The sequence below is a fragment of the Zea mays genome, chromosome 2 (genome assembly GCF_902167145.1).
Source record: "Zea mays cultivar B73 chromosome 2, Zm-B73-REFERENCE-NAM-5.0, whole genome shotgun sequence".
Classification (NCBI taxonomy): domain Eukaryota; kingdom Viridiplantae; phylum Streptophyta; class Magnoliopsida; order Poales; family Poaceae; genus Zea; species Zea mays.
Genome location: NC_050097.1, coordinates 80,371,676 through 80,443,764, shown reverse-complemented (window position 1 = coordinate 80,443,764; position 72,089 = coordinate 80,371,676). Strand labels below are relative to the sequence as shown.

General features: G+C 45.2%; 2 protein-coding genes and 1 long non-coding RNA gene across 3 annotated transcripts; all 3 read right to left on the bottom strand.

The window, feature by feature from the left end:
• Positions 1-15,103: 15,103 nt before the first annotated feature.
• LOC100284101 (uncharacterized) lies at positions 15,104-20,686 on the bottom strand. Its single transcript, NM_001156999.2, has 9 exons — positions 20,471-20,686; positions 20,212-20,355; positions 19,731-20,073; positions 19,414-19,646; positions 17,786-17,945; positions 17,580-17,701; positions 17,418-17,483; positions 16,348-16,414; positions 15,104-15,911 (listed from the first exon to the last, which is right to left on the bottom strand). Exons 1-9 carry the CDS (start codon positions 20,534-20,536, stop codon positions 15,646-15,648), a joined length of 1,467 nt encoding a protein of 488 aa, NP_001150471.2. The 5' UTR covers positions 20,537-20,686; the 3' UTR covers positions 15,104-15,645.
• Positions 20,687-35,927: 15,241 nt separating this feature from the next.
• On the bottom strand, positions 35,928-36,747 carry LOC109944210 (uncharacterized). Its single transcript, XM_020548903.2, has 2 exons — positions 36,699-36,747; positions 35,928-36,388 (listed from the first exon to the last, which is right to left on the bottom strand). Exons 1-2 carry the CDS (start codon positions 36,745-36,747, stop codon positions 36,063-36,065), a joined length of 375 nt encoding a protein of 124 aa, XP_020404492.1. The 3' UTR covers positions 35,928-36,062.
• Positions 36,748-36,836: 89 nt separating this feature from the next.
• LOC103646616 (uncharacterized) lies at positions 36,837-37,629 on the bottom strand. Its single transcript, XR_562306.3, has 2 exons — positions 37,535-37,629; positions 36,837-37,267 (listed from the first exon to the last, which is right to left on the bottom strand). It is a non-coding gene; the product is annotated as an uncharacterized lncRNA (long non-coding RNA).
• Positions 37,630-72,089: the final 34,460 nt, after the last annotated feature.

Sequence of the window (72,089 nt, the reverse complement as noted above, 5' to 3'; positions counted from 1 at the left end):
CCCTGGCGGCGATGGCCCGGGCGTGGTGCCGACGTTGTCCTTCGGAGCGGAGACTCTTCACCCGTGTTGCCGTCCGAGGTTCGGTCGAACTTTGCCGAAGGTGGAGTTGACTCTGAGGGTGCTGCTGCTCCCCCTCCATCGACGTCTGAGCCTGCAGGATCGGTTCGCCTGTAGTATGCATATGTTTTTTGCGGCCGCCGAGGCCCAAACATACTGTCGTCGCGTTGTAAAGCTGCGTTTCTTTTCCTCTTGTTTCAAGTATCTGGACTTATTTGTCGGTAACAGAATTGTTTGTCCGAGCGAGAGTTACTTTTCACGGAAGGTGATGAGTGAGGTATCTGTATCCCGGAGGCGTAGGAGTCCCTCGGCTCGGTCGGCCTTGCCGCTTACGTGTACTCTTACTCGTCCATAGGATTCTGCTATCGATATAGTCGAGAAGGCACGAAAAATCGTTTCGGCAGAAAAGTTTCCGAGCATTAAGACTTGTTCGGTCAGCAGAATCGCTTATCCGAGCGTGAGTTACTTATAGCAGAAGGTGATGAGTGAGGTATCCGTATCCTAGAGGCGTAGGAGTCCCTCGGCTCGGTCGGCCTTGGCTGCTTACGTGTACTCCGTCGTTTTCAGGATCCCACTTTCGAAGTAGTCGAAAAGCACGAAAGACGTTCTGGCAGAAAGACCTTTTCCGAAGAAAATTTTGACGCTGAGGGGGTTCCCCCCTTCTAGCCCCCGAGGGAGGGTCGGGCTTTGCCGAGGCAAGGCTGACCCTTCCTTGATGGTTAGACTTTATTGGCGTAAGTAAACGAGGTGTGTGAACGACTTGAAAACATCTTAAGGATAGAAGCGACGTAGCTGTCGGATGTTCCAAGCGTTGCTGTAGACCTCGCCTTGACTGTTGGCCAGCTTGTACGTCCCGGGCTTCAAAACCTTGGCGATGACGAACTGCCCTTCCCATGGAGGCGTGAGCTTGTGCCGCCCTCGGGCATCTTGTCGTAGTCGAAGCACCAAGTCGCCCACCTGGAGGTCTCGGGACCGAACCCCTCGGGCGTGGTAGCGTCGCAGGGACTGCTGATACCGCGCCAAGTGTAGTAAGGCCATGTCCCGAGCCTCTTCCAGCTGGTCCAGTGAGTCTTCTCGGTTGGTTCGATTGCTTTGGTCGTCGTACGCCCTGGTCCTCGGGGAACCGTATTCTAAGTCTGTGGGCAAGATGGCCTCGGCCCCATAGACTAGAAAGAACGGTGTGAAGCCCGTGGCTCGGCTCGGCGTTGTCCTCAGACTCCAGACCACCGAGGGGAGTTCCTTCATCCATCGCCTGCCGAACTTGTTGAGGTCGTTGTAGATCTGCGGCTTGAGTCCTTGCAGAATCATGTCGTTGGCACGTTCTACCTGCCCATTCGTCATGGGGTGAGCCACGGCGGCCCAGTCCACCTGGATGTGGTGATCCTCGCAGAAGTCCAGGAACTTTCTTCCGGTGAACTGGGTGTCGTTGTCGGTGATGATGGAGTTCGGGACCCCGAAGCGATGGATGATGTTGGTGAAGAATGCCACCGCCTGTTCGGACCTGATGCTGTTTAGGGGTCGGACCTCGATCCACTTGGAGAATTTGTCGATGGCGACCAGCAGGTGCGTGTAGCCCCCGGGAGCCTTCTGCAAGGGACCGACGAGGTCCAGACCCCACACAGCAAACGGCCAGGCGATGGGTATTGTTTGCAGAGCCTGAGCGGGCAGGTGGGTCTGCTTCGCGTAGAATTGACACCCTTGGTAGGTGCGGACAATTCTAGTGGCGTCGGCCACCGCGGTCGGCCAGTAGAAACCTTGTCGGAAAGCGTTTCCAACAAGGGCTCGAGGCGCTGCGTGATGACCGCAAGCCTCCGAGTGTATTTCTTGTAAGAGCTCCTGGCCTTAGGTGATGGATATGCATCGCTGGAGGATGCCGGAGGGGCTGCGGTGGTAGAGCTCCTTCCCGTCCCCCAGCAAGACGAACGACTTGGCGCGCCGCGCCAGTCGCCGAGCTTCGGCTCTGTCGAGGGGTAGCTCTCCTCGGTGGAGATATTGCAGGTACGGGGTCTGCCAGTTTCGATTAGGCGTGACCCCATTCCGTTCTCCCTCGATGCGCAGTGCCTCACCCTCGGGGGCCGAGGGTGCCTCGGGCTGAGCCGAGCGTGCCTCGGGCAGGGCCGAGACCTTCTCGGGCTCAGGCATGTCATTTGTCTTGACTGAGGGTTGATGTAGGTCTCGGGAGAAGATGTCCGGGGGAACCGTTGTCCGCCCCGAGGCTATCTTAGCCAGCTCGTCCGCAGTCTCATTGTATCGTCGGGCGACGTGGTTGACCTCGAGCCCGTAGAACTTGTCTTCCAGGCGCCGAACCTCGTTGCAGTAGGCTTCCATCTTCGGGTCGTGGCAGTGGGAGTTCTTCATGACTTGGTCGATGACAAGCTGCGAGTCACCGCGAGCGTCGAGACGTCGGACCCCTAGCTCGATGGCGATGCGCAACCCGTTGACCAGAGCCTCATACTCAGCCACGTTGTTGGACGCTGGGAAATGGAGGCGCAGCACGTAGCGGAGGTGCTTCTCGAGGGGCGAGATGAAGAGCAGGCCCGCGCCTGCCCCTGTTTTCATCAGCGACCCGTCAAAAAACATGGTCCAGAGCTCCGGCTAGATCGGAGCTGTCGGGAGCTGGGTGTCGACCCATTCAGCCACAAAGTCCGCCAAGACTTGGGACTTAATGGCCTTCCGAGGGGCGAACGAGATTGTCTCGCCCATGACTTCCACCGCCCACTTTGCAATCCTACCCGAGGCCTCTCGGCACGGATGATCTCCCCCAGGGGGAAGGATGACACCACAGTCACCGGATGAGACTCGAAGTAGTGTCGCAACTTCCGCCGCATCAGAATCACCACGTACAACAGCTTCTGAATTTGTGGGTATCGGATCTTGGTCTCAGACAGTACCTCACTGATGAAGTAGACTAGCCTCTGGACGGGCAATGCATGCCCCTCTTCTCGTCTCTCAACCACGATCGCGGCACTGACCACCTGAGTGGTAGCGGCGACATAGATCAAGAGGGCTTCTCCGGCAGCGGGGGGCACCAAGATGGGCGCGCTGGTAAGGAGCGCTTTTAGGTTCTCGAGGGCTTCCTCGGCCCTGGGGGTCCAAGTGAAGCGCTCGGTCTTCCTCAAGAGGCGGTACAGAGGTAGGCCTCTTTCGCCGAGGCGCGAGATGAAACGGCTCAGAGCCGCAAGACATCCCATAACCCTCTGTACTCCTTTCAAGTCCTTGATGGGGCCCATGCTGGTGATGGCCGCGATTTTCTCCGGGTTGGCCTCGATGCCCCGCTCGGAGACGATGAACCCCAGGAGCATGCCTCGGGGGACTCCGAAGACACACTTCTCGGGATTGAGTTTCACGCCTTTCGCCTTGAGACACCGGAATGTCGTTTCAAGGTCGGAGAGGAGGTCGAAGGCTTTCCTCGTCTTGACTACGATGTCATCGACGTAAGCCTCGACCGTTCGACCAATGTGCTCTCCGAACACGTGGTTCATGCACCTTTGGTACATCGCACCCGCATTCCTCAAACAAAATGGCATAGTAACGTAGCAGTACATGCCAAAAGGTGTGATGAAAGAAGTCGCGAGCTGGTCGGACTCTTTCATCTTGATTTGGTGATACCCTGAGTAGGCATCGAGGAAAGACAGGGTTTTGCACCCAGCAGTGGAATCCACGATTTGATCGATGCGAGGCAGAGGGTAGGGAACCTTCGGAGATGCTTTGTTTAGACCAGTGTAGTCTACACACATCCGTCATTTCCCTCCTTTCTTTTTCACAAGCACAGGGTTGGCAAGCCATTCGGGATGGAATACCTCTTTGATGAACCCTGCGGCCATCCGCTTGTGGATCTCCTCGCCTATGGCTCTGCGCTTTTCTTCGTCGAATCGGCGCAGAGGCTGCTTCACGGGTCGGGCTCCAGCTCGGATATCCAGCGAGTGCTCGGCGACATCCCTCGGTATGCCAGGCATGTTCGAGGGACTCCACGCAAAGACTTCGGCGTTCGCGCGGAGAAAGTCGACGAGCACTGCTTCCTATTTGGGGTCGAGCTCAAAGCCGATCCGTATCTGCTTGGAGGCGTCGTTGCTGGGGTCGAGAGGGACAAACTTAACCGTCTCTGCTGGCTCGAAGTTGCCGGCATGGCGCTTCACGTCTGGCGCCTCCTTGGAGAGGCTCTCCAGGTCGGCGATGAGGGCCTCGGATTCGGCGAGGGCCTCGGCACACTCCACGCACTCCACGTCGCATTCGTACGCGTGTCGGTACGTGGGGCCGACGGTGATGACTCCGTTGGGGCCCGGCATTTTGAGCTTGAGGTAGGTGTAGTTGGGGACGGCCATGAACTTGGTGTAGCATGGCCTTCCCAGTACTGCGTGGTAGGTTCCTCGGAACTCGACCACCTCGAACATGAGGGTTTCTCTTCGGAAGTTGGAGGGAGTCCCGAAGCAGACGGGCAGATCGAGTTGTCTGAGGGGTTGGACGCGTTTCCCGGGGATGATCCCGTGAAAAGGCGCCGCGCCTGTCCGGATCGAGGACAGATCGATCTGCAGGAGCCTGAGTGTCTCGGCGTAGATGATGTTGAGGTTGCTGCCTCCGTCCATGAGGACCTTGGTGAGCCTGACGTTTCCGATGACGGGGTCGACAACGAGCGGATATTTCCCCGGGCTCGGCACGCGGTCGGGGTGGTCGCCCTGGTCGAAGGTGATGGGCTTGTCGGACCAGTCTAGGTAGACTGGCGCTGCCACCTTTACCGAGCAGACCTCCCGACGCTCTTGCTTGCGGTGCCGAGCCGAGGCGTTCGCCGCTGGCCCACCGTAGATCATGAAGCAGTCGTGGACCTCGGGGAACTCCTCTGCCTTGTGATCCTCCTTCTTGTCGTTGTTGTGGGCCCTGCCACCTTCTGCCGGTGGCCCGGCCTTGTGAAAGTGGCGCCGAAGCATGACGCACTCCTCAAGGGTGTGTTTGACGGGCCCCTGATGATAGGGGCACGGCTCCTTGAGCATCTTGTCGAAGAGATTGGCGCCTCCGGGAGGCTTCCGAGGGTTCTTGTACTCAGCGGCGGCGACAAGGTCCGCGTCGGCGGTATCGCGTTTCGCTTGCGACTTCTTCTTGCCCTTCTTCATGGTGCCGCGCTGAGCGGACGCCTCGGGGGCGTCTTCAGACTGGCGGCCCTGGGGCTGCTTGTCCTTTCGGAAGATGGCCTCAACCGCCTCCTGGCCAGAGGCGAACTTGGTGGCGATGTCCATCAGCTCGCTCGCCCTAGTGGGGGTCTTGCGACCCAGCTTGCTCACCAGGTCGCAGCAGGTGGTGCCGGCGAGGAACGCGCCGATGACGTCTGAGTCGGTGACATTAGGCAGCTCGGTGCGCTGCTTCGAGAATCGCCGGATGTAGTCCCGGAGAGACTCTCCCGGCTGCTGGCGGCAGCTTCGGAGATCCCAGGAGTTCCCAGGGCGCACGTACGTGCCCTGGAAGTTGCCGGCGAAGGCTTGGACCAGGTCGTCCCAGTTGGAGATCTTCCATGGAGGCAGATGCTCCAGCCAGGCTCGAGCGGTGTCAGAGAGGAACAGGGGGAGGTTGAGGATGATGAGGTTGTCATCGTCCGTTCCACCCAGCTGGCAGGCTAGTCGGTAGTCCGCGAGCCACAGTTCCGGCCCCGTCTCCCCCGAGTACTTTCTGATGGTAGTCGGGGTTCGGAACTGGGTCGGCAACGGCGCCCGTCGTATGGCCCGGCTGAAAGCCTGCGGACCGGGTGGTTTGGGCGAGGGGCTCCGATCCTCCTCGCTGTCGTAGCGTCCCCCACGCCTGGGGTGGTAGCCTCGGCGCACCCTCTCGTCAAGGTGGGCTTGACGGTTGCGGTGGCGGTGCTCGTTGCCGAGGCGACCCGGGGCCGCAGGCGCCGTGTTGCGCGTGCGCCCGGTGTGGACCGAGGCTTCCAGCATGAATCGGGAAGTCGCAGCGCGATGCTCCGAGGGGTACCCCTGCCTTCGGGAGGCAGAGCTTTCAGCCCGTCGGACCGCGACATCCTCCAGGAGATTCTTGAGCTCTCCCTGGATATGCCACCCTTCGGTGGTCGATGGTTCCGGCATCGCGCGGAGTAGTATTGCTGCTGCAGCTAGGTTCTGGCCGACCCCACTGGAAACCGGTGACAAACTTGTCCTGACGTCGTCGGCAACGCGGTGCTGGATGCCCTGGGGTAGATGACGCGCTTCTCCGGCCGGAGCTTGGTTTGCCCATTCCTGCCCGATGTTCCGCCGGAACTGCTCAAGTGTTCCTGCTCCCTCGTCGAGCCTGGCCTGCATCTCGCGGATTTGCTCGAGTTATGCGTCCTGACCCCCCCGCAGGGACTAGGACCACAGCTAGCTCCCGAAGGATGTCAACGCGAGGCGCAGGCCTAGGGGGATCGCCGCTCTCTGGCATACCAAGATGGTTGCCTTCGCCGGGACCCCCTAGATCGATGTGGAAACATTCACGACTTGGGCCGCAGTCCTTGTCGTCGAAGCTACGGCTACCATCGGAACAATCGGAGAGGCAGTAGTCGCATGCGGTCATGAAGTCCCGCATGGCACTGGGGTTACCGAGCCCAGAGAAATCCCAACAAAAGTCAGGCTCGTCATCTTCCTCGGAACCCGAGGGTCCATAGGTCGAGACGGCCGTCAGTCTGTCCCAGGGCGACCGCATATGGTACCCCGGAGGGTTGGTACATGCCTCTATGAAGGCTTCCACCGAAGCGAGGTTGCTTGGTGGGTTGAAGCTGAATCCAAAAGGCACGAGATGGGAATCGGTCGGTACCTCTTGGTCGACGGGCGGTGACGAAGTCGCGTCGGGGGCGGACTGCACCGTTGTCTCAGGTACGAGGGCGACGCCCAACAAGTCCTTCACGAGCGTGCTGGCGTCGTTCGTCTGCTTGGGGTTGGCGTGTTGCGGGGAAACGGCGCTCGTCTTCGTCTCAGACGCAAGGTCAAAGCCCGACGTGTCCCCCGCTGGGGCGTCGGCGTCGTCGACTTGCTCAACAGCCGACGAGGTGCCGCCTCCTGCTTGGCCATGGTTGCCCCGCCTCCTCCTCTGTCGGTGGGGGAGGTGATGGGACAAGCCCGGATGTTGTTCTTCCGCCATGTGGGGAAGACGTCGTTGATTCCGCCACCGGCGGGCGGGCTGACGACCGCCATTATCGCCGTCGCGCGGCGGAGTAAGGAGTATCATGTCGTAGCTGCCGTCAAGGGACATGAACTCAAGACTCTCGAAACGGAGCATTGTCCCGAGTTGGAAAGGTTGCTGGAGACTACCCATCTGGAGCTTGACGGGAAGTTGTTCGTCAACACGCAGCAGGCCCCTACCTGGCGCGCCAACTGTCGGCGTTTCGACCCCGGGGGTCCCTGGACCGACGAGTAAATTATCGCCGCGTGTCCCAGCCCAGATGGGTCGGCGCGAGGCGGAGCACGAAGCGGGGAAGAAACAGGCAAAGGGGAAACCCGCGGCCTTCGTGTTGCCCTGCGCCCAGGTCGGGTGCGCTTGCAGTAGGGGGTTACAAGCGTTCGCGTGGGAGAGAGAGAGCGAGAGAGGGCCTTATGCGTCGGCCCGTTCTCCCGCGCGGCCAACCTTCTCGTACGAGAGCCCTGGACCTTCCTTTTATAGGCGTAAGGAGAGGGTCCAGGTGTACAATGGGGGTGTAGCAGTGTGCTAACGTGTCTAGCAGAGAGGAGCTAGAGCCCTAAGTACATGCCGTCGTGGCAGTCGGAGAGGTTTTGGCACCCTGTTCATGTGATGTCGTGGCCGTCAGAGGAGAGCTGGAGCCCTGCGGAAGGACAGCTGTCGGGGCTGTCGAATCCTTGCTGGCGTCTCCTGGCTTCCGTAAGGGGCTGAGAGCCGCCGTCGTCATGGAGCACGCGGGGCGCCATCATTATTTGTTCACCGGGGCGAGCCAGATGGGACGCCGGTCTTGTTCCCCGTAGCCTGAGCTAGCTAGGGGTAGGGTAATGATGGCCCCCCTGTGACGTGGTCGGTCCGAGCCCTAGGTCGGGTGAGGCGAAGGCTCCTCCGAGGTCGAGGCTGAGTCCGAGCCCTGGGGTCGGGCGAGGCGGAGACCGTCTTCCGAGGTCGAGGCTGTGTCCGAGCCCTGGGGTCGGGCGAGGCGGAGTCCGTCGTCCAGTGTCGAGGTTGAGTCCGAGCCCTAGGGTCGGGCGAGGCGGAGCTTCCTATGGCGCCGGAGGCTGGACTTAGCTGCTGTCAGCCTCACTCTGTCGAGTGGCACAGCAGTCGGAGCGACGCAGGCGGCGCTGTTTTCTTGTCAGGTCGGTCAGTGGAGCGGCGAAGTGACTGCGGTCACTTTGGCTCTGTCGACTGAAGAGCGCGCGTCAGGATAAGGTGTCAGGCGATCCTTGCATTAAATGCTCCTGCGATACGGTCGGTTGGCGTGGCGATCTGGCCAAGGTTGCTTCTCTGCGAAGACTGGGCCTCGGGCAAGCCGAAGGTGTGTCCGTTGCTTGAGGGGGCCCTCGGGCGAGACGTGAATCCTCCGGGGTCGGCTGCCTTTGCCCGAGGCTGGGCTCAGGCGAGGCGAGATCGTGTCCCTTGAGTGGACTGAGCCTTGACCTTAATCGCGCCCATCAGGCCTTTGCAGCTTTGTGCTGATGGGGTTACCAGCTGAGATTAGGAGTCTTGGGGGTACCCCTAATTATGGTCCCCGACACTGGGATTTGGAGCTTGTAGGATAGGGATTTTCTCCTCAGTTTCGTGGTGTTGGTTAGGGCTGGAAACGAGCCGAGCCGAGCTCGACTCGGCTCGGCTCAGTGCCTGAACGAGCTCGACTCGGCTCGGCTCGTCCATTCCACGAGCTGGCGAAAGAGGCTCGGCTCGGCTCGACCTTGGCTCGCGAGCCATATTCTGGTATTTATCGTTGCATTATTTAGTGAAATAACATTATATAAATTTAAAATATAGAATCATCATTCAACATTATGAGTAATTTAAATTATAAAGTGAAATATATTCATCATCAAAGACTAAAAAATGAGCTATTATCCATAAAATTATCTAATATTTATTATTATTCCATAAATTGATCATTTTTGCAAGGCTCGCAAGCTGGAACGAGCCGGCTCGGCTCGGCTCGCTGCAAAAACGAGCTCAAAGAAGGGGCTCGGCTCAGCTCATTCGAGGCTCGCGAGCCGCTCGAGCCGAGCCGAGCCGCACCGAGCTCGAGCCGGCTCGCGAGCCTCGAGCTTAATTTCCAGCCCTAGTGTTGGTTTCTGTTTTATGGATGATGGTTGTGAAGGTCCAATTCGAATTTCGTATTCGACTGACTAGGATGTGGAGCTTGTAAGATATGGATTTCGTCCTCTATATTTTCTGCTCCTGTTTTCTGCTATCGGGATGTTGGTGGTCCAGTTCAAATTTGATGTTCATAACACTTGTGTTTGGAGCTCCTAGGATGGGGATTTCGTCTTCTTAATTCTGTGTTATTCATTTCTACTATTGGGACAGAAAAAAATGGACTATTCAAAGTTATGATATAGGTGGACTGAGGTTGTAGCTAATGTGCCTCTCTTCTCGACGTCAATCTACCAGTCATCTAGACCGGTGATAAGATTAGGCCTCTAAATTTGAAGACGTGGGTGTTGCGAGTGATCTAGTATATGATTAGACCATTGATGCTACAGGCAGCAGATGAGGTAGGAAGGTTTTGTTTCGACTGCAGTTATAATTGCATTTTTGTTTTCTGATGCTTGTTCCTATATATATATATATATATATATATATATATATATATATATATATATATATATATATATATATAAAAGCAAGAATGCACCTCAATTAATGTGGTGGTTAGATTTATTGTAGCAATAAACTCACATTTCCTTTACATCTAAAAATATTTGGAAGCTTAAGCTGGACAACTGACCAAAGTAGAGTACAGAAGATATTTTTAAGTGAGAACATACAATTCGGTCAGGTGTTAACTTAAAAGAGTATTTTCTATGTACCACCTTTTTAGCACTTTAAATTTTTTTCTATGATAACCATTGTATATAACATAGTTGGTCAAACATTATTTTATATGGTTAATACTAGCTACTTCATTCTACAAACTATAGCCATGTGGGGGAACGACAGACGAATGAAATTTGTTAGGGTGACTGGAGTACATTCGTTTCATGTTTAAACATACATTCTAGTTACAAAATACAGATTTGACGTTTTGTTCTCTTATGTCTTTGGGTGTAGGATACAAAGATTTTTCGAAGAAACTTTGTGATTAATCTGTTAAGTTACGTGGACAATTTGTGGCGATATGCCATCACTGCAAACTTACAACTGAGACTTATCAATATCGTTAAAAATGATTAGATTAGTGTACGGTTGTCGACATATTTGCTGAATGTAAAGACAAAGATAATATATTGATTTTGGATCGATTGTGTTGCTCTCAATCGGCTCAATCGGTTATACCCCTTTATATTTATATGGAAGGTCTGGACTCATTAATAGGCGCATTCTAACATATTCTCGTGTGGTTAACCGGATAAGCACGTGCGGGAAAGGAATTTTCGCCCGAGTTAATCTAATTGCTAATCATTCGGGCTACACCTGCGGACCGTCCGAGACACATAGTCGAACCGTTCGGTTATGCCCAGATACCAAATATAATGCTCAACAACCTTCTTTACCAACATAGACTTGCAAGGATGGGAGGTTGATCTCGGATGCATCCATTACCATCCCATTACCAATGTAGAGTTGCAGGGAGAATATACTTGGCATATTCTAGGCAGTTGGACACAACAGGATTTAGGTCAACAGATACGCAGTACTAGTGTCTGAGTTTGATCGTCGTTCAAATTATTCGTGAGTGGTGTGCCGGTTTAAAGGCTTGTTTTTTCTTTTGTTTTCAACTATGAACTTAAGCTTCCTCTACAGTTTAGGGGTTTATGAATTTGCAAGACTGGTCAGCAAAAGTCGCATTGTAATTGCATATTTCGAACTTGCTAGACTCCCGCTTGAATTCCTAGCAATTTGTAGACAACAACACACAACACAAACATCTAGTACAATTTTCTTTTTTCTTCCTATAATGACAAAGTCGCATGTTGCCTAAATAATTAAAAAAAACAGGTACCTAAGATGTATGAGATATAGGAAAAGTGTACATATTTACACCTTAGTCTACAAAGTAGTAGCGTTTTTATATGTGAATGCAGGTAACTGTACAGAAATCCTAACTGTACAAAACTATCTCGATTTGTAGAGGTTACCCAAGTGTTTCTTTTTTCTGACTCGACTGTCAGCATCGCTGCCGGTTTACTCTTCTCACTGTAGTGCTTACACTAACTCAAATTAACGCGTACCTGACCTGATATAGTTATACTACATTGATGACACAGATTAGAAACTTAACTGTCCTAGTCTAGGCCAAGGAAAACGTTGCAGGTCTAGATATACACACCTACATGAAGGCATGTTGTTCTCTTTATAAAAATACATCATACAAGGGCTTGAAAAATTAGAACAAAGAGAGCTCAAAATGAAGAAAAGCGTTTTAGGCTGTAGGGCTGGACGTATTTGACAAGAAAGTTTTGTTGTAACACCCGGGTTTTAGGGGTCCAAAGCCCGGGTGTAAACATAATCACCAGGTGTGCTGGGACCAAGTCTCACACATATGATGAATCATGGCACAGGATCGAATGTCACATCTTTACTACATAACAGGAGTTCTATACAAAATAAGTAAATAATTACATTATAAGGAGACAATGGTCCAGCAACCCGAAGTTGACTGGGAGACGACGGCCTAGACCACTCACGAACTCATCACAGCATCCTCCACGCGCCTCATCCTGTGGTACCTGCTCTTGACCTGTGGGGGGGTGTGAGACAGCAAGAGTGAGCTCACATACGTTCATCGCTCAACAAGTTGTGGGGAATAATGTGAATGGACTCGCCAAAGGTGGGAGTTCATGTGAAGTGTAAGGCTTACCAAAGAGGATGGTTAGAGCTGAGCATTGCTTTTAAAGTTGGTCAAAATTTTATTAGCAGTTACTAAGTATAAGTAAATACCAACCCAATTAAATAGTAGAACAGAAGTAACAACATCACCTGCGATGCAATGCATGTGACAAATTGAATTTAGTTCCATAAGTTAATCATGTGAGGGTCCGAGCTGCTCATGACCGTGAGCACGGCTAGTATACCAGTTTTACACTCTGCAGAGGTGGCGCATCTTTACCCACAAGTCATGTTACCCATCTGCCAAGGGATCGCGACTTCCCATACACCTCTACCGAGGAGGCGAGGCAGGGTAACACTACGAGGCCTTTACAAAGTTCCACTAGCTTCAGAAAACCCGCTACAGTTTATAGGAAGCTCCAATGCAGGAATTCCCTTGCAGGACCGCCATCGCAGCAAAATCCTCCCGAGGGCCTCCCTACACTGACCACTCCCCTACTGCCCTTGCCCCTTTCGGGTAAGGTAGTCCTCCACTAGCTTTCCTAATTAATCAGCCAAGGGCGTCCCATTATACCCTTGTGGTAGCACTGTTTTCCCGGGTGGTCGCTCCATGTTCCAATTAACATAATGATCTTATCATGAACGATAAATAACAACGGATAACAAAAGTATAATCATGAGTAATGTATCTTCATACCCAAAACCACATAAAGCACTAGCAAGTACTACCCAAAAAGTTCAGTGGTAACAAGGTATAAAGATAATCAAACTAGGGTAACCTATTGGGTCCCATCAAAATTAACCTATGCAGATCATTATGATTAATTAGAACATGGCTGGGTAAAAGAAGTGATCAAGGGCACAACTTGCCTGAGACTTGAGATTCCAGGTACCAGGATGATCTTCAGGTGACTCGTGACCTCACGCTAGTCGTAGCAATACAAACAAACATTGTATAGGCAAAATTAACATTACACCAAACATAAGTAAAAATATATATTAATAATCTACATATTAAAATAAGATCACAGGAACAAGAATTATTAATTTCGGAGTTATAGATTTTAAGTTATGGATTTCCAAAGATTCTATGTGTTTTGTACAAGATTAATTAGGATATAAATTTTAATGTGGCTTTCATGTCAAAACAGAGATAATATGTGATAAACAATAATATTGTAGAATTATAGAAATTAGAATGGACTCAAAAGGAGTTAAAATGCATTTTATAGGAATTATACAAGTTCTTAACAATTATTTTCACATTAAAAACCATTTTCTATTTATTTTTCCTGGGTTTTCTAACCTTCTGGACTGGGCGTATAATATACAGAGAAGAGCAGGGCTACGGTGCAAAACGACCCAAGACTCAGGACACTATTCCCTGGACGGCGGGTTGAATCCGCAGAAACGGAGGGGCTCTAATGCAATATCCCCGGCCGAAGGGGTATCGCGCGAGATGAGCCCAACGATCAGACACCGACGGCACGGATTAAATGATTCATCGCATGGACCTGCATGCGCTCGTGATCCCTGGATCCAAAATCAACGGTGTCGCAGATATTCCACTAGCACCTTATCTGCAACACCCGATTCCGATCCAAAGGCTAGGGTTGATCGCAGTGAAGCGGTATTCGCTGGTGGCTCACGGTCGCCCGATTCTGCCCCTACGTACCAGATCTTCTAGCGCTCGGGGATTTCCCAGACTGATCTGGGTCGTCCATCACACAGTTGACGACAACCACTGTGTCTCCTACCTCCAGACCGCGCCCGGCGGGGGAAACGACCACCGCGGTGGACAGCTACCCGAGCTAAGGCCGCCGTCGCACCAAACACCCAACGACCAATTCGAAGAGTGCAAAACGCATAATAGAATACGACAAATACTCAGGGGCCCATACCAGCGATCACGACACGGTGACGGCAGCTGCAGCGTGTGGCGGATCCTGAGACCGAGCGGCGTTCCGATGAACGATTGCAGAGAAGTTGCCCGCCCTAAAGCCGCACAAGCGATGAACCGGCAATTCCCCAACCTGCGCACCCTTCCGACTTCTTTGCCCAAGGTTTTACTGGCGGTAGCGGCGGAATTACGAAGGCGGCTTGTCCAGCGGAGATCTCTCGCTCACGACGGCAAACGGGGGTGGCAAGGAAAACAAGCGGCAGGTTGATGACGCGGGGTGGTGTGGCCGTTTTATAGGAAACGAGTCCGCGACGGGGGAGGAAAATTCCGCGAACGGATCGGAGATTGTTCCGCTAGGCTCGCACTCCGTTGGAGACGGAGGCACTGCAGAGGGGGCCCATGCGTCGGTGGCGGGCGACCAGAGTGCGCGCGCGTGAAGGCTGCCAGGTGGTTGAGGGGTTAAAGCCAAGATCCACCCGCATCCCACGCAGGTTGTTGGGATCCAAATCCGAGCGGACAGCGTCAACGGGTGTGGCGGATAGCAGCTGGAGGATAGGGATGACGAGGTGGTCCCACACGTCAGCGAGCTGAGCACACAACCGAGGCAACGGAGACACCGACAGAGATGGCCCGCGTGTCGGCGCCAAATGGAGAATTGGGCTGCGCTGGAGATAAAAGTGGAGATGGCCGACGCGGGAATTGGGCCGAGGTGGGTTAGCTGGCCGGCCCAACACGTGATTCCCTTCTTTACTTTTTTTTTATTTTTCAAATTCCCAATATAAATTCAATTTTAATTGAATTTGAATCAAATTTTTAATTGAATTCCAGATTCATTTAAATGTACAATTTGTACCCTCTAATATGGAAGGTTTAGTTATTTTTATATATATTTCCTTTATTTATTTATTTCTTTGGTGTAGCATTTTTTTCTCTTCTCTAACCTTAATTTGCAAGTTAGGATTAAATCACCAAATTTGGATATTAATATATTTATTTTTACCTTACTTTTATATTGTCACAAAATGCACACCCAATAAAACCCAGCATGATGCACATATTGTTTTAGGTGTCATAGGTTAATTAATGTCTTTTGAAGTGTTAGTTTACATGTTATAATAATCAGAGGCAAAAACATGTATGTAAATCAACTATGTCTTCTTTTACGCTTTTTGGGTATTACATTTGTTCACCTCAAAAAAGTTTCAAAGCACAGATTAGGGGTATTTCCTATTGAATGCAAGATTTCAATTAAAAATCTCATTTTTACAAGCAAATAGAGCTCAGCCAAACGGAAAACATTCCGACAGCAAACATTCCAATATTCTACTGGCACGGAATGTAGCTGCTGGCAAGAGGCAGCATAAAAGGAACAGACATTTCCCAGACATGAGTGGGCATGCATATTCCAGAAACAGGAAAAATATCATACTCATATTTGCAGCGCTAGACCCTAAAACTTATTCAACGACAGTCAATAAAATACTATAAATAGCTGGCATCTCAAAAAAACCTCTATAATTTGGCAACAAGTAAGCCTGCTCACCGAAGCCAGACATACTAGGACATCTCAACAGACGTATATTCTACAATTAGTAACCGATATCACCACTGCTTTGCCTTGCCACAAAACAAGGAAGCATCAATTTATGACCTGACTTTTGTTCATAATCCTCACATGAACTCGAATCACCACACCACTCTTTTGGTCAACCGTGATGGTGGCCACAAAACTAAACTACTACCGACTCATAGCTACCAAGAACTCACTTTGCCATAGCAGCGGCCGCTGATGGTGCCCGGGCACCACGTCCACTGGATGTGCCAGAGTAGTCGACCCGCTGATAGCCAACATCACCTCCGTGTAATGAGCCACCCCTGCCGCCACCTCGGCCTCCATAATCGGATCGGTAACTGAACTCGCCCCTTCCGTACCCTCTGCCTCCATTGTATGTACCACGGCCTCTAATGCCTTCACCTCGGAAATTACCACCTCTACCTGGTGGAAACCTTCCTCCCCTGCTACCACCGCCTGAAGACAGAAAATAATGACCATCAGTTGAAATGGTAAACAAGAAAAAAGAACAGGTGAAAGGCAAGCTGTCTATCATGACCTAGAAAAATGAACACACATGGTTTTCAGCCTGAACTTATCTTGTTATTTTCCAAGTCATTTGTGCTTCAGAAATGAGACACTTTTCGATAGACAACCGAAAAAAATAAATTAACACTTCTGTCCCATGATTTTCTAAGTACCACCATGCTAACATGAACTAAAAGTAACACTTTACAGTGTTCACCTGCATCCTAAAATGCAACCTGTCACAGCCATGCTTTTATTTACCACTATTGTTGCCTTCCTAATAACACAGAAACAAATACATATCCAAAACAAACAAACTGGCATTCCAAAAGCAGTAACTATTATTGTGGGTACAAAATAAAGTCAAGGGATTTTATGGACTTGCCACGAGAACCAGTAGTCCTTTTCTCTTCGACAAAGCATTGCCGCTCACCAATAGTAACAGGAGAAGCCTGCAATCAAGAGTTATTATCACATAAAGAATTATCAATTTATAATAAGCCCATAAGCCTATTGTTCAAGTAGGCAGGAATTGTAGTAGTTGTAGAAGATACGCCACTAGAAAGGAAATCGCATTCATGTTCAAAAATGAGTTACACAACCCCTAGAACATCATGGTACCATACCAGATGACCAGACCCAAAACCACACCGCTGAGCAGAAGAAATCAAGGAAACAATCAAAACATAGTGGGGTAGTGTGTGGGTGAGGCTCTATGATATGGTAGAGGAGTAAGATATCCAGGCAGGGAAAAAAATATAGCTAGACTTCAAATTTAAGAATATATCAGTTGGTAACTAGACAAAGCACTGGAGGGTAACAAGAAAGCAAAACGAATTAGTTCACTGGTGCCTGGTGGTGTTCCAACAGCATCTCCATGCCAATACAGCAGACAAGGGTCAGTACAAAGTCATGGGCTAAGGCTATGACCAAGAGAATAAACAAAACGATAGAATGTCTGAATCGCACTATAGTTTGATACAGAATGTTCTTTGAGGATGTTTGATGTGATCCAATCCATGTGAAGCATGTCAGTCTAATCTTCTGTGATACTACTAAACAAGAACTTGCCACAGAAACTATAATTCAGAAAGAAGTGCTATCATCCAGCACAGTGCACAAACAATTAGCAGAGGTATCATAAATACATGTAATTATAAAAGTAGCTTGAAGAAAAACTGTTTTTTTTGTGTTTTCTGCAAAAGATTGATTAATGACTTGCAGAAACTAAACCCACAAATACACCAATATACCAGCTAAATTATCTACTGGTACACTACTTAAGCAATACATAATTACTCCAAGAGAACTAAACTCACTAGTTACACAAACCTTATGGAACGACCCAACAGTCATTAAAAACAAACTGACATGAGAACAGGGCATTCATAAAATTAGATTAACTACCTATACCTTATATCATAGAACAACCTGAGTAAAATGTAAGATTAATACCTCTATTGCAGCTTGAACTGCACTGGCATCCTCAAATTCTACAAAGCCATAGCAAAACCCTTGGATCTGTGTTGATTCAACAGAAACGCAAAGACAAATTAGAGAGTTAGACTCACTGAAGGCTCTTAGTTTTTTTAGAAAAATGTGAAGAAAAGCATGCACCTTGTTGCTTCTAACTTGGATGCCTTCATGTTTAATGGTTCCAAATCTCTTGAACTCTTCCTCTAATTGTTGTGGTGTGGCATTTAATGGCAGACTTCGCACATATATGGCATGTGCATCAACTTTGAAGATGGTTGTAAAGCAGATCATCAGATGATGCCAACTGAAGTCAAAGTTTTAGCTCCAATTTTGGGTTTAGATGATACCTTCTGGATCTTGAAAGCCGCCGCTCTGAGGATTAGGGGAGAAAGCTGGAGCCTCAGTAACTGGAGTGGGGGCAGGAGAGGCTTGCTTCTCTGTTATTGGGGGTGCAGGTCTGGAAGGAACTGCAGGTGCTAATGGCCGATGTTCTTTCATGACTTTTACCTGGAGCATAACAAAAAAATGTCATCTTAATGCTACACAGGTGACAAGTCACAACTAACATCACAAAACAAGAAAGCCTAAAAATTTCTTCACCAGAAGGCAACCCCATTATAAGTAAAACAATAGGGCCGCGAGAATTAACATGAAAATAACAAACGTTTATTCATGTTCCAAACCAAAGAGTTACTTTAGAAGATTTATCATATGGTGTGCCAGTAATTGTTCAACAGATCACTTAATGCAGTGTTGACACTAAGAATTAGAGACTTCACAACATTTAAGCTTCAGATTACAGACAACGTTGGGAATATGGCAAAATCTCCTCTTTCCTAACACAGATTCACTATAATGTTACAAAATATAACAAGAAATCCCAAAAAGGATTGAAATTTTTGCCTCGTACGGCCAGATAATATTGTAAGGGCTTATTAGATTTGTGCCATTATAATTTTACTGTTTTTGAAACACATCATTTCTATTCAAGAAACTATATCCCTGCCATTAAAACTCTACATATGTTTGAGATACACCATTATGTACGGCTAGAAACATCTTGGGCCCACTGCCAGGCTATGGAGAGGTACCATACATTTCTATGGGTAAGATTGCTCCATCCTCTTCTCATTCATATTCACCCTCCCTCTATATACCTTTTCCATTTCCGATCATAGGCACACGCCAAGCGCAAGTGGGGGCCTGCTGCCAACAGGCAACCGCATCAATGAAGGCGGAGAAAGCAGCGGTAGTCACGACCAGCGTCAACAGAGACAAGGTAATGACAAATGAAGATCCCTTAAGCACCGTGCATGAGATCCAGTTCTTCCCCAGCTGCGCACACATGCAGCACTGTGCCTGTATCACGTCATGTGTCTCCCTGTCCTCCTCGGCCTCCAGCAACGCGATCAGCCACACCCATAGCCTCATCAAGTAGGAGCACGGGATCGTGCACTTGAGGTTCTTGGCCACAGATTCCTCTCCCACAAAGATGAAGGACTAGGCCTGCAGCACTCAAGCTCCATTGTCCACCATGGCAGTGGAGGCAAGAAACCATGGCTGCAGCGGCGCGGGCGAGGTGGGAGTTGCATTTCCCAAGCCCACCCAAGGCATTTTAGCACAAAAGGTAGAGAAGGAGGGAGACTATGAGGAAGGCTGGAGAGTGGGCCCCACATGTCAGTGAGTGCAAGAGATAAGAAGGGGTAATCTTGTCCATACGGATATATGGCACCCCTCCATATGCCTGACATTAGGACCAAGTCATATCCAGGCGTAAATATTGGCATATCTCAAATATATTTAGAATTCCATCAGCAGAGGCATATTTTCTTCAATAGTAATGGTGTGTTTCAAAAAAGGTAAAATTATAATGGCACATATCTAGTTAACCAAATGCATGCACAACTTATGGTACTGATTTTATTCCATGATGTTGAGCATGATACAAGAAAATGAATGGTTTTTGAAAACTTACAATTGAAGCATATGACTTCTTTGGTGCCTCCTTCAATGGTACAGGAGGGGATGAAATTGGTGGAGCCACTGCAACATTATTTGGCACTTCATTTATGACATCAGGAACCGGCGTTTCCTCAGCAACAGGCTTCTCCACATCACTTAGCGAGTTACAAACCTCCCCGTTCAGAACTTCCTCCTTTGGATTAAGTGCAGGCTCGGCCACCTGGCACTCAGGCTGCGGCGAAGCATCTACAAACAGACAAAGAAAGAAATCGGTTCAAACACATGATCACAGCAACAAAACAGTTTGAAAGATGTTACACTGCTACGCACCCTGAGGAACAGTCGTGGCGTCTCCTCCGACAGTGCCGTTGGCCAGGATAGGGGCAGAGGTGGTCGTCTCCGCGTCCGCAGCAACCTCAGGTGCTGGCTGCTTCTCAGCCCCCTCGTCCCCTCCCCCCTCCCCAACGTAGCGCAGTATGTCGTTGAGCACAAAGTAGCCCTTCTCCTGCGGCGCGAGGAAGAAGGACTGCACGAACTGGCGGCTGACGCTGTTCCTCCCCGTAAGATGACCCATGACGAGCACGCTGACGCCGCCACAGAGCGATTCCTGCGCGTCCACCGCCTTGATCTCCGCCCGGTCGATACCCATGGACACGATCTTGTCGTTAATCGCCTGCAGAATCAGACGCGCATACACGCAATCAGAGGCACACGCCACCCCAAAACCACTCCATTGCGGTGAGAATTAGGCCTGGGGCGACCAGATCTGGTCCGCGGGGGAGTAAGAGACGCGCGTGGGCGAGGAACTTACGTCCATGGTGGTGACCGTGTCCATGCCGTCGGCACCGGTGCCGGCGGGGCGCCCGAGGCAGCTGGCCTCCTGGTAGAAGCGGTAGACGAGCTCCGGCGACTGGTGCAAGATGTTGTAGTACTGATGCACGAAGGCGTTGCCCACCTGCACATAACAAGAGGAGGGCCGCGGCCAAGCACGGTGCACGAATCGAGTCAGCGCGGATCCAGCGGGCGAGGTCGGCCCCGGCGGCGGCCGGATCGGGGGACGGTGAGCTTACCACTTGTGCCGGCGGCGGAGCTCCAGATGCCGCGGCTGCGGCAGGGGGCGGCGGCTGCGACGCCATCTTGGGAGATCGAGGGGTTAGGGTTTTGCGAGGAAGTGGGGCCGGAGCAAAAGGGGCACGTCAGGACTCGGGAGAGGAGGCGGGGCTTGTCCCTGGTGTCTCTTTTCCCGCAAAGCTGGCGAGATGAAACAGAGAGGAGAGGGAAAGGTTGATGGCGGCTGCTGCAGCGGCGGGGTTAAATAAGGGTACGGGCGCGGCGGCGGGTTGGGGCAGTGGCACGTGCGGCCAAGAGTGCTTCAGGAGCCGTGGGCCGTGGGCCGTGGCATGAAACACGGGAGAGCGGAGGCTGGACGGCCGTGATGGGGATGGGTGCGTGCGTGGGTGACGCGAGAGGCGCGGGGTTTTTCTGTTTTTGTGACAAGGGATTGTTTGGTAACTTTGTTTGTTAAAATTATAGTTTATAATACCATTGTTTAAAATATATCACGATATAACTATGATATATTTTATCTCTACTAATTCTTAAGACGGTAGTGTAGACCATGCACAACCATGCCCCCACCTATATCCCAACCGTCCATTTACGTCCACCAAATCACCACCGTCCATTTCCATCCCCGCGCAGACGCCCAGCGCGCATACGACCCCGCCCACGCGCAGCCGACCCGCAGCGCGCAGCCGCTCCCGCGCAGCGCGCATCCGACCCCGCACCGCCCACGCGCAGCCGAGCCCGCGCAGCAGCCCCCGCAGCCGAGCCCGCGCAGACGAGCTCCCGCAGCCGACCCGCCCCCGCAGCAGCCCCCGCAGACGAGCCGCCCCCGCAGCCGCGCGCAGCCGAGCCCGCATCGCGCAGCCGAGCCCGCGCAGACGAGCCCCCGCAGACGACCCGCCCCCGCAGCCGCGCGCAGCCGAGCCCGCATCGCGCAGCCGATCCCGCGCAGACGAGCCCCCACAGACGACCCGCCCCCGCGCAGCGCGCAGCAGAGTCCGCGCAGCAGCCCCCGCAGACGACCCGCCCCCGCAGCCGCGCGCAGCCGAGCCCGCATCGCGCAGCCGCCCCCGCCGATTCCCCCGCACTGCGCGACTCATCCGATATCCGCGCATTCCCATGGCGCCCCGAATCCTCATCTTCAAGCCGCGAACAAACAAATCCCGCTCCGACCGCGATCCCCACGCCGTTCTCCCCGTCAACTACCACCTCCTTAACTCTCACGCCATGGATTGCAGTGATATACCCGCCATCTGTGCCGTCAAAGAGCTCATCTCCATCACATCCCGACGTCGTCCCCATCCGTCTCGCCCCGCCCCGCAACCAAAATCCTCGTGCGATCGTGAGCCCCTTGCAGCGGCGCGGAAGATCGTGAGCCACCAGCCGACGGGATATCGGTCGCGAGCTCCGCGTAGCAGAAGCAGTGCCGATTTGCTGTCGTGGAAGCCCAACGACCTCGCCATCGCTGCCAGGTATTCCCATTGTATCATCAATTTGCTGGTATATGCATCCACCTTAATTTTATTAACACCCGTGCGATCGTGAGCCCCTTGCAGCTGCGCGGAAGATCTTGTTCAATCATCGCCGCCAGGTCCCCATACTAGCAGCGGCGCGGAAGATCGTGAGCCACCAGTCGACGGGATATCGGTCGCGAGCTCCGTGTAGCAGAAGCAGTGCCGATTTGCAGCCGTGGAAGCCCAACGACCTCGCCATCGCTGCCAGGTATTCCCATTGTAATATCAATTTGCTGGTATATGCATCACATTAATTTTATTATCACCACCAGTTACAGCATGACATCTTTGCCAATTATCATGTACATCCTAAGCTTTCAAGGTGATAAATTAGGCATGAAGAGTAAGTCATGTCAAATAGTCAGTATCCATACTTCTTATTGAAATGTTGATGTCCACCCATTCATGTTAGTAGTTGCTCCATTTGAATATAATCCTCCCGTTGTTAGTGGACTACCATGTTCAAGGCCACTTTGATTTAAAATGGACGTGTTCTCCAACAGTGTGGAAACACGTAAAATTTTAGGTGTGCAGTGATTAATATGGTTTATGATAGTAATTCTGTTTTTTTCTTTTCAATGTTTAATACTGAAAAGTACTTCACAAGCAGCTTACACATTTGCAAGTAACAACAGCTAACTCATTCTACCTTATGGATTTAGTCCGTCAACTGCTTTTCAGTCTGTTCATAGTCGACAGTATCAGCTAACAATGTCCACAGTTGTGCTGCCATTTCGATTCAGTGTCAGCCATCAATTTTGTTTTTATTAAAAGTACACCTACTATATGCAGGAGTGATATATCTCAGATATAGTATCCGTATAACCTGTACAGTTTACCAAAGAATCATGTATGTGGTATAATTTACTCTGCTAATTGTTCAGTTTTAGTCCAGTTATATGACATAGGTTAATTAATTTTTGTGTATTTGGGGTCTTTTTTGGGGTATAAATTTTATAAGCATGATTCCTGTATATAGATGTTGATGCTAAACTTGAGATACATGAAAGTGGGATTTAGGGTCCTCTCTTTTTGAATCTACTGAAGTTTAGATGTCCTCTTTATATAATAACTTTTGGTTTTCCCATCGGTGAGTTTAGTAAGATATGGTAAAATTTGTAATTAAAATATGACATGAGTTAATTCCATTGTGTGTATTGGGGGAATTTTTTGGGGTATAAAATTCTATATGCATGCTTCCTGTATATATAGGTTGATGCTAAACTTGAGATAACATGATAGTGGGAAGGCTTAGCTGGTAGTATACTTTGAGTACGGTGCGCTTGCATCCGTTCCCAACTCTCTTTCTCACTTGCTTCTCTTTCTGCTTCTTTAGTGGGTCTAACATTAAACACAAAGACAAAGACAAAGACCCTTTATTGCTCAGCAAATTTATCGTGCATTGGTGTTTAATAAACAAATATAATCAATGTACTAAACCTTGTTCTGCTTGCCCCCTCTACTCAATTATAAAAATTAAAATTTAAACATTGTTAAAGGATACAAATTTTCGATGGATCCCGTCGTATTGAATCGTGAAAGAGCTGCAGCGGACCGCCCAAAAAGGATGCCTATGTAAGTTATATTAAATGGTTACACACGATTTGTCTATCAAACTTATGACCCTATATTTAATCGAATGGTTAATATAGCTTCAGGTTGTTCGATGACTATCGTGATGAAGATTTTTATGGGCTACCGCGGAAGTACAATATTGTCGCTCGGGTAGAAGTTAAATTTCCTATTGAGCCACGTTATCGAGACAGCCAACATTTCATTTTGTCTGACATCAACGTAAGACAACATTTTCATAATTTCCTTTTCATAAATTATATATGACCTTAATACCATTGCCTCTTTAACTATTAAAATAATATTAGGGATCCAAGATCGAGGCCATGACAAGTTCATATGAGACGGTCAAACACTTCGATAGTTTGATCAACGAAAAACATGTTTACAAGATGCACAATGTAGAGTTCAGCATTAATTTAGGTGATCGTTTTCGACATATAAGTGGTCCCATGGAATTGTATCTCACCAGACAAACTGTTGTGGAGCCGTACACTGTTCCATTTCAAATGTCGCCATTCCCAAAACATATATTCTTGAACCTTGCTGCTATTGCCGAACTGCCAAACCGGACATTAGTTGGTAAGAATGTATATCAATCTCCTACTATTTCTAACACCTTCGCAGAAATCAGTATTAATCCATTTTTCACAATTTTGTAGACATTATGGCTATTGTAGTCCACTTAGATACAGTTCAACACACAATGTGGGGTAATGTCAGGAAGATTGTTGTCATGGATGCTAGGTGGTCTTTACACACTATTAAAGTTTGGGGTGACTTACTAAACAAAAATGCACTCCGCTGGGCGTTGGCTAATGAGAATTATGGCATAATAATTGGGACTATGTTTCGGCGATTTAGAAGGCAAGGTACAATATTTACCTACGTCTTTTCATGCCCATATGTCATTAGTAATTTTCGTTTAATGATTGGTAATGATAACTTTAATGTTCTACGCTAGAGTACCTCGAGTCATCTGATTATACAGCAATACACTTCAATCCGTACCATCACAGCACCCATCATTTTGAACGTAAGTATTTGAAAAAAACTCTTAAAATAAAATTTATGTTCACATTATAACTTATGAAGTAAATGTCATATACATGTAATCAAAATGTGGCATTCATTGCAGCTATTCGGAAAGCTTTGATGGAGCGGGGTCACGATCGTCAATTTGCTATTACATTCCTTGAAGAAAAGAGGTGTAGCTAGAGTGCAATTGTAAAGTGCCTTGAGTCTTCGGAACATACAACAATACACTTCCCCATCAAGTTTAGATCTTTTACCAAATCTGTATTCTATGATACAATAATTGTCATGGTGTTATAATATGACATCAAACTTACATATGTCAAGAGTTGTCAATCCTGTGTGTTCTCCATTTATGCTGTGTTGCCAGGGGAGTTAACAATAGTATAAAACAGAGATCTGGAACGACAAACTTCATTATGATATGTAAAATTCGTGTGCCATATTTTCAATGTAACACTAATATTTTAATGACGCTATTATACGTAATACTTACTATAATAAAATGCACCGAGGATCGAGGGATCAGCCTGATAGGCAGTCAAGGAGGAGGCGGTAAGTAAGAATGCTGGGAGCAAGCCTGAGGGTTGGGAACAATAATCCAGCCGCACCAGGCATTTAGTTATTATAAGTGGTTCAGTTGTCCTTGTTAATTATGACCCCATATATTATGCTGGTTAATAATGCCCAATTTATTCTCCCTTGATGGCCAATATGGTTAACTCATGTTTAATCTATATATTTGTTGGCTCTCTTGCATTGTTGTTTATATGCTCATATTTCCATGGCACTGTTTTGGTTATGGATCAGATGGGACATAACGCTGGTCACAAACCATTCACAGACATCTCAAACACCATCATTCGAGGTAAAATTTCAATTAGCACGTGTCAATTGATGATTGAATCGTAGTAAGTAGGGGAACATTAATAAGCAAACTTACATTATAGGTGATCAAAATGAATCAAACTCGCTTGGACCAATGGTCGATGCTAAGGAACGTAAGAGGAAGAGGGATAAGGAAAGATATGATGTGATGTCTGTTGAACAAAAAAATGAGAAAAATAAGAACCGTCGAGAAGCACGTCAGCGAAATAAAGCACTATCGATAAAGCCCAATTCATCCAGAGGTGATGAAAAGTTAAATTCCTAATTGTTATACCTACATGCCCCTGAATTACAAAGTTGACATGTACCCTTTATATATATATAGATATATATGAAGAAGACATTAATACAAATCAGACACGTGAGGCGGTTAACGTTGAAATATTTGCAGATGTGCATCTTGGTTCAGGTACATGACAATTTTACCAGTAATTTTAATATATCATGAAGTTGATTAATGAGTATGTATTAACCCCGTTTTTGGCTTTCACCGTAATTCGCAGTTAGCTTTCCAGATAACTGTAGCACCATTGATTTCACACATTCCGCAACAAACCCTACTAAAAACATTTCACTGGTTGGTAATTCTATCAAACAAAAAATTCAAAGGGCTAGAGAAAGGCGTGCAACATTGTCCGTTGAACAAAGGAACATGATCAATAAGAAGCGTCGGGAAGCGCGTCAACGAAAGAAGGGACAAAATGTCCAGACAAATGACATTGTCCCAACGATAGACCTTCTGACACCAGGTACATGACTGTTCACTTGACTAAATAGGCAAAAAAAACACCTTATTTCATGCGGTTGAACGTAGACATGCCTCATTCCAGGTAGTGTGCATGAAACTGTTAGTGGCAGTGGGGAAACACATCTAGGCGTGGTGGAGTCTATGCATGAACACCATAGGTTATGTAATCAAACACCAAGGCGAAAAGAGGGGAAGTTAGAGTACATAAGGAAACGTAGAGCACTACAAGCTGACACTTTGAATCCGGTGTCTCTCGCCATAGAGGACCCAACATATACCTCTGTGGTTGTACACCCAACAGCTTATGCAACAGAACATGATACTATCGGTGACGCTAGGGAAGGGGACGATTGGACACAACCCCATACAACTGCAGAGATCACCAACATTGGTAATTATAATTACTAATCATGCGGAGATGTATCTTGCACGACGTCAATAGTATGTAGCCCAATTAAACTTGTGTTTCCATCAGTACAATGTAGGAATCCATGCCAAGGTGGTACCGTGGCAACAAATGGGAATGCATGCATGTCCGAGCAAGGAAGTGGGGTGGTGCATGGCCAGACGAAACCTAGGGTCATTTCCAATGGTAATTCCTAAAAATATTTATTTTAGATTACAAATTTTCCCCACCTTGAATGTCCTTGACATTTATGTGGCAAAACTTTTCACAATCCAGGTGATGATGATGATGAGGGTATCATATTCGAAGAGGATGATGATGAGAACGAGGGATACTTATTCACTGGCCAATGTAACTATGGTAATTTTTGTTGCGATACAAATGCTTATTTAAATACAAATGTCTTAGTCGTTGTTTTCCACTAAAATATCAGATGAGGGTACTGACGAGGACATCAATATCCATGGTACTCAAGATGAATCTACTGCCACTGATGTGCCTGATCCGTACGATAATGTGTACAATAACATCCCTGAAGAAACACATATGCTGAAGCCTGTTCCCGACTGTGGTTATTGCACTGCGAAGAAATTTGAGTATGAGCCACCTGGTTTTTGTTGTCGTGGTGGGAAGGTTGAGCTAGCACCACTGGAGACCCCTCCGCAGCTCAAAAGGTTATGGGATAGTACAGACTCTGATGCTAGGCACTTTCGTGATAACATTAGGTTTTTTAATGGCCATTTCTCTTTCACTTCCTTGTATTGTTGCCTCGATAGCATGACTACTAATGTGAGGGATTCTGGTATATACACGTTCCGGGCTCAAGGCATGATGTACCACAATATCAAGTCATTTGGTAGGGAAGGTGGGGCGGAGCATAAACACCTAGAGCTTTACTTTTACGATGATGATCCCAGTCTTGAGCATCGGTACCGTAAGTGTCGTGCAGATCAGCTTCAGAGAGACAAAGAGGTTATTAGACAGATAGTTGGCATACTTCGTGGAAACCCGTACTCCGAGCACCTAAGGAGCATGGGCCATGTTGAGAATCTTGACGACTATTATATTGCATTGAACCTTGACCAGACGTTGAACCAAAAGACGTATAATGCGCCTCTCACTTCAGAGGTGGCCGCTGTCTGGATCGAGGGGAGCGAACGACGAGGCCAGTTCAGTAAGAGTGTTATGTTACATGGGAAGGATAGGTCAAACCACGGGATCCGCTCATACCATGGATGCTATGATGCACTATCATATCCATTGTTCTTCCCTAAAGGTGAGCTTGGATGGCATGCAAATATTCCAAAGGTTGGTGTATCTATGGACGAAGTGGATGCATACCGTGCGAAAAAAAGGGCAAGTAATGCAAATGATGAAGATGCAGGTTAGTTGTTTCTTTGTAATTTATGATTTTTGCACATTGTTATCTATGCTTTCGGCATCACTAAATATAATCAACACATGAATATGCAGAATCTCCTATCCATCTATGTGTTTCCGTACGTGACTACTACTGCTACAAATTCCAGATTCGTCCAGGTTTATTCAATCCAATACTTCATGGTAAGCGGCTGTTCCAGCAGTTCGCGGTCGACACGTACATTAAGATTGAGAGCTCCCGTTTAGATTTCATACGTAACAACCAGGAACGGTTAAGGGCAGACCTATACCAAGGCTTAGTGGATAGCATGGTAGATGGAGATATTAGAGCAGAGAAGGTTGGGAAACGAACTGTGCTGTCTCCGTCATTCATTGGTGGTCCTCGTGACATGAGACGTCGGTACATGGATGCTATGGCTCTGGTGCGAAAGTTTGGTAAACCAGACATCTTTCTTACCATGACATGTAACCCCAACTGGGATGAGATAAGGAGGGAGCTCCTCCCTGATCAGACACCACAGGATCGTCCAGATCTTGTAGTGCGTGTCTTTCATGCGAAACTACAGGAGTTAAAGCATAGGCTGACTAAACAGGATATTCTCGGTAAGGTTCGTGCCTACGTCTATGTCGTGGAGTTTCAGAAGCGAGGTTTGCCACATGCCCATTTTCTACTCATCATGCAGAGGAAGTACAAGCTAACGTGCCCTGAGCAGTACGACCTTTTGATCTCAGCTGAGATCCCATCCAACAAGTATCCTGAACTGCGAAAGATGGTTATCAAGCATATGATGCATGGTCCGTGCGGTTCGCTAAACCCTAACTGCCCATGCACTAAGGGTCGTGCATCATGCAAGAATCAATACCCCCGGCCTTACAGTGAAGCAACCTTGCAAGGGAAGGATTCATACCCTATTTATAGACGCCGTGACAATGGGCGTAAGGAAAAGGTTCGAGGGTGTGAATTGGACAATAGATGGGTTGTCCCTTACAACCCTTACCTCCTTCGCCTCTTCAACTGTCACATCAATGTTGAGGCGTGCGGGAGCATTAAAGCTGTTAAATACCTGTTCAAGTACATATACAAAGGCCATGATCGTGCGTCTGTTGTTATGAGAGATGCGAGCAAGGCAAAAGATGATGTAGATGAGATCAAACAATATAGAGATGCAAGGTGGGTTACTCCTCCAGAAGCCTTATGGAGGATATACGGATTTGAGCTAAGTCAAATCTCTCCACCTGTGATGCAGCTGCAACTCCATCTTCCAAACATGCACATGGTGACATTTCACGAGCGACAAATGGTCGAGCGAGTCATCAACCGTAAAGGTGCTGATAGGTCAATGCTCACAGCATATTTTGAGGAGAATAGGATGCATAAGGAGGCTCGAAACATCCTGTATCGTGACTTCCCTGAGTGGTACACTTGGCAGCAGGGCAAGGTGTGGCAAAGGAGGAAACGAAATACGGGAGGAAAGGTTGGTAGAATAGTCTCTGCTCTACCAGCTGAGGGGGAGCGCTTCTATCTTCGGCTTCTCCTAAACCATGTGACTGGTGCTACCTCCTTTGCGGATCTAAGGACAGTAGATGGTGACATACTACCATCTTTTCGTGAGGCAGCACAAAGGAGGGGACTACTTGAAGCTGACGACACAATATTTGAATGTCTCAATGAAGCTGCTCTTTACCAAATGCCATCAGCGCTACGAAGGTTGTTTGCAACAATTCTGGTTTACTGCGAGCCGAACGATGTGGCAGAATTATGGCAGAGACACCTTGACGCAATGTCAGAGGACTATCACCGTAGTACTCAAAGCAAAACACATGTGCAGCAGATGGTCTTGATTGACATTAGAAATATATTGCAGTCAATGGGGAAAGACATAAAGACATTCCCCCTCCCTGCTATCATCGATATATATGACAATTCACATGGTACTGATAGAGAGATTTACGAGGAGGAATGTATCGAGCCAACGACAGAAGACATTGCTTTGAAAGAAACCCTAAACGAGGAGCAGCGGTCTGCCTATGATAAGATTCTATCTGTCGTTGACACCAATAACGGTGGAGTTTTCTTTGTGGATGGGCCTGGTGGGACTAGAAAGACCTATCTGTATAAGGCATTGCTTGCGGCACTGCGCAGTCAGGACAAGATTGCAGTTGCAACAGCTACATCTGGGGTTGCCGCATCCATAATGCCTGGGGGGAGGACCGCCCATTCGCGCTTCAAGATACCACTTACTATTGATGACGGTGCAGTGTGTAGCTTCACGAAACAAAGTGGGACAGCAAAGTTACTACAAAAAGCATCGCTCATTATCTGGGACGAGGCATCAATGGCTAAGAGACAAGCAATTGAGGCACTAGACAATAGCATGCGTGATATAATGGGACGGACTGGGGTGCCCTTTGGTGGGAAGACAATTGTCTTTGGCGGAGATTTCAGACAAGTGCTCCCTGTCGTACGCAAGGGGTCAAGGGCTCAAATAGTTGCTGCCTCACTACGAAGTTCTTATCTCTGGGAATCCATGTGCCACCTAAAGCTTGTTCGCAACATGAGGGCACAGAGCGACCCATGGTTTGCGGAATATTTGTTGCGCGTCGGTGGTGGCACTGAGGAAGAGAACAACGATGGGGATGTTCGCCTTCCAGATGAGGTATGTGTGCCATATACTGGTAATGACCACGACCTTGATAGATTGATAGATGACATTTACCCCAAACTAAATGAGAATATGTCTAACACAAGCTACATCACTTCAAGAGCAATATTGACTACTCGGAACGACTGGGTGGATATGATAAATATGAGGATGATCAACCGTTTCCAAGGGGAGCAGATGATGTACCATAGCTTTGACACCGCGATGGATGATCCCAATAACTATTACCCATCGGAATTTCTAAACACCCTCACTCCTAATGGACTACCCCCGCATGTTCTGAAGCTAAAAGTTGGATGCCCAATCATGTTGCTTAGGAATATAGACCCGGGTAACGGACTTTGCAACGGTACACGACTGGTGGTTCGTGGTTTCCAAAAAAACAGTATTGAGGCTGAAATTGTTCTTGGTCAGCACGCTGGAATGCGGATTTTCTTGCCTCGTATACCCCTGTGCCCCTCTGATGACGAGATGTTCCCTTTCCATTTTAAAAGGAAGCAGTTTCCGGTAAGACTAAGTTTTGCCATGACCGTTAACAAGGCCCAGGGCCAAACGATTCCTAATGTTGGTGTGTACTTGTTGGAACCAGTGTTCTCTCATGGCCAGCTTTATGTTGCTCTATCAAGGGCCACAGCTCGATCGAAAGTGAAGATACTTGCCATTCCAGTCATTGATGAGAAGAAGAAGAAGAAGAACTGGGTGGAAAAGAATTCAACGATAAATGGTGCAACATACACAAAGAATATCGTTTATAAGGAGGTCCTTACATTGTAGCTGATATTGATTAATACATAGCAATTAACAACTTGTAATGCACTTTGTTATTTTATTTTTAATGGGAACATGTATTTTTTCCTTATATATGTTGTTTGTTTTTATGTAACTGTTATGCACTAATATTTTATCGTATAATTCGTATGTCGTCGCAATATATGGTCATTGTACTATGGACATTTAATTTTTGAGGTTTTACTCATGCCATCAGTCTTGTGAATTGTAGTTTAGGGTCAAAGATCTGATTGTAATGTCTGATATATGGGCATTGTAGTTTATAAAATATCTGATTGTGATGTCTGATAGCTTGTTTCATCTTGTGGTTGTGAGACATTTTGTACTTCCTAAACAAGGACAGATTAAATCCAAACTTAGAATGAGCACTGCATATTACATTTGGACCTTATCTACCAAGCACATCAGGTTCATAATGGTTCTGCTTGTATGTTTGGTGTTAGTAAAAATACTCGTCATAGTTCAATTAGTGAATTCCAAGCTTCCAACTACCCTTTAGTAGTGTGCGAAGAGTGCAAACAGAAAAGCGTTATCCTGATGCTCAAACAATGAACCCATTTGTTTTGTGTTCTTTTCTTTCCAAACAGGGATTGCCCCCCAGAATTCAGGGAAGCTGTCTCAAACCTGATATTTGTTGTTGCTCGGTATCCTGATTTACCTGAACTTTGTGACCTAAGGCACATATTCACAGAGAGAAATGGAAATTTTGTTGAGCATTTTGTTAGCCAGGAGGTACGCAATATGATGCTAATATGTTGTTATTGAATTGTCTTATGCTTTTGTGGTCCTATGCTTTACACACAATATTATTGCAGTTCATTCAGAAACTTGACAGTACAGAGTTCACTAATGAGGAAAGGTTCCAAGTCATGCAAAGTGTTGCTGAAGAATTATCCGTCAGTTTTGATGCCAAGTAATTGGAACTCAAGTTATGGGCCTCACTACAAACAGAACATGTAAGTCCTCCACAAATTTATTACCTATTTTTCCAAAACATATTTATTACATGAACTGTGATGTAGGCACACGAAAATTTCCTTAACTTGAAATCATTTAATGTGTTTTACACTTTCCCTTAGGATATGCCTGAGAAGGGTTCAAGGAAGCTAGCAGAACTAGCAATGCCTTCATCGAGCAAGCAGATACGCGTCGAGAATGCTTCATGTGGACACTAACAGGACCCAAAAAGATGTTCAGAAGGAACATTTGCATAAACCAGTCTCCTGTGGACACTAACAGGACCCAAAAAGATGTTCAGAAGCTTAACAGAATAGTTGTCCGCCATTTGGAAAAGGAGCTGATGGAGGCAGTGGAACTTTATCTCAACGGCCTACCAAAAAATGGATTTGGCGCAGTCAGATTTCCCGAAGCAGAAGGCAACAAAACAGTTCAACTAAATGTCAAGCCAAATGAGGCCATGAGAGATTTCCATATTGAAAAGGAGAATGATGAAGTCCTTCATTGTTCATGTTTGCCTGGTGGTTCTGAACACAATGGGGGACATGCAGATTCAGGGCTAAGAGCTCAGCGCCTAGAGAATCAAGGACGTCCAGTGAGTCCTCTTAGTGGTAACACTAGCAAAAAGGCTCCTTACACTAGGCTGAATGTTGTAAACATAAAGAATTCTACTGAGAAACAAGCAAACAATGGTTTCTTGCATGATAAACCACAACATTTAGCTGATCTGGGATACCCGGTGCAGAAAGGACAAGGAGACCCAGAATTCTTTATCCTTCCAATGAAGCAACAGGCTGGGCCATCAATGATCGAGGTGTTTCATTCACATTTGGACCTTATCTACCAAGCACATCAGGTTCATAATGGTTCTGCTTGTATGTTTGGTGTTAGTAAAAATACTCGTCATAGTTCAATTAGTGAATTCCAAGCTTCCAACTACCCTTTAGTAGTGTGCGAAGAGTGCAAACAGAAAAGCGTTATCCTGATGCTCAAACAATGAACCCATTTGTTTTGTGTTCTTTTCTTTCCAAACAGGGATTGCCCCCCAGAATTCAGGGAAGCTGTCTCAAACCTGATATTTGCTGTTGCTCGGTATCCTGATTTACCTGAACTTTGTGACCTAAGGCACATATTCACAGAGAGATATGGAAATTTTGTTGAGCATTTTGTTAGCCAGGAGGTACGCAATATGATGCTAATATGTTGTTATTGAATTGTCTTATGCTTTTGTGGTCCTATGCTTTACACACAATATTATTGCAGTTCATTCAGAAACTTGACAGTACAGAGTTCACTAATGAGGAAAGGTTCCAAGTCATGCAAAGTGTTGCTGAAGAATTATCCGTCAGTTTTGATGCCAAGTAATTGGAACTCAAGTTATGGGCCTCACTACAAACAGAACATGTAAGTCCTCCACAAATTTATTACCTATTTTTCCAAAACATATTTATTACATGAACTGTGATGTAGGCACACTAAAATGTCCTTAACTTGAAATCATTTAATGTGTTTTACACTTTCCCTTAGGATATGCCTGAGAAGGGTTCAAGGAAGCCAGCAGAACTAGCAATGCCTTCATCGAGCAAGCAGATACGCGTCGAGAATGCTTCATGTGGACACTAACACGACCCAAAAAGATGTTCAGAAGGAACATTTGCATAAACCAGTCTCCTGTGGACACTAACAGGACCCAAAAAGATGTTCAGAAGCTTAACAGAATAGCTGTCCGCCATTTGGAAAAGGAGCTGATGGAGGCAGTGGAACTTTATCTCAACGGCCTACCAAAAATGGATTTGGCGCAGTCAGATTTCCCGAAGCAGAAGGCAACAAAACAGTTCAACTAAATGTCAAGCCAAATGAGGCCGTGAGAGATTTCCATATTGAAAAGGAGAATGATGAAGTCCTTCATTGTTCATGTTTGCCTGGTGGTTCTGAACACAATGGGGGACATGCAGATTCAGGGCTAAGAGCTCAGCGCCTAGAGAATCAAGGACGTCCAGTGAGTCCTCTTAGTGGTAACACTAGCAAAAAGGCTCCTTACACTAGGCTGAATGTTGTAAACATAAAGAATTCTACTGAGAAACAAGCAAACAATGGTTTCTTGCATGATAAACCACAACATTTAGCTGATCTGGGATACCTGGTGCAGAAAGGACAAGGAGACCCAGAGAGGGCACTTACTATGCTGCCTCCTTATGTTGAACCAAAGTCTAACATACAACCTGTGAATGATGATCCTGAAAAGCAAACTCCAAGTGGTTACAGAAAGCCCAACATCCCTGGACGAACTGATCACTTGGAGAACAAAAATGTGCTTCGACCTGTTTCTGTCAGAAGGAGAACTGCAAAGCTGCCAGCGCCTGTTGATGCTTATGTTGAGGTGCCTAACAATGCGAAGGTCACAACCCAAACACCCAAAAGTCACAGAAGCCACTCAAGCAGGAGGAATGGTGCTAAAGATGACCAGAACCGGAAATGTAATGGGACTGATGATGTTGGTAGGAGACGAATGCTCAGATAACTCCAAGTAGCCAATCAAAGCACATAGGCATGAGGAATGGAGCTTTAAACCACAAGAACAACTCTGGCAGGTTGATGCAGCGTATGCAACCTGAAGCAGCTGAGACTGCTATTGATTGTGGTAATCTCTTTCCTCGAAATGCAGATGGACAGATGCGACACAACAGCGGGCGCGGCGGAGACATGGATGAGGAGGAAAGGATGATGGACAAGCTTTTGATGCACTATAGCAAGAAAGGTTTGGATCTGACCAACAATGAAACACATACAGATGCTGCGCAGAAGGTTTCCTTGCATCCCACGGGTAGAGCTATGTCGCTACCACCTGAATCTGTTGGCCCGAGCAAAGATGCGAAGGTTCCTGGTCGATGCACAACACTTCAGCCGGAAAGTCCTAGGAGTGCGCATGTTCACCCAAAAATGCCAGATTTCGATGAATTGGCTGCTCGGGTCAAGGCTCTGAGGAAGGCTTGAGGTGGCATAAGATGATCTCTGGCTTGTGTACACGTTCTTTCAGCTGAAGAGTTGATCCTTGGTTGACAGTTCCCTGCAAACCACAGAGTCGTGCTTTGATGTGCAGTTCCTACTAGAGATTAAACATATTTGTGTATGAGTTTACTCTTTTTTTCTTCTGTTAAAGGTTTTACTTCAAACCAGGTGTTTGTCTAGAATAGGAGCACTGGTTTCAGTTAACACGATATATATAATAGGATTGATAGGGATCCCATTGCTTTTTCTTTATTTGATTGGTAGGGATTTGATTGGATATAATGTACCTGGAAATCACATTGCCTAAGATGTGTAAATGATGATAAATTCGCAGGGATGCTTTCTCTTCAACTGCTTATATAGATCTGTACGTTTGTTTGCTGGAGGTACACTTTTTTTCCGTTCGTTTGTTTGTCATGTGAGAGGTACACTATATTCCTACGTCTATCCGTAACGCTGAATAATTTTGTCGGATTGTTAAAACTTGTCGTTTAGCTGTAATGCCTTGACTTGAGAGGTGAGGTAAAGGGTCAGCATTTCAATTCAAGTTTCCTGCTACAAATTTCGAGGTGAATTTTCTCCGAACAATGGAGTCCACTTCCCCTCTCTCTAGCTCTAGCTAGGCAACCGAATCTACTAGCAGAGGCAGCGTATGACGCCGATGACGAAGCTGGCGATGCAGTCCTGTCCGCGGCCGTGGAGCTCGTCGTCTCGGACGAGGCGCTCCAGGCCCCGGTTCCTGGACAGCGCGCCGGCGCGGTGCAGGATCGTCGCCACCGCGACCGCCGGCCCACCTTCCGCCACGCGCGCCGCGAACCGAACCACCGGCCTGAGGAACAGCGGGAGCAGGGCCTGCACGAGCACGAGTGTCGTCAGACAACATAAGGCCTCGCGTCGCGTCTTCAGCAGCACAACCAAGAAGACACAGGTATACAAACGCTCACCATGAGTTAGTAAATATGCTTGTGCATGTCAGAGGGGAACCACTTGAGTATATGCTATTGTTATAGGTTTTACTTCAAACCAGGTGTTTGTCTAGAATAGGAGCACTGGTTTCAGTTAACACCTTCCCATTGCTTTTTCTATCTTCCGAGTCTGAATGCTTCTGCTACATCAGACAAGTAACTATTCTGGAGAATAAGAAAAAAAAATGCTCCGATTTCTTTCCAAGTCCCGCACATGACTCAAGAGTGAAGGTTGAGCCAAAGCAAAGCTTGACGATCCCAACATCAACTCAAACATGTCGTCTGGGGTAAAGAAGGGTTGTCCCACCCAGAATAAGCTCCACATTCGGTCTACTGCTCTCCGATATCGCTGTCATGACTTCCCGGACATTGCATACAACATACCGTTTCGTTTGTTAGGATACACCAAAACTGATTGTATATCGTTAATACACTACTTTAAAACTGCAGTAACTAAAACCTTTTGTGTCTTAGCCATAATCTCAGATTCAACATATAACAATTAGAGAACGATACACTGAACTGTACTCTTGCAAAATAATCAAACCCATTGGTTTGCATGACAGCTAAAAAGAAAGAAAAAGAACATGGTTAAGAAGATGTTCATATATATGAAAGCATGTGCTTCATCTACTGATATGCGGCTGCGGCTCCTGCTCCTGCGGTATCTAGGGCTGCCGCTGCGGCTCCTGCTCCTGCTGCGACTGCGCCGTCTTCCACTGCCTAGACCTCCAGAGGCAATGCGCAGACGACATTCACGTGCAAAGTGTCCAGTCTCACCACATTCATAGCACTTCGACTCAGATCCACCATACCGATCACGACCACCACGACCACTGGAATTACGAGATAGTTCAACTCTCCATCCATTCTTACCTATTTTGGACACCATGCACAAAAGATAGTTAACGCCAACAAAAAAGTAGTAAGAGCAAAGAGAGGGGTAAGAGTAACAAATTTCAAATCCAGAACAATCAAAATGCTGCTCCGTTCTCCCAAAAAAATGCCAAATATAGAAGCAAGCTCTTAATATACACCTGACTGAACAACTCCCCAAACAATCACAGGATTCCTCTTTATAAAACTAAAGAGTGTCCAGGCAGAGCTTCAAACAAGTTCAACCAAAAGACACTGCTAACATACCATCTAGATCGCTAATAGCATCCTCCGCATCCCTCCTGTCGTCAAAATCAATAAATGCACAGCCAGGTGGTTTACGTGCAACCCAAACAGTGCATTGAGAACAACAGTTAGCGACCTGCACCAGGTGAAACAACAAACTCCATCTCACAAACTAGGCGGGCAAGGCGGCTAGGTTTAGCCGAGCGCCTGGACACCTAGGCGACGCCTTAAAAACATTCTGCATACCTCCATCTAAAAGATCAAAAAAAAATCTTGAAATAAAACAGAGTTGGATGAGAATGCACAATGGATATAAACATTTCAAAGCACCTCTGCAGACAAATAGTTGGACGATCAAGTTTGCAAAGTTTTACACCACTGCAACCAATAATTTTTAGATGGGAACCTAAATCCCTTGAAAAGTCAAATATCACGGTAAATGAAACAAGTTTAACAGACTGGATAGGATGTTGGCCACACAAACATCCAGTGAAGCATACGAGCAAGTTGAAATCAAAGTTAGCGCTGAACTATGAGTCTATGACCCTCTCTAATAAGTTTGTGAGCACATAAATAAATCACCAGAACATCATAAAACTATTCTCTTGGGTTTCATCACCATATGAATGACAAGGTTCTTAGATTAACTTGCCAATCATTCAAGGCTCAAGGGAAAACATGAAAAACTATGAAATGTATCTATACAAAACCTGAATAAAGTTTGGAAAATTAGTGACCTTCGCAGAACTCCAAACACACGAAACTCATCTTCGAGTTCCCCAGAAGTCACCCGTGAATCCAAGTTGCCAACATACACGCCGGCCATTGTGAACAATTCCTGAACTTGGTCACAAGAGAAACAAATAGAGTTAATTCACGTTAGTACTCCCAACAGCTATGGTTATCCCCTTCCCTCCCTATCCCAACAGCAATGGATGCGAGATCCGCGCCTGGCGCAAATCGAACAACAAGGGCTGCGGGATTCGCGCCTGGCGCAAACCGAACAACAAGGGATGCGAGATCCGCGCCTGGCGCAAACCGAACAACAAGGAGGGATGCGAGATCCGCGCCTGGCGCAAACTGAGCAGCAACGGATGCAGGATCCACGCCCGCCTGGACCTTCCCCTTTATGACCATAAATAAAGGCCTCTACGCCAGATACAAAGAGGGAGAGAAGCTGTCGGCGGTGAATCACAACAACAGCATCGCACCATCTCCAGAGAGCAGTCCGAGGTACTCTCCATCTCTTGTTGGACCTTCTGCTGCCTTCGATTCATCAAAGGGGAATCACAGGGACAGCCGTCCAAGCTCGAGGAAGCCACGGCACAATCCCCACCTCGTCGGCGCCTAAGGCCGGGTAGAAGCGCGAGGAACACCTCTACCCTAGGTCACGAGGAGGAGGGGCAGGAGGGATCATCGAGCAACACCCATCGGTACAGCCAGCGCCATGGGGGCGCTTTAACCCTGATGAGGACCGAAGCTGGAGCCTCCCACCATAGGGGCTTCGAGTTTTCGATCGCCATATTGATTCCATAGCAATTATTGCTATGTATCTACAATAAATTTAGATATATATTTAGATGATTAGATGATTTTATTCGCAATGTATGCAGGACTCTTTCTCCTTGATGGATTCTTTAGAGGAAGAAAATAAAGTACCAGTTGATGAAAGCCAATTGGACAAGGATGCAACATTTGATAATGGATCACCTCTAAATACAAATATAGTTGTCCAAGAAGGTATTACAATTGTATATTAGTTATATCTACTATCACTATTTATTTAGTTCCTTAATCACATTGTTTGAACTAATAGTTGTTCACTTTTATGTCCTCACTAATGTTTGCCATGTACCTTGTTCCAGCTGGTTACATATTATTGAATATATATGTTTGCTATTGCTATACTTGGTTATTTGGTAATCGTGATACCAGATTGAGACATATTTTCAACTTGTTATAGTAGAGACATTTTTATTGATATATCAAGTAAAACATAGTATCAATGATTGTAGGTTTTTGTCTCGCGAGGATGGAAGATCAAGAGAAAAATATTGTACTTCCTACCCCCCAAAGAGATAATAAACTATAAGTAGATGAATCTTTACTTGTGTGCTTGTCTCATAACAAGCCAAAAAAATCGGTGGCAACTGTAATTGTTCCAAAAGGTATTATATATTATATTCTATAAAACTGTAGGGATCAATTTGTTTTCTATTGTAAGCGATTTTCCTTTCATCTCACAACTGTTTTGTTCCTAGATTATATTTGCACGGATGCTGATCTTGCCCTCATCGATTGGATTAAAGAAATCCCTTGTGAACCAAGGGTAGAAGTTGTGCTCATCGATGATGCCTGTGTGGAAAGGAAATGGATAGAATGTCTATTTCAACCGGGCGCATATCTAGGTGATGAGGTAATCTATGATTAGTTTTTCATCTGGTGACCCTGGTATGTATAATTTTTTTTACTCACCCTGGTATTTTTAACCATAAATTACCTGCAGGTGATAGACTGTTACATAAATTTAATAAAAACTACACAGCAACTAAAGTGCAGATCTCGAGGTCGTGTACACATAGAAAATGCTTTTCAGTTCAACTTTCTAAAGCGAGACGGTGATGTTAAAACTAAAACAGATGAGCTATATCCAATTACAGACATGGCACAAATATGTAGTGCTGAACGAAGGGTTTTACTCTACCTAGACCATGATATGGTAAATATTAGTTTGCAATTTAGATGGTCAGTGTTTACATGTATTTTATTTTATGGAATATTTATAATTATTTTGTAGGTGTTTATTCCGATAAACATCCGAGGAACACACTGGTATCTTGCCGTCATCAATGCAAGAAATATGGAGATACAAGTACTCGATTCACTTGGTACTACATTTGACCGCAATGACCTCACTGACTCGGTGAGTTTGCACAAACTAAACAATTACTAATATTATCTCATTAACTTAGCGCAACATCTGATTCCATGTTTTACAAAAATATAAAGATTAAAGGGCTGCAAAGGCAAATTGATATGGTATCTCAGCGTAAAGATTTAAAAGATCACAGGTGGCCAAACCTTCAAGTTGCTTCTTGGCCGCTGAGAGAAATAGATATGGGATATGCAAAGCAGACAGATGGGTATACATAAATTCTTCTTAACTAATTTCTTCATACAAATGTTAATTTTGACATTTTTATTCATGTATATAATGTAGCTCTTCATGTGGCCTATTTCTTTTGAACTATATCGAGTACTGGACAGGGGATGAGCTATCTGACAGTTTTACCCAGGTATATTATTACTATTATGGTATATATGCACATCTACAGTCAGTGTTACATATAATGCTAAGTAAATTGTTTCTTATTTGCAGGATGACATGTCACATTTTAGAAAAAAATTGGCTGCTATATTACTATCTTCATACATGAACAAAAGAAGGGGATATCCAATATACAAATATGATAAAGAAGTTCATACTGGAAGCCCCTCTGATGTTGAGATATTAGATAGCCCAACAAATCATAAGAAGAGGAAACTACTCCATGTGCTTGATAATAGCGAGGTATTGATGGAAGATGAGGATGGCCCCATTACTTAAGCAGACTTACAAAGGTGGTTTGTTGATGAATGGGATAAAAGAACTCCTACAAAAGTCTCGGCGGATGGGTGCACAGATGACTTTTTAATGAGTGGTCTCTCCACAAAAGACATGCCAGTGACTAAAGCCGATTTAATAGATGTGCTATGTGATTACATTATGACAATCCAAGATGATAGGACATTAGAGTAAGTGCTTATTGTTTTGTCTATTTTATTTATACCAATTACGTATAGTCTTGATATAGACTTCCGTCATGTCATGCTACATTACAGGATGATATGGGTGCGAAGTTTCAATCCTTTTAAGATAGAAATATCTGTCAAAGACCTGCAGAACATACTAAGTATAAATCTAGATATGACTCTAAAATGTTTTGATATGGCTGTTCGATTGCTTGCCAATAAAGAGTCACGTAGGCCGAAAGGTGAAATCATAAAGAATAAAAAGCATTATATGGACATGCGCTTCTGGGTAAGTTTATTTCCAATCAATAATGTAGCAATATATAGTATCTATCTATATCTAATCCTCATGTGGTCATGTATATATTAATATTTATCCAGAGAATGATTGGTTTTGGTAAACTGCCAAAGTACCATTAGGACCCTACAGTAGAAGAGTTAACAAAAACACTCGATTGTTGGCCATCAATGAACTATTATATCACGGCTTGTAAATATGTAAGTATGAGTTCATTTCAAATGTATTTATAAAGGGCACTTCTTTGCAATCCTAATGACTGATATTTTATAGGTTCTTATGCCATGGAAATTCAACGGTTGCTACGCCCTTTTCGTAATAGATCATGGTAAAAAACACGTCACTTTTATTGACTTTGCACCTATTCAAGATTGGTGTAAGCATATGCCATACAAGAGGTTCGCAGAAGCGATTATCATCGCTTCAAAGAAATATAAGATTGCCTATAGCAAGAAACGTACTGGATGGACAGAGGATATTTTTAAGTGGCAACATACAATTCAACCTGGTGTTCCAATTGACTTAAAAGAGTATTTTCTCCGTACCATCTTCTTAGCAATTTCATTTTTTTTCTATGATTTCCATTGTATATAACTTAGTTGGCAAAACATTATTTTATAGGCTTAACACCAGCTACCTTATCCTACAAGCTATGGCCATGTGGGGGAATGATAGTCCAATGAAATTTGTTAGGGTGAGTGGAGTACGTTCCTTTCATATTCAAACATACATTCCAATTAAATAATAAAAAATGACGTTTTGTTCTCTTATATGTCTTATGTGTAGGATGCAAAGGTTCTTCGGAGGAACTTTATTATTGAACTGTTAAGTTACGAGGAAAATTCGTGCAGATATGCCATCCCGGCAAATATACAACAAAGAGTTAACAATATTATTAAAAAAATTAGATTAGTGTACAAGGTGTCAACATATTTACTTATGATTAAGCATTATATATTTACTCTTTATAAACTATTTGTGTGATTCCATTTCAATCTATTTGGGTAGACTTATTTATATCGTTCTATATCTATGTTTAACAATCACATATTTTGCCGTCACTATTGTACTCACGCCGCACGTCGTCAGGGCCCTAAGTCTATTAAAGGGTCGCAATTTGTATTCCGTGGCATCGCACGGGCACGTTCCTAGTATCAATTTAATTCAACAACTATTTAGAGATATAATATTTTAGTTATAATGTAGGAGAAGAGAAATTGTAGCCGTATGTAAGAAAAAAACTTTAGTCTAGACTAAAGTTTTTTTCCTTAAAAATATCGTGGTATTGGCAAAACCGTAGTTTAAAATACATAGTTCTTATATGTGTTTCCAAACGACTTTTGGTCTAAATTATCATGATATGCTCAAATGTCACGGTATTATCTAAGAAAATATCATATTCTCAAACAGGCCATAAGGTTTGTTGGGTTAGGCATTGTTTGGTTCCTTTGGTACTAGGACTAAAGTTTAGTCTAGATACTAAATTTTAGTCTCTATCTTGTTTGGTTTCGGGGACTAAAAATATCAAGAACGCATTAAATGCAGCTGAAATAAATGGGGGCAAAAGGGGAATTAATATGGTTAGTCCTTTTAGTCACCTTTTGAGAGACTATAGACTATAGCTGTTTAGTACCTAGATTAGTCCTACTATTTGACAATTTAGGGACTAAATGAGACTAAAATGGAGGGACTAATCCTTAATCCTTCTAACCAAATAGGCCATTATTCTCATTCCACGTGGATTAGTGTAGATTGAGAGTGATTGAGATGTATTTTTACTTATTATGGATTTAATCGATTCAATCCGATCTAATCCACATGAATTAATGTTCAAACGAAGAAGCCTTAAATTGGAGGGGATCTAGGAAGAAAAATTTCTTACTATTCAAATTGAATAGCATGTGATTTTCTCCCCATAGATTCCCTCCAATTCCATACTCATCAAACAACTCTTATGCTATGTTTGGATGTCAGTATTATAGGATTATGTGGAGGCTATGCTAGCGAAAAACAAAATTTTCGACCCCATAAAACCAAGAACTACTATGGTTATAGGTCATGGAATTACCACTAGACGCGTAGGGCAGCAGAAGACGTCTCGATGTAGAAGAACGCGTCGTGCAGTCGCCGGCGTCCTTCACGTCCTCGTGTGGTTCGTCCTAGTGCTCCAGATGCAGCACCTCCGAGGTATCCACACGTATAGGGAGGAAGCGCTGCGTACCGAACTGCTAGGTTCGCGACGGCGGCTTCGCGAGGGCGAGAGGCGAGCATCTGCTTGTTTGCTGGTGGCGAATTAGGGTTAGCCTAACCACACCTCCGGCCCTCATTATATAGGCGTTATGGTGGGCTTCTGACTCTGAGGATTTGTCTCAATTGTGGAACTTGGAGAGATTGGAAGCTTTGATTGTGTCTTGGAATGGATTGCTAGCTCTTGTATTGAATGTGAAAGATTGGAATGCTTGGTTGAAGTGAATGGAGGTGGTTGGGGTTGTATTTATAGCCCTCAACTACTTCCTAGTCACTAATCACTAATGAGCATTTGTCTCAATTGTGGAACTTGGAGAGATTGGAAGCTTTGATTGTGTCTTGGAATGGATTGCTAGCTCTTGTATTGAATGTGAAAGATTGGAATGCTTGGTTGAAGTGAATGGAGGTGGTTGGGGTTGTATTTATAGCCCTCAACTACTTCCTAGTCGTTGCTTCTTTTTTGCCGACCGCGGACGGTCCGCCCTTGCACATCAACGGCTGAAATCACAACGGTCATCAGTAACGGCTATATCAACGGTTTTATAGCATTTAATGCGTCGTCAGATGTCAGATAAAGACAGTCGCGGACGGTCCGATCGTGCACCCCGGACGGTTCGCGAGGACGCTATAATTCATTTTACCGAACCCGACACCTTCGGGTTTTTCGGTTCTGCGCCGACCGAACGGTCCGCGCCTGAGGCCGGACGGTCCGCGCTTGGTCTCGGACGGTGCTTGCTTTTCCATCGGACGGTCCGTAGTGTAGACTCGTGTTTATGCAGTGTTCCTGTCTGACGGTCACTTTGGTGTCGCGGACGGTCCGCTGCAAGGGCCCGGACGGTCCGCGCTTAGTCTGTTTTTTTCAAAAAGCTTCTCCTGTCCGGAATAATCTACGGTATTCCAGACAGTCGATTTAGAATAGTTGTAGATGAACTTATGCACCTGTGAAATGATCAACTAGGCAAACCGGTTAGTCCCCAAGGTTTGTGATGGTCGTCAAACACCAAAATCGATTATAGGAAATGTTGAGACTATTTCCCTTTCAATATCCCCCTTTTTGGTAATTGATGCCAACACAAACCAAAGCAAATATAAAGTGTAGAAATGTAAATAGTTTGCATTTTGACTGATGTGCATAAGTTATTTTGAAATGAAAGCATTTCTAAGCAGATAAGTTTGATATGATAATTTTAACATTTTGGACCACTTGTTTTGTTTTTGCAAATTCTTTTAGAAAATCTTTTCAAAGTCTTTTTGCAACTAGTCAAAGGTATATGAATAAAATTGTGAGAAGTATTTTCGAGATTTGAAATTTTCTCCCCCTGTTTCAAATGCTTTTCCTTTGACTTAAACAAAACTCCCCCTGAATGAAATTCCCCTCTTAGTGTTCAAGAGGGTTTTACCAATTGAAAGAAGATCAAATATTTTAGATACCAGTTTGAAAAATCCTCTTCTAAATATTTCATCATAAGATACCAATTGAAAAACTTCATTTTAAACTTTGAATTGGTGGTGGTGCAGTCCTTTTGCTTTGGGCTTAATATTTCTCCCCCTTTGGCATTAATCACCAAAAACGGAGTCTTTTGAGAGCCCTCTTTACTTTTTCCTCAATGGTATGAGTAATAAGAGTGAAGATTATACCAAAGTGGAGAGCGGTGCGGAGTGACGGCGAAGGGTAAATAATACCGATAGAGTGGAGTGGAAGCCTTGTCTTCGCCGAAGACTCTATTTCCCTTTCAATCTACGCCTTAGCATAGGAATACACTTGAAAACACATTAGTCGTAGACATAAAAGAGATATGATCAAAGGTACATAGATGAGCTATATGTACAATGTTTCCATCAAAATTCTGAGAATCAAGAATGTTTAGCTCATTCCTAAGTTTGGTAAAAGTTTTCTCATCTAGTGGTTTGGTAAAGATATCAGCTAATTGTTCTTTGGTGCCAACATAAGCAATCTCGATATCCCCCTTTGTTGGTGATCCCTCAAAAGTGATACCGAATGGCTATGTGCTTAGTGCGGCTGTGTTCAACGGGATTATCCGCCATGCGGATCGCACTCTCATTATCACATAGGAGAGGGACTTTGCTCAATTTGTAGTCATAGTCCCTAAGGGTTTGCCTCATCCAAAGCAATTGTGCGCAACAATGGCCTGCGGAAATATACTCAGCTTCGGCGGTAGAAGAGCTACTGAATTTTGTTTCTTTGAAGCCCAAGACACCAGGGATCTCCCTAGAAACTGACAAGTCCCTGATGTGCTCTTCCTATCAATTTTACACCCTGCCCAATCAGCATCTGAATATCCTATTAAATCAAAAGTGGATCCCTTGGGGTACCAAAGACCAAACTTAGGTGTATGAACTAAATATCTCAAGATTCTTTTCACGGCCCTAAGGTGAATTTCCTTATGATCGACTTGGAACCTTTTGCACACATGCATACGGAAAGCATAATATCCGGTCGAGATGCACATATATAGAGTAAAGATCCTATCATCGACCGGTATACCTTTTGATCTACGGATTTATCTCCTGTGTCGAGGTCGAGATGCCCATTGGTTCCCATGGGTGTCTTGATGGGCTTGGCATCCTTCATTCCAAACTTGGTGAGTATGTCTTGAATATACTTGGTTTGGTTGATGAAGGTGCCCTCTTGGAGTTGCTTGACTTGAAATCATAAGAAATACTTCAACTCCCTCATCATAGACATCTCGAATTTTTGAATCATTATCCTACTAAACTCTTCGCATGTAGATTTGTTAGTAGACCCAAATATGATGTCATCAACGTAAATTTGGCATACGAACAAATCCTTTGTAATTGTTTTAGTAAAGAGAGCAGGATCGGCTTTACCGACTTTGAAGCCATTAGTGATAAGGAAATCTCTTAGGCATTCATACCATGCTCTTGGGACTTGCTTGAGCCCATAAAGCGCCTTTGAGAGTTTGTAAACATGGTTAGGGTACTCACTATCTTCAAAGCCAGGAGGTTGCTCAACGTAGACCTCTTCCTTGATTGGTCCATTGAGGAAGGCACTTTTCACGTCCATTTGATTTGTTGAAGACCCTATATGCCCTTGTGTTTGAGTCATAACCAAGTAAAAAGCCTTCTACAGCCTTAGGAGCAAATTTAGATTTTCTACCTCTTTTAACAAGAATAAAACATTTGCTACCAAAGACTCTAAAATATGAAACATTGGGCTTTTTACCGGTGAGGAGTTCATATGATGTCTTCTTGAGGATTCGGTGAAGGTAGAGCCAGTTGATGGAGCAGCAGGCGGTGTTAATTGCCTCAGCCCAAAACCGGTCTGGAGTCTTGTACTCATCAAGCATGGTCCTTGTCATGTCCAGTAGAGTTAGATTCTTTCTCTCCACTACACCATTTTGTTGAGGTGTGTAGGGAGAAGAGAACTCATGCTTGATGCCCTCCTCCTCAAGAAAGCCTTCAATTTGAGAGTTCTTGAACTCCGTCCCGTTATCGCTTCTTATCTTCTTGATCCTTAATCCGAACTCGTTTTGAGCCCATCTCAAGAATCCCTTTAAAGTCTCTTGGGTTCGAGATTTTTCCTGTAAAAAGAATACCCAAGTGAAGCGAGAATAATCATCCACAATTACAAGACAATACTTACTCCTGTCGATGCTTATGTAAGCGATCGGGCCGAATAAATCCATATGGAGTAGCTCAAGCGGCCTGTCGGTCGTCATGATGTTCTTGTGTGGATGGTGGGTACCAACTTGCTTCCCTGCTTGACATGCGTTACGAACCCTGTCTTTCTCAAAATAAATATTTGTTAGTCCCAAAATGTGTTCTCCCTTTAGAAGCTTGTGAAGATTCTTCATCCCAACATGTGCTAGTCGGCGATGCCAGAGCCAACCCATATTAGTCTTAGCAATTAAGCAAGTATCGAGTTCAGCTCTATTAAAATCAACTAAGTATAGCTGACCCTCTAATACTCCCTTAAATGCTACTGAACCATCACTTCTTCTAAATACAGTAACACCTATATCCGTAAAAAGACAGTTGTAACCCATTTTGCATAATTGAGATACTGAAAGCAAGTTATAATCTAAAGAATCTACAAGAAAAACATTGGAAATGGAATGGTCAGGAGATATAGCAATTTTACCAAGTCCTTTGACCAAACCTTGATTTCCATCTCCGAATGCGATAGCTCTTTGGGGATCTTCGTTTTTCTCGTAGGAGGAGAACATCCTTTTCTCCCCGGTCATGTGGTTTGTGCATTCGCTATCAATGATCCAACTTGAGCCCCAGATGCATAAACCTACAAAACAAGTTTAGGCCTTGTTCTTAGGTACCCAAACGGTCTTGGGTCCTTTCACATTAGAAACAAACACCTTGGGTAACCAAACACAAGTCTTGGAGCCCTTGTGTTTGCCTCCAACATATTTGGCAACTACTTTGCCTAATTTGATAGTTAAAACATAGGATGCATCAAAAGTTTTGAATGAAACATTAGGTTCATTTGATGCAATAGGAGATTTCTTTTTAGGAATTTTAGCATGGGTAGAATGCCTAGAGCTAGAAGCCTCATTCTTATACATAAAAGCATGATGGGAAACAGAATAAGTCTTAGCATGAATTCTCCTAATCTTGTGCTCAGGATAACCAGTAGGATATAAAATGTAACCCTCGTTATCCTGAGCCATGGGAGCCTTACCCTTAACAAAATTTGACAGTTTCTTGGGGGCATTAAGCTTGACATTGTCTCCCTGTTGGAAGACAATGTCATCCTTAATGCCAGGGTGTCTCCCATTATAAAACATGCTCCTAGCAAATTTAAATTTTTCGTTTTCTATCTCATACTCATTGATTTTGCTAGTTAGTTGTGCTATGTGATCATTTTTTCTTTAATTAAAGCTAGGTGATCATGGATAGCATCAACATTAATATCTCTACATCTCATGCAAATAGAAACATGATCAACAGTGGATGTAGAGGGTTTGCAAACATTTAATTCATCAATTTTAGCATGTAAAATAGCATTTTCATTTCTAAGATTGGAAATAGAAGCATTGCAAACATTTAAATCTTTAGCCTTAGAAATTAATTTATCATTCTCAATCTTAAGTCTAGAAATTGATTCATTCAATTTGTAAATCTTAGCAATTAAACTAGCATTATTATTTTTAAGATTGACAAGAGAATCATCACAAACATTTAACTTCTCAACCTTAGCAAGTAATTTGGTATTCTCATTTCTAAGGTTAGAGACAATGTCATGGCAAATGCTAAGCTCACTAATTAATTTTTCACATTTCTCTATTTCCTGAGCATAGGCATTTTTCACCTTAACATGTTATTTGTTTTCCTTAATAAGGAATTCCTCTTGGCTATCCAAGAGTTCATCCTTCTCATGAATAGCGCCTATCAATTCATTTAATTTTTCCTTTTGTTGCATGTTAAGGTTGGCAAAAAGGGCAAGCAAATCATCCTCATCATCGCTAGAGCTACCCTCATCACTAGATGTTGTATATTTAGTGGAGACTCTAGATTTTACCTTCTTATTTTTGTCGTCCTTTGCCATGAGGCACTTGTGGCCGACGTTGGGGAAGAGGAGGCCCTTGTTAATGGCGATGTTGGCGGCATCCTCGTCGAAGGAGGAGTCGGTGGAGCTCATGTCGGAGTCCCATTCCCGACACACGTGGGTATCACCACCCTTCTTCTTGTAGTACTTCTACTTTTCCTTCCTCCTTCCCTTCTTGTCGTCGCCCCTGTCACTATCACTAGATATAGGACATTTAGCAATGAAATGACCGGGCTTACCACACTTTTAGCAAACTTTCTTGAAGCGGGGTTTGTAATCCTTTCCCCTCCTTTGTTTGAGGATTTGGCGGAAGCTCTTGATGATGAGCGCCATTTCCTCGTTGTCAAGCTTGGAGGCATCGATAGGGAGCCTACTTGATGTAGACTCTTCTTTCTTCTCCTCCGTCGCTTTAAATGCGATGGGTTGCACCTCGGGTGTGGAGGTGCCGCCTTGCTCGACAATTTGTTTGGAGCCTTTGATCATCAACTCAAAGCTCACAAACTTTCCTATCACTTCCTCGGGAGACATTAGCTTATATCTAGGATCACCACAAATTAATTGAACTTGTGTGGGATTACTAAAAACAAGTGATCTTAGAATAACCTTGACCATTTCATGGTCATCCCATTTGGTGCTCCCGAGGTTGCGCACTTGGTTGACCAAGGTCTTGAGCCGGTTGTACATTGCTTGTGGCTCCTCTCCTTGGTTGAGGATGAATCGACCGAGCTCCCCCTCGATCGTCTCCTATTTAGTGATATTGGTCACCTCATCCCTTTCATGCGCGGTATTTAGCACGTCCCAAATCTCTTTGGCACTCTTAAGCCCTTGCACCTTGTTATACTCCTCTCAACATAGAGAGGCGAGGAGTATAGTGGTGGCTTGGGAGTCAAAGTGTCGGATTTGGGCGACCTCGTCTGAATCATATCCTTCATCCCCCACGGATGGTACCTGCGCTCCAAACTCAACAATGTCCCAAATGCTAGCGTGGAGTGAGGTTAGATGATGCCTCATTTTATCACTCCACATACAATAATCTTCACTGTCAAAAACCGGTGGTTTGCCTAATGGGACGGAAAGTAAAGGACTGTGTTTGGAAATGCGAGGATAGAGTAAGGGGATCTTACTAAACTTCTTGCGCTCATGGCGCTTAGAAGTGACGGACGGTGCGTCGGAGCCGGAGGTAGATGGCAACGAAGAATCGGTCTCGTAGTAGACCACTTTCTTCATTTTCTTCTTCTTGTCGCCACTCCGATGCGACTTGACGCGGGGAGGTGATTCCTCCATTCCTTTGGCGCGTGGACTTCTTTGATGGAGCCTTCTCGTGGCTTGTGGCCGTTTCCATCTCCTTCTTGGCGGATCCTCCCGACATCACTTCGAGTTGTTAGACGCTTAATGAAGAACCGGGCTCTGATACCAATTGAAAGTCGCCTAGAGGGGGGTGAATAGGCGGAATCTGAAATTCAGAACTTTAAACACAACTACAAGCCGGGGTTAGCGTTAGAATAAAATCCAAGTCCGAAAGAGAGGGTGAAAAACAAATCAAGGCAAATGAAGCGGATGACACGGTGATTTGTTTTACCGAGGTTCGGTTCTTGCAAACCTAGTCCCCGTTGAGGTGGTCACAAACACCGGGTCTCTTTCAACCCTTTCCCTCTCTCAAATGGTCACTTAGACCGAGTGAGCTTTCTCCTTAATCAACGGGTCACTTAGACCCCGCAAGGACCACCACACACTTGGTGTCTCTTGCTTTGATTACAAGTCACTTGAGAATAAGAATGGGAAAATAAAGCACGATTGCAAAAGCCAAGCGACAAGAGCGACAAATAACACACAAATCACTCTCTCTCACACAAGTCACTAATCACTAATGATCACTTGTCTCAATTGTGGAACTTGGAGAGATTGGAAGCTTTGATTGTGTCTTGGAACGGATTGCTAGCTCTTGTATTGAATGTGAAATATTGGAATGCTTGGTTGAAGTGAATGGAGGTGGTTGGGGTTGTATTTATAGCCCTCAACCACTTCTAGCCATTGCTTCTTTTCTGCCGACCGTGGACGGTCCGCGCCCCTGGTCCGGACGGTTCACCCCTGCACATCAACGGCTGAAATCGCAACGGTCAGCAGTAACAGCTATATCAACGGCTATATAGCATTTAATGCGTCGTCAGATGTCAGATAAAGGCAGTCGCGGACGGTCCGGTCGTGCACCCTGGACGGTCCGCGAGGACGCTATAATTCATTTTACCGAACCCGTCACCTTCGGGTTTTTTGGTTCTGCGCCGACCGGACGGTTCGCGCCTGAGGCCGGACGGTCCGCGCTTGGTCTTGGACGGTGCTTGCTTTTCCATCGGACGGTCCGTAGTGTAGACTCGTGTTTATGCAGTGTTCCTGTCCGAGGGTCACTTTGGTGTCGCGGACGGTCCGCTGCAAGGGCCCGGACGGTCCGCGATTAGTCTGTTTTTTCAAAAAGCTTCTCGTGTCCGGAATAATATACGGTATTCCGGACAGTTGATTTAGAATAGTTGTAGATGAACTTATGCACCTGTGAAATGATCAACTAGGCAAACTGGTTAGTCCCCAAGGTTTGTGATGGTCGTCAAACACTAAAATCGATTATAGGAAATGTTGAGACTATTTCCCTTTCATACTCTTACTTGGCCCAATAATTGACAGTTGCCTCTAGCAAAACATGTCAACTCCTATGCGCACGTAAAGATCATATCAGACAAACCATTGCAACATTATGTATATGTTGTTCCCTTTGTCTCACGATATTTGGTCTGGCTTTAAGCTGACCTCTCTTTCTCGATACTGTGAATTGGAATCCTTTCAATGGTTAACTCTTAACCCTAGCACGACCATGCATTTCTTGATCCAATCACTCGAGGGGCCCAGAGATATCTCTCTCAAGAAGAGAGGGACAAATTCCATCTTAACTGACCATGCCTCACAACATGCTTCCTGACAAACCCAAAACTACCTTTATAACTACCCAGTTACGGAGTAGCGTTTGATAGTCCATAAGTAGGTCAATCCACATCTTGAGAACATGCGACAATCTCAGGTCTAACGACACAGTATACATGTTGCAAAAAGAGAACTATATTACAATATCTCAGATTGGGTCGGTCCAGCCTCATGTCATACATGCGCCCACATTATTAGTTCAACATCCCCATGTCCATGACTTGTGAAATGTAGTCATCAACTAATATATGTGCTAGTCATCGATCTGACCAGGGACATCATTTAGAATAACCATACAAGTAAAGAATCTCACAAACAATTCACATAATTGCTAATCAATACAAGGTGCCTTTCATGAATATTCAATTAAGCAATATATATATCATGGATATAAAGAAATATGCTCATCTCTATGATTATCTCTAGGGCATATTTCTAACAGTCTCCCACTTGCTCTAGAGTTAATCTAGAAGATATCTAATACCCATAGATCTCATGTGTGCCTCATTCTTAGGTTGTGGAAGAGGTTTTGTCAAAGGATCAGCAACATTCAAATCTGTATGTATCTTGCATATCTTTATCTCACCCCGTCTAACGAATTCCCGTATGAGGTGAAATTTCGCAGTACGTGTTTGCTTTTCTGGTGGTTCCTTAGCTCCTTTGCTTGCGCAATTGCCCCATTGTTGTCACAATAGAGGTTCGATGGACTAGAGGCATTAGGAAACACACCAAGCTTGATGAGAAACTTCCTTATCCAAACACCTTCCTTTGCATATTCAGAAGCTGCAATGTACTCGACTTCTATTGTAGAATCAGTCATAGTCTCCTGTTTGGAACTCTTCCAACTAGCAGCACCACCATTTATTGTGAACAGAAAACATGATTGCGATTTTAACTCGTCTGGGTCAGTTTGGAAGCTAGCATCGGTGTAACCAGTTACAACGAGCTCCTCCTTACCCCCATATACTAGGAACATATCTTTAGTCCTTCTCAAGTACTTAAGAATGCATTTTACCGCTGTCTAGTGACCCTCACCTGGATCAGCCTGGTACCTACTCGTAGCACTTATAGCGTATGAAACATCTGGGTGTGTACTTATCATGGCATACATGATTGATCCAATTGTTGAGGCGTACGGTACCTTACTCATGCGCTCCCGCTCATTTGTCGTCACAGGACATTGCTTCTGGCTAAGGTGTATACCATATGACACAGGTAAGAACCCTTTCTTGGACTGTTCCATGTTGAACCATTTCAACACCTTGTCAATATACGTATCTTGACTTAATCCTATAAGCATCTTTGACCTATCTCTATAGATCCTTATGCCCAAAATATATGCTGCTTCCCCTAAGTCCTTCATAGAAAAACTCTTTTTCAGTGAAGCCTTAACGGACTCCAGCATAGGAATGTCATTCCCAATCAATAATATGTAATCCACATACAAGATCAGAAATACAATAGCGCTCCCACTTTCCTTCTTGTAAACACAAGCTTCTTCTTCATTCTGATGAAAACCAAACCCTTTGACCACTTCATCAAAACGAATGTTCCAACTCTGAGATGCTTGCTTCAACTCATAAATGGATTTCTGAAGTTTGCATATCTTTCCAGCATTGATCGGATCGATAAAACCCTCGGGTTGTATCATATACACGTCCTCATCAAGGTTTCCATTAAGGAAAGCTGTTTTGACATCCATCTGCCAAATCTCATAATCGAAATATGTGGCAATAGCTAGAATGATCTGAATAGATTTAAGCATCGCTACTGGCGAGAATGTCTCGTCATAGTCAACTCCTTGAACTTGTCGAAAACCCTTTGCAACAAGTCGAGCCTTATAGATGTTAACATTTCCATCCATGTCTTTCTTCTTCTTATAGATCCATTTGCACTCTATGAGTCTAACACCATCAGGCGGGTCCACCAAGTTCCAAACTTGATTTTCTCCCATGGAATCTATCTCGGATCTCATGGCGATTTGCCATTTCTCGGAATCTGGGTCCATCATCGCTTCTGCATATGTTGCAAGTTCGTTGTTGTTTAACAACAACACTTTCCCATTGCCCAACAATAGCACTTCTCTACGTGCTTCGCGAAGCCTTACTGACCTTCATGGTTGTGGTGGTGTTTCTCTTGCCACAGATGTCTCAACTTGTTCTGCTACATTAGCATCACTTGTTGGATCATGTGACACTGGCTAATCCTGAACTTCTTCAAGATACACCTTTTGTTTACTTTTCTCTCTTTTGAGAAACTCTTTCTCTAAGAACACACCATTCCGGGCAACAAACACTTTGCCCTCTGACCGGTGGTAAAAGTAATATCCCAAAGTTTCCTTTGGATATCCCACGAACATGCACTTGTCCGATTTTGGAGCGAGTTTATCCGACTGAAGTCACTTGACGTAAACCTCACAACCCCAAATCTTCAGAAAAGACAAACTGGGAGTCTTCCCAGTCCACATCTCATATGGTGTCTTAACTACGGACTTAGACGGTACCCTATTTACTATGAAAGCTGCTATTTCTAGAGCGTATCCCCAAAACGACAAAGGTAGGTCCGACTAGCTCATCATTGATCGAACCATATCCAATAAAGTCTGATTACGTCGTTCAGACACGCCATTCCTCTGAGGCGTTCCAGGCGGCGTAAGCTGCGGAACAATTCCACAACTCTTTAGATGATTGCTAAACTCATGGCTCAAATATTCACCTCCACGATCAGATCGCAGTGCTTTAATTTTCTTGCCACGCTGATTTTCCACTTCATTCTAAAACTCTTTGAACTCTTCTAAAGATTCAGACTTGTGTTTCATTAAGTAGACATACCCATATCTACTAAAATCATCAGTGAAGGTTATGAAGTATTGGAATCCTCCCCTAGCTGTCGTACTCATTGGTCCGCACACATCAGTATGTATGAGTTCCAACAAATCTAATGCCCTCTCAGGTAAACCCATGAAGGGTGCCTTGGTCATCTTGCCAACTAAGCATGCTTCACATGTCTCGTATGATTCAAAATCAAATGAAGTTAAAAGCCCATCAGAATGAAGCTTCTTCATGCGATGCTCACTTATATGACCCAAACGACAATGCCACATGTAGGTAGGACTTAAATCATTAGGACAAGGCCTTTTAGCACTAATATTACAGATAGGTGCATCATCAAGATTTAAAATGAACAACCCATTCATAATGGATGCAAAAGCCACAAACATGCCATTCTTAGAGATCACACAACCATTGTTTTCACTCGCAAATGAATAACCATCCTTCATCAAACATGAAGGAGACATAATGTTTCGACTCATACTAGGAACTAGATAACAATTATTTTAATCCAAAATAAATCCTGAGGGAGGTGGAGTTGCATCGTCCCGATGGTCAACGCAACAACTCTTGCATTATTGCCTACCCGGAAATCAACTTCTCCTCTTTTCACGCTTCTACTTCTTATCATTCCCTGCATCGAAATGCAAATATGGGCAACCGATCCAGTATCAAATACCCAAGAATTAATATAAGAATCAGCAAGAAAAATTTCTGTAATGTGAATAGCAAGTGTACCTGCTGCGATTGTACCCTTACCGCCGCGATCCTTAATAGAGGCCAAGTACTGCTTGCAATTCCTCTTCCAGTGACCAAGTTCTTTGCAATAAAAGCACTCTGCATCAGCAGCTGGTCCAACCTTGGGCTTTTGGTTTGGCTTGGATACTGTATCCTTTGCCTTTCCCTTCTTCTTTTGAGATTTACCCTTCTTCTTAAAGTTGGGTTTGTTTTGGACCACCATCACATGGCCGCTGCTGCCAGCGCTTTTCTTTATCCTCTGCTGTTTTTAGCATGCCACATAGTTCATTGAGGCCCTTCTCCGCCCCATGCATATGATAGTTCGTAATGAAGTTTCCATAGCTGGGCGGAAGAGATGCCAAAATGAAGTCGATGGCCAACTCTTGGCTTATTGGGAAGCCTAGCTTCTCCAACCTTTGACTGTAACCAACCATCTTGATTACATGTGGCCCAACTGCTGCGCCTTCTACTAGCTTGCATTCTAGAAAGGCTTTGGACACATTGAACCTTTCAGTCCTAGCCTGAGTCTGGAACATATCCTTGAGCGCCACGATCATATCGTGCGCCTCATGGTTTGTCTCAAACTGCACCTGCAGCTCAGGCTCCATGCAAGCAAGCATCAGGCAACTCACTTCAAGATTAGCATCCATTGCCTTCTTGTAAGTTGTTTTAGCTGCAGCAGTTGCATCTTCACCAGGATCCTATGGCATTGGGGTGTCTAGAACGTCTTCCTTTTTTCAGCCCTGAGAACAACTCTCAGGTTACAGATACAATCTGTATAGTTTGTTCCATTTAACTTATCCTTTTCAAGAATTGGTCGCAAAGTAAATGTTGGTGTGCTAGGTGCCATTTATCTACAACAAAATAATGCAAAATACTAAGACAAAAATATCCATGACAGAGTAAATCATATTAAACATTTAATAGAGTCTACTCCCACTAAAATCAATATCCCTCGATTGATACTTAGTGATTCAGAACCCACAACTAACAAGTCTACTAGTGAGCTTTAGCATCACCCTTAGAAGACAAGGTAGATCAGTAAGCAACTCCTTGCTAATCATATCATATATATGACTTCTGTTGTTGGGTGACATCTCTATGTCTCGGCTCCCAACCTTATGCCCCAAAGTCCTTAACCATTAAGCTGACTTTGTTTAAGTTAACCAACCCTTTCTGCAAGTTCGTATCTGATACAAACCTATCTAGTCAAGGAACATTAGTGGCACCCTAATTTTATAGACCCACCACCAATTGTACAAGACTTACGATAGTGCAAGGTTTGGAGAGGCATTTAAGCTTAAACATTTATGAGGGATCGTCCTACTTATTTCATCGCACGCAAGGACATATATGCAACATGAACAAGTAGAACATTAAGAATGGCATTCACACAACAGTTGTGATTCGGTATGGCTTGCTGTCACATGGTGATCTGAAAGGGAAATGTGCCCTTGGGCCATTTCTAAGTATTTTGGTGATTGAGTGCCAACATAAGTGGACTTATGTTAATCTATGCAAAGAGATGGTCAAAGTGCAAATCAAGTCTAAAGGTATGTTTCTAGACTTGGTACATTGTTTTAAGAACTAATGTATTGTGTCTAAGTGCTGGAAACAGGAAAAATCAAGTTGGAAAAGAGTTGGCTGTGTACAGCAAAAAGGCTACTCGGTCTGGGTGCACCGGACTGTTCGATGGTGCACCGGACAGTGTCCGGTGCGCCAGGCTGGCGTCTGTCAACTGGCTGCTCTCGGGACTTCGATGGCGGTGTACGGCTATAAATCACCGGACTGTCCGGTGGTGCACCGGACTGTCCGGTGAGCCAACAGTCGGTCAGGCCAACGGTTGGCCGCGTAATCCGCGTGCGACGCGTGGCAGAGCCAACGGTCAGAATGGGGCACCGGACTGTCCGGTGTGCACCGGACAGTGTCCGGTGCGCCAACGGCTCTGAACCGCCAATGGTCGGCTTCACCAAAGAAGGAAAGAAATCCGCACCGGACAGTGTCCGGTGGTGCACCGGACTGTCTGGTGCACCAGGCGACAGAAGGCAAGAATTGCCTTCCTGGAATGCTCTCAACGGCTCCTAGCTGCCTTGGGGCTATAAAAGGGACACCTAGGTGCATGGAGGAAAATACCAAGCATTCCTAAGCACCAAGACTTCAATTCCGCGCATTCGATTCTTTGTGATAGCAACTAGAGCTCCATTTGAGTAGATAACTCTTTGAGTTGTGTTGAGAGCTCGTGTTGTGACTTGTGTGCGTATTGTCGCTCTGATTTTGTGTCTTGTGTGTGCGTATTTGCTGTGGATTTGAGTGTGTTGCTTCCCTCCCTTACTCTAGTGCTTCATTGTGATTCTTATTGTAAGGGCGAGAGACTCCAAGTTGTAGAGATTCCTCGCAAACGGGAAAGAGTAAAGTAAAGAAGAACACCGTGGTATTCAAGTTGATCATTGGATCACTTGAGAGGAGTTGAGTGCAACTCTCGTCCGTTGGGACGCCACAACGTGGAGTAGGCAAGTTTTGTACTTAGCCGAACCACGGGATAAATCCTCGTGTCTCTTGTGCTTGTCCTTATTGTGTCTATTGTGCTTCACAAGAGCTCTCCTCTCTACTCACTTGATTTCATTGGTCTAACTCTTAATCAAGTTTGTGGTGTTAAGTTTTAAGTTTTATAGGATCACCTATTCACCCCCCCTCTAGGTGCTCTCAATTGGTATCAGAGTCGTTCTCTTCAAGAAAGGGACTAATCGCCCAAAGAGATGGATCCTAAGGGCAAGGGGATGGTGGTCAATGATAAGGAGAAGGAGTCCTTCGTCAATGATCCAAAGGATGACAAGCCTACTGACTCAGGCTCGGGCCACAAAAGAAAAGATGGGAGGAAGAAGAAAACAAGGTGCATCAAGGAAATAGTCTACTACGACAGCGACGAATCTTCTTCTTCCCAAAAGGACGACGACAACGACTACGAGAAAAAGAAGTCGGTTAATTCAAACTTTTCCTTTGATTATTCTCGTATTCCGCAAAGTTCCAATGCTCACTTGCTTTCCATTCCCCTCGGTAAACCTCCCCACTTTGATGGAGAGGACTACGGATTTTGGAGTCACAAAATGTGTAGCCACTTGTTCTCTCTCCATCCAAGTATATGGGAGATAGTAGAAAATGGAATGCACTTTGATAGTACGGATAGTCCCATGTTCATTAATGAGCAAATTCAAAAAAATGCACAAGCTACTACTGTTCTTCTAGCTTCATTGTGCAGGGATGAATACCATAAGGTGAGCGGCTTGGATAACGCCAAGCAGATTTGGGACACCCTCAAAATCTCACATGAGGGGAACGACGTCACCATGCTCACCAAGATGGAGTTGGTGGAGAGCGAACTTGGGAGATTCGCAATGATCAGGGGCGAGGAGCCAACCCAAATGTATAACCGGCTCAAGACCCTCGTCAACAAAATAAGGAGCTATGGAAGCACGCGATGGATGGACCACGACGTCGTCTGTCTAATGCTAAGGTCCTTTACTGTCCTCGATCCACATCTTGTGAACAATATTCGTGAGAATCCTAGGTACACCAAGATGATGCCCGAGGAGATACTTGGAAAGTTCATAAGCGGGCGGATGATGATCAAGGAGGCAAGATACGTTGACGATGCGTTGAACGGCCCAATCCACGAGCCTCAAACCGTTGCTCTCAAAGCAACGAGGAGCAAGGAAGTGCTACCTAGCAAGGTGGCACAAGTTGAGGCGGCGGGACTCAATGTGGAAGAGATGGCCCTCATCAATAAGCGTTTCAAGACGGCGCTAAGGGGTCGCAAGGAGCATCCAAACAAGACCAAGACGAAGGGGAAGCCCTCATGCTTCAAATGTGGTAAGATTGGTCATTTTATCGCTAACTGTCCCAATAATGATAGTGACCAGGAACAAGGGAACAAGAGGGAAAAGAAGAAGGCTTACAAGAAGGCTAAGGGCGAGGCACACCTTGGAAAGGAGTGGGACTCGGATTGTTCGTCGTCCGACTCTGACAACGAAGGACTCGCCGCCACCGCCTTCAACAAGTCGGCCCTCTTCCCCAACGAGCATCACACCTGCCTCATGGCAAGGGAAAGGAAGGTAAGCACTCGTGATACTAGTACCTACGCTTCCTCAAGTGATGAAGAATCTAGCGATGATGAAATAGACTATTCATGTTTATTCAAGGGCCTAGATAGAACTAAGGTTGATAAGATTAATGAATTAATTGATGCCTTGAATGATAAAAATAGGTTATTAGAAAAGCAAGAGGATCTTTTGTATGAAGAACATGATAAGTTTGTAGAGGCACAAAAATCCCTTGCTTTAGAAATAAAAAGGAATGAAATGCTTTCTTGTGAATTGTCTACATGCCATGACTCTATTTCTAGTTTAAAGAGCATAAATGATGACTTGAATGCTAAGTTAGAAATAGCTAGTAAAACAAACTCTCGTGAAGAACATGTTATGATTTGCAATAGGTGCAAAGATTTTAATATTGATGCTTGTAGTGAACACCTAGTTTGCATTTCTAAACTAAATGATGAAGTGGCTAGTCTTAATGCTCAACTTAAGACTAGCAAAAATGATTTTGATAAACTAAAATTTGCAAGGGATGCCTACACGGTTGGTAGACACCCCTCAATTAAGGATGGGCTTGGCTTCAAGATGGAAGCCAAGAACTTGATAAGTCATAAGGCTCCCATCTCCATCAAGGAGAAAGGGAAGGCCCCTATGGCAAATATTATTCAAAAGAACCATGCGTTCTTATACCATGATAGGAGATATTCTAGGAATGTTCATCATGATAGAAGTTGCAATGATATTGTTTCACATGCTTATGATTCAAATACAATGTTTGCTTCAAGTTCTTCTATGATGTATGATAGAAGTTTGGCTAGGAAAAATGTCATTCATCATGTGCATAGGAGAAATGCTCATGTACCTAGGAAAACAAGTAATGAACCTTCTACAATTTATCATGCTTTAAATGCTTCCTTTGCTATATGTAGAAAGGATAAGAAGGTGGTTGCTAGAAAATTAGGGGCAAAATGCAAGGGAGATAAAACTTGCATTTGGGTCCCTAAGGCTATTTGTACTAACCTTGTAGGACCCAACATAAGTTGGGTACCTAAGACCCAAGCCTAAATTTACCTTGCAGGTTTATGCATCCGGGGGCTCAAGCTGGATTATCGACAGCGGATGCACAAACCACATGACAGGGGAAAAGAGGATGTTCTCTTCCTACGTCAAGAACAATGATCCCCAAGATTCAATCATATTCGGTGATGGGAACCAAGGCAAGGTGAAAGGATTAGGAAAAAATGCTATTTCATCCGAGCACTCTATTTCTAATGTGTTCTTAGTTGAGTCGCTTGGATATAACTTGTTGTCTGTGAGTCAACTTTGTAATATGGGATACAACTGTTTATTCACAAATGTAGATGTGTCTGTCTTTAGAAGAAGCGATGGTTCATTAGCTTTTAAGGGTGTACTAGACGGCAAACTCTATTTAGTTGATTTTGCAAAAGAGGAGGCCGGTCTAGATGCATGCTTAATTGCTAAGACTAGCATGGGCTGGCTGTGGCATCGCCGTTTAGCACATGTGGGGATGAAGAACCTTCACAAGCTTCTAAAGGGAGAACACGTGATAGGTCTAACTAATGTAACTTTCGAAAAAGATAGACCTTGTGCAGCTTGTCAAGCAGGTAAACAGGTGGGAAGCTCTCATCATGCCAAAAATGTGATGACAACATCAAGACCCCTGGAGTTACTTCATATGGACCTCTTCGGACCCGTCGCCTATCTAAGTATAGGAGGAAGTAAGTATGATCTTGTTATAGTTGATGATTTTTCCCGCTTCACTTGGGTATTCTTTTTGCAGGATAAATCTGAAACCCAAGGGACCCTCAAGAGCTTCTTAAGGAGAGCTCAAAATGAGTTTGAGCTCAAGGTGAAGAAGATAAGGAGCAACAACGGGTCCGAATTCAAGAACCTTCAAGTGGAGGAGTATCTTGAGGAGGAAGGAATCAAGCACGAGTTCTCCGCTCCCTACACACCACAGCAAAATGGTGTGGTAGAGAGGAAGAACATGACACTACTAGACATGGCGAGGACGATGCTTGGTGAATTCAAGACGCCCGAACGGTTTTGGACGGAAGCCGTGAGCACGGCTTGCCACGCCATAAACCGGGTCTACCTTCATCGCCTCCTCAAGAAGACTTCATATGAGCTTCTAACCGGTAACAAACCCAATGTGTCTTACTTTCGTGTATTTGGGAGCAAATGTTACATTCTAGTGAAGAAAGGTAGGAATTCTAAGTTTGCTCCCAAAGCTGTAGAAGGGTTTTTGTTAGGTTATGACTCAAATACAAAGGCGTATAGGGTCTTCAACAAATCATCGGGTTTGGTTGAAGTCTCTAGCGACGTTGTATTTGATGAGACTAATGGCTCTCCAAGAGAGCAAGTTGTTGATCTTGATGATGTAGATGAAGAAGACGTTCCAACGGCCGCAATGCGCACCATGGCAATTGGAGATGTGCGGCCACAGGAACAAAAGGAGCAAGATCAACCTTCTTCCTCAACAATGGTGCATCCCCCAACTCAAGACGATGAACATGTCCATCAAGAGGAGGCGTGTGATCAAGGGGGAGCACAAGATGATCTTGTAATGGAGGAAGAAGCACAACCGGCACCTCCAACCCAAGTTCGAGCGACGATTCAAAGGGATCATCCCGTCGACCAGTTTTTGGGTGATATTAGCAAGGGAGTAACTAATCGCTCTAGATTAGTTAATTTTTGTGAGCATTACTCTTTTGTCTCTTCTATTGAGCCTTTCAGGGTAGAAGAGGCCTTGCTAGATCCGGACTGGGTGTTGGCCAAGCAGGAAGAGCTCAACAACTTCAAGAGAAATGAAGTTTGGACACTGGTGCCTCGTCCCAAGCAAAATGTTGTGGGAACTAAGTGGGTGTTCCGCAACAAACAAGACGAGCACAGGGTGGTGACAAGGAACAAGGCACGACTTGTGGCAAAAGGTTATGCCCAAGTCGCAGGTTTGGACTTTGAGGAGACTTTTGCTCCTGTGGCTAGGCTAGAGTCAATTCGCATATTGTTAGCCTATGCTACTCACCATTCTTTCAGGTTGTTCCAAATGGATGTGAAGAGCGCTTTCCTCAACGGGTCAATCAAGGAGGAGGTGTACGTGGAGCAACCCCCTGGCTTCGAGGATCAACGGTACCCCGACCACGTGTGTAAGCTCTCTAAGGCGCTCTATGGACTTAAGCAAGCCCCAAGATCATGGTATGAATGCCTTAGAGACTTTTTAATTGCTAATGCTTTCAAGGTTGGGAAAGCCGATCCAACGTTATTCACTAAGACTTGTGATGGTGATCTTTTTGTGTGCCAAATTTATGTCGATGACATAATATTTGGTTCTACTAACCAAAAGTCTTGTGAAGAGTTTAGCAAGGTGATGACTCAAAAGTTTGAGATGTCGATGATGGGCGAGTTAAGCTATTTCCTTGGGTTCCAAGTGAAGCAACTCAAGGATGGGACCTTCATCTCCCAAACGAAGTACACGCAAGACATGATCAAGCGGTTTGGGATGAAGAACGCCAAGCCCGCAAAGACTCCAATGGGAACCGACGGACACACCGACCTCAATAAAGGAGGTAAGTCCGTTGATCAAAAGGCATACAGGTCTATGATAGGGTCCTTACTTTATTTATGTGCTAGTAGACCGGATATTATGCTTATGTATGCATGTGTTCTAGATTTCAATCCGATCCAAGGGAGTGTCACTTAGTGGCCGTGAAGCAAATTCTTAGATATTTAGTCGCTACGTCTTGCTTCGGGATATGGTATCCAAAGGGGTCTACCTTTGACTTAATTGGATATTCAGACTCCGACTATGCTGGATGTAAGGTCGATAGGAAGAGTACATCGCGGACGTGCCAATTCTTAGGAAGGTCCCTGGTGTCGTGGAGCTCTAAGAAACAAACTTCCGTTGCCCTATCCACCGCTGAGGCCGAGTATGTTGCCGCAGGACAGTGTTGCGCGCAACTACTTTGGATGAGGCAAACCCTCCGGGACTTTGGCTACAATCTGAGCAAAGTCCCACTCCTATGTGACAATGAGAGTGCTATCCGCATAGCGTATAATCCCGTTGAACACAGCCGCACAAAGCACATAGACATCCGACATCACTTTTTGAGAGACCACCAGCAAAAGGGAGATATATAAGTGTTTTATGTTAACACCGAGAACCAACTAGCCGATATCTTTACCAAGCCTCTAGATGAGAAGACCTTTTGCAGGATGCGTAGTGAGCTAAATGTCTTAGATTCGCGGAACCTGGATTGATTTATAGCATACATGTGTTTTATGCTTTGATCATGTTCCTTAATGCATTTTGTTGTTTATTTATGGTGCTCAAGTTGTACAAGCACTCCCCGGACCTCACAAGTCCATCTGCAAGTGATGCACATATTTAGGGGGAGATGTGCTACAACTTGACCCTTTGAGACTAACTGTGTGCTTGAGTTTGCTTAATTTTGTCTCAAAGGAGGTTTGAAAGGGAAAAGGTGGACTTGGACCATGCAAGACTTCCACTGCACTCCGATGAAAGAGTAACAGACTCCAAGTTCATCTTTGTACTCTTATTGCCTTTTTTACTCTTAGTTGAAGATTTTGGTGAGGCAATGGGGTTAAAGGGCCAAGATTGATCCCGTTTTGGTGCTTGATGCCAAAGGGGGAGAAAATTAGGCCAAAGCAACAAATGGATCAGCTACCACTTGAGAATTTTGAAAATAGTAGAATAGAGCTTTTGATTTGTCAAAAATCTCGTATTGTCTCTTTTGTCAAAAGTTGGCCTCTTATGGGGAGAATGGTTGATTATGGGAAAAAGGGGGAGTTTTTGAAATCCTTGATCAATTTCTCTTGGAACAACTCTCTATATGTCTCAACAAGTGTGTTTGACTTAGAGATAGGAAATTGAGGTTGATTTGCAAAAACAAACCAAGTGGTGGCAAATGATGATCCAAATATGCCAAATTTGAATCAAAACAAATTTGAGTTTTCATTTGCATTGATGTTGCACTTCTTTTAGTTGCTTTTTATTGTGTTGGCATAAATCACCAAAAAGGGGGAGATTGAAATGGAAATGTGCCCTTGTGCCATTTCTAAGTATTTTGGTGATTGAGTGCCAACACAAGTGGACTTATGTTAATCTATGCAAAGTGATGGTCAAAGTGCAAATCAAGTCTAAAGGTATGTTTCTAGACTTGGTACATTGTTTTAAGAATAATGTATTATGTCTAAGTGATGGAAACAGGAAAAATCAAGTTGGAAAAGAGTTGGCTGTGTACAGCCAAAAGGCTACTCGGTCTGGGTGCACCGGACTGTCCGGTGCGCCAGGCTAGCGTCTGTCAACTGGCTGCTCTCGGGACTTCGACGGCGGTGTACGACTATAAATCACCGGACTGTCCGGTGAGCCAACAGTCGGCCGGGCCAACGGTCGGCCGCGTAATCCGCGTGCGACGCGTGGCAGAGTAAACGGTCAGAAGGGGGCACCGGACTGTCCGGTGTGCACCGGACAGTGTCCGGTGGTGCACCGGACTGTCTGGTGCACCAGGCGACAGAAGGCAAGAATTGCCTTCCTGGAATGCTCTCAACGGCTCCTAGCTGCCTTGGGGCTATAAAAGGGACCCCTAGGAGCATGGAGGAAAATACCAAGCATTCCTAAGCCCCAAGACTTCAATTCCGCGCATTCGATTCTTTGTGATAGCAACTAGAGCTCCATTTGAGTAGAGAACTCTTTGAGTTGTGTTGAGAGCTCGTGTTGTGACTTGTGTGCGTATTGTCGCTCTGATTTTATGTCTTGTGTGTGCGTATTTGCTGTGGATTTGAGTGTGTTGCTTCCCTCCCTTACTCTAGTGCTTCATTGTGATTCTTATTGTAAGGGCGAGAGACTCCAAGTTGTGGAGATTCCTCGCAAACGGGAAAGAGTAAAGTAAAGAAGAACACCGTGGTATTCAAGTTGATCATTGGATCACTTGAGAGGAGTTGAGTGCAACTCTCGTCCGTTGGGACGCCACAACGTGGAGTAGGCAAGTTTTGTACTTGGCCGAACCACGGGATAAATCCTCGTGTCTCTTGTGCTTGTCCTTATTGTGTCTATTGTGCTTCACAAGAGCTCTCCTCTCTACTCACTTGATTTCATTGGTCTAACTCTTAATCAAGTTTGTGGTGTTAAGTTTTAAGTTTTACAGGATCACCTATTCACCCCCCTCTAGGTGCTCTCATGATCCCCATCTCCAATAATCTGTCCATCACGATGATCTCCATCTCCATGATATAGGTATGCCATCCTTCAGGTGATGAGTCCTTTAATACCTATCTAACGTATGCTAGTAAACAAATTACATATACACTTTGGATCATCACATGTTGACACGCAGGTCATTACATTAAATTTGGACAATACATATGGCTCCAGCCGTATTGCCCTGGTCACGACACGCAGGTCATGAATAATTCATTAATATGCATCATATACACAAAATAGCCATACCGATCACAAGATGTCCTGCAAAAAAAGGTTAGACAAACATGTTTCTATATGTTCGCCACTACAGCAGATAACCACTACACAGGATTCCATGCATCGTATGTATGGAAATTCCACTGAAAATCTCATGCGATTGATCAAATCAACCCAAATCCGAGACTTTCGACCCGAAGGAGATTACACTCATGACGTCGATCTGTTACGTCAATCTACTGGTTGTGTATGCAGTTAGCCCCGATGGTGATTCCAGCCGGTAGGGGCAAGTCACACACATAACAGAGAAGGACAAACTAATCTCTTTAGTCATATAAGATGTAATCTACTCCAACCCCTTAGAACCAAATGATCTAATCACATCGTGCATCAAGTAGATCCATCTCATGAACCTAGATCCAGACCTAAAACTACGCAGAACCTGCCTTTGATACCACTATAGGATTATGGGGAGGCTACGCTAGCGAAAAACAAAATTTTTGACCCCATAAAACCAAGAACTATTGCGGTTATAGGTCATGGAATTACCACTAGACGCGTAGGGCAGTGGAAGACGTCTCGATGTAGATGAACGCGTCAAGCAGTGTCGTGCAGTCGCTGGTGTCCTTCACGTCCTCGCGTGGTTCGTCCTAGTGCTCCAGATGCAACACCTCTGAGGTATCCACACGTACAGGGAGGAAGCGGCACGTACCGAACTGCTAGGTTCGCGATGGCGGCTTCGCGAGGGCGAGAGGCGAGCGGCTGCTCGTTTGCTGGTGGCGAATTAGGGTTAGCCTAACCGCACCCCAACCCTCATTATATAGGCGTTATGGTGGGCTTCTGACTCCGAGGCCCATCAGTAACCCTAAAACCCAGTCTAATTTCGGATCTAATCCGAGTTAGGCTTCCTTCCCCTTAAGTGTGTGACCCTATAGGTTCACGTACAAATAGACATGGCTCAAGTACTCTTATTTGGCCCAATAATTGACAGTGGCCTCTAGCAAAACATTTCAACTCCTATGCGCACGTAAGGATCATATCAGACGAACCATTGCAACATTACATATATGTTGTTCCCTTTGTCTCACGATATTTGGTCTGGCTCTAAGCTGACCTCTCTTTCTCGATACTGTGAATTGGAATCCTTTCAATGGTTAACTCTTAACCCTAGCACGACCATGCATTTCTTGATCTAATCACTCGAGGGGCCCAAAGATATCTCTCTCAAGAAGAGAGGGACAAATTCCATCTTGACTGACCATGCCTCACAGCATGCTTCCTGACAAGCCCAAAACTACCTTTATAACTACCTAGTTACGGAGTAGCGTTTGATAGTCCCTAAGTAGGTCAATCCACATCTTGTGAACATGCGACAATCTTAGGTCTAAGGACACAGTATACATGTTGCAAAAAGAGAACTATATTACAATATCTCACATTGGGTCGGTCTAGCCTCATGTCATACATGCACCCACATTATTAGTTCGACATCTCCATGTCCATGACTTGTGAAATGTAGTCATCAACTAATATATGTGCTAGTCATCGACTCTAACCAGAGACATAAATTAGAATAACCATACAAGTAAAGAATCTCACAAACAATTCACATAATTGCTAATCAATACAAGGTGCCTTTCATTGTTATTCAATTAAGCAATACATATATCATGGATACAAAGAAATATGCTCATCTATATGATTATCTCTAGGGCATATTTCTAACAAGTATTGGAGGACATAGAATTGAATTGGTTTCAATACCAAATTCATAGTATTGAAATGAGATGTAATTCCAATTCTATTGTTTGGGTGTTACTATATTGGAGTTTGGAATTGGATGGTCTAATTCCACGCAATACAAAGGGGTGATACTCTGAATTGGGAGAGAGTTTATAGTTATAGTACAATACCGCGGTAACTCTCTGATTCCAAATCTCAATTCTATGTGCAACCAAATAATAGAATTCAGTAAAGTTGATTTCAATTCCCAATTCTATGCACCAATATCTACATCCAAACGGAGTATTAGAATAATTTGGAAATTCAAATTTCTTTAGCGATTATATTTTGGTGGTATTCTCGCTCGGTGGTAGGTGGCATTCAAACGACAAAGCTAGGAAGGTTTTAGGTAGGGTGAAAATAGGATGGGGCAGGGTCAGGTACCGAATACATGTAGTAAATTTATCCAAATTTTCGAATATGGATACACGTATTTTTTTTGTCGAGACAGATACAAGTACTACCCGAATAATGAACTCTTGGATACGGATAGAATACAAAGTCACTACTACCCGATAACTATGCGTATATCTCAGGTTGGATATGAGTACCTCTCTAACAAAGAGGTCATTGGTTTTGCTATCTTCGAGAATCCCTCGATGAAACGCCGGTAATAACCCGCGAGTCCCAGGAAACTTTAGATTTCAGTGACCGAACCCGATATCTTCCATCCCACTATCTCTTTTACTTTGGCCGGATCTACTACTATTCCTCCACTAGAGATGATATGCCCAAAGAATGGTACTTCATCTAGCCAGAACTCACATTTGCTGAACTTAGCATAGAGTTGGTTATCCCTCAACTTTTGCAACACTAGTCACAGATGTTTCTCATGTTCTCCATCATTCTTGGAATAAACCAGATTGTCGTCGATGAATACCACGATGAACTTATCTAGATATTCCATGAACACCTTATTCATCATATTCATGAAGTAGGTTGGTGCATTGGTCAAGACAAACGACATTACAGTGAACTCGTATAGCCCATATCGAGTACAGAAGGACATCTTGGGAATATCAGAAGGCCTAATCTTCATCTGATGATAACCCAACCTGAGATCAATCTTAGAGAATACTCTAGTGCCTCTCATTTGATCAAATAAATCGTCAATGTGTGTGAAAGGGAAATAGGGTCAAACCTTTTCCTATATGTATTTTGGTGGTTGAATTGCCCAACACAAATTAATTGGACTAACTAGTTTGCTCTAGATTATGAGTTCTACAAGTGCCAAAGGTTCAACACAAACCAATAAGATTCCAAGAAAGGGTTCAAATAAAGAGAGCAAAAGACAACCCAAAGGCAGGCCTGGTCTGGCGCACCGGACTGTCCGGTGTGCCACCGGACAGTGTCCGGTGCACCACCGGAAAGTGTCCGGTGCACCAGGGAACCCAACTCCAAACTTGCCACCTTCGGGAATTCTGGGAGCCACTCCGCTATAATTCACCGGACTGTCTGGTGTAGCACCAGACTATCCGGTGTGCCAGCGGAGTAACGGCTACACAACGCCAACGGTCGTCTGCAGAGGAACAGTAAAAGTGAACAGTGCGCGCCTGCGCGCGCAGAAGTCAGAGCAGCGCCAGAAGGCGCACTAGACAGTGAATAGGACCTGTCCGGTGCACCACCGGACTGTCCGGTGGCCCAGTTGTCAGAAGCTCCAATGGTCAAAACCCAACGGCCTGGTGACGTGGCTGGCGCACCGGACAGTGTCCGGTGGCGCACCGGACTGTCCGGTGCGCCATACGACAGCAGCCTCCACCAACGGTTCTTTTGGTTGTTTGGGCTATAAATACCCCCAACCACCACACTTCAATGCATCCAAGTTTTCAGCTATCAAACCTCATACAAGAGCTCTAGACTTCATTCAAAGACACAAACAAGAGATCAAATCCTCTCCCAAGTCCAAAGATCATTCCAATCAAATAGTGACTAGTGAGAGAGTCAAATTGTGTTCATTTGAGTTCTTGCGCTTGGATTGCTTTTCTTCTTCCTTCTTTCTTGTTTCCAACTCAATTGTAATCAAGGCAAGAGACACCAATTGTGTGGTGGTCCTTGTGGGGGACTTAGTGTCCCGATTGATTGAGAAGAGAAGCTCACTCGGTCTAGGTAACCGTTTGAGAGAGGGAAAGGGTTGAAAGAGACCCGGTATTTGTGACCACCTCAATGGGGAGTAGGTTTGCAATAACCGAACCTCGGTAAATGTAACACCCAAAATCCGATTTTAGGATCTACAAAAGTTCTCCAAAAGGTTTGAACAAAAACAATCTTTTAACAAGAATCTTCTCACTTTTAAAGACACTTCTCCCAAAATAAATACTTTTAATAATAAAGGATTAACTAAGAAGGATTCCTTACTGAACTACATTATTTCCTAATTAACTATATAATGATATGTACTCTACAGAGTATTAATTCAAAGCATCTCTTCATAAAGGCTGTACACTAGAAATTATTTTACTAAAACAAGTATTTTTATGTATGAACTCCATATTTAGAAGCATTTGCTTAGGTGAATAAGATAATAAACAAAACCATATTTGGCACTCATGTTGGAGTTTTATTGTTTGTGCATTTAATCCCAAACTTATACTTGAAATTGAGTTTGAGTTGAAAAAGAATAGAAAGGAAAATAAAATAAAATAAAATAAAAAAGAAAGTCTTTCCTGCGTCATGGGCCAATTTTGCCTCGTCCTGGCCCAACTACCAGCTCTCCTCAGCCATACACGCACACGCGGACCCTCTTGGCCGACATGCGGGGCCCGCGTGGCAGCCACCTGTGCGCGCATTCGCATCCTTTCTTGCCGCTGTCTCTGTCAGCCGGGTCCCACGCGTCACACTCTGCGTTCGAGTCGTCTTCTCCTCCGATAAAATCGCGCAGGCACCTAGACCGGGGTAAGTACTCCATGCCGTGTGGGGCACTCTGGCCGGTGATTCACCTCCGTGGTTTCCGCTCGGACCAACTACCTGAACCGCGAATCGCTGCAGCAAAGTCTACCCCAGCGCCTCTGACTCCGTCTTCTTGCTCGGTCTGTAGCAACGGAAGCCGGTGGAGCCGCCAGGAATCACGGACCCGGACTTCACTGGCGGGGCGCATAAAACTCGAGCCCTATCGCTCCCCTGTGGATACGCCAAGTCGAAGCAAGTAGTCCCCGTGTCGTGTGTGCGTACAGAGCAGAGGTAGAGAGAGATTGGGCGGCCGCACGACCATCTGGGCGTCTGGGCCGCGGAGAGCTGTAGATCGGGTCGGTGATCGTCTCAGGTGCACGGCGGTGGTGACCGTGGGTGTATCAGGGAGAGCTGAACGAAGAAGCGGCCTGAATTGCTCACCGTATCCACATCGCTGCCGCGGATTCGCCTCGCACCGTGGTCGGCCTCCTCGGCTTGGTCATCCTCGGTGAGACGCCCTCTACGTGGTCACCTAGCCTTTAATTTCATTTTTCACGCGGTATTAGCCATAATGGGCGGCCAGGGCGGTGGAATTTGATGGCGCCGGCGAGGGCTCCGCCGTGGCCGGGGCACCTCTGCTCGGCTGCCGTCGGGAGGTTAGGGGAGTGTTCCCTACCGTTGGATCGGTGCGGACGACTGAGATTAGGTTGAGCATATCCCTTCGTGGGATTCGGTCTGGTCCATCGGATCATGATCGTGCGGATCTCGTACAATCTGGAACGTTAAACCATCGATCTTCGATCTAACAGCTAGCACGCCGCATCTGTTTATTATAAGGCTGATCTAATATGAGCCGTTAGTTTGGAATCGAACGGCCGTAAGTTCACGATACCCCTTCGACCCTGGAAACTTGCTTAAGAGTCCCTGTGCTTTTCTAGAATCAAC

Excerpts from the sequence above, each read along its gene's own strand:
- LOC109944210 (XM_020548903.2), bottom strand. The coding sequence starts at position 36,747 with ATGACAGCGATATCGGAGAGCAGTAGACCGAATGTGGAGCTTATTCTG. Across the intron at positions 36,389-36,698 it reads GAATGTGGAGCTTATTCTGG|CATATTTACTAACTCATGGT; the intron begins GTGGGACAACCC and ends GACATGCACAAG.
- LOC100284101 (NM_001156999.2), bottom strand. The coding sequence starts at position 20,536 with ATGGCGTCGCAGCCGCCGCCCCCTGCCGCAGCCGCGGCATCTGGAGCT. Across the intron at positions 19,647-19,730 it reads CGCCACGACTGTTCCTCAGG|ATGCTTCGCCGCAGCCTGAG; the intron begins GTGCGTAGCAGT and ends GTCTGTTTGTAG. Across the intron at positions 17,946-19,413 it reads AGAAGTCATATGCTTCAATT|GTAAAAGTCATGAAAGAACA; the intron begins GTAAGTTTTCAA and ends GTTATGCTCCAG.